Source organism: Phaseolus vulgaris, chromosome 4 (assembly GCF_051622355.1).
Source record: "Phaseolus vulgaris cultivar YP4 chromosome 4, ASM5162235v1, whole genome shotgun sequence".
Taxonomy (NCBI): Eukaryota; Viridiplantae; Streptophyta; class Magnoliopsida; order Fabales; family Fabaceae; genus Phaseolus; species Phaseolus vulgaris.
This window is the reverse complement of record NC_143501.1, coordinates 3,528,884-3,589,831: the sequence shown is the minus strand read 5'-3', so window position 1 is coordinate 3,589,831 and position 60,948 is coordinate 3,528,884. Positions and strand designations below refer to the sequence as shown.

The 60,948-nt window shown below is 31.7% G+C and overlaps 6 protein-coding genes and 2 long non-coding RNA genes across 12 annotated transcripts; 4 read left to right on the top strand and 4 right to left on the bottom strand.

Annotated features, from left to right (window-relative positions):
- The first annotated feature begins 8,062 nt into the window (after positions 1 to 8,062).
- LOC137836806 (uncharacterized) lies at positions 8,063 to 15,150 on the top strand. Of its 4 annotated transcripts, none has more exons than XM_068645549.2 (4): positions 8,063 to 8,646; positions 9,614 to 9,985; positions 10,074 to 14,343; positions 14,652 to 15,150. In XM_068645549.2, exons 1-3 carry the CDS (start codon positions 8,536 to 8,538, stop codon positions 14,316 to 14,318), a joined length of 4,728 nt encoding a protein of 1,575 aa, XP_068501650.2. In that variant the 5' UTR covers positions 8,063 to 8,535; the 3' UTR covers positions 14,319 to 14,343; positions 14,652 to 15,150. The 4 variants fall into 4 exon arrangements, with proteins under 4 accessions (XP_068501650.2, XP_068501652.2, XP_068501651.2 ...); XM_068645551.2 differs by having other exon boundaries at positions 8,084 to 8,607; XM_068645550.2 differs by having other exon boundaries at positions 8,087 to 8,646; positions 10,083 to 14,343.
- Positions 15,151 to 18,278: 3,128 nt separating this feature from the next.
- Positions 18,279 to 24,009, top strand: LOC137836805 (xyloglucan O-acetyltransferase 4). Of its 2 annotated transcripts, none has more exons than XM_068645548.2 (3): positions 18,279 to 18,841; positions 19,178 to 19,467; positions 22,868 to 24,009. In XM_068645548.2, exons 1-3 carry the CDS (start codon positions 18,559 to 18,561, stop codon positions 23,654 to 23,656), a joined length of 1,362 nt encoding a protein of 453 aa, XP_068501649.1. In that variant the 5' UTR covers positions 18,279 to 18,558; the 3' UTR covers positions 23,657 to 24,009. The 2 variants fall into 2 exon arrangements, with proteins under 2 accessions (XP_068501649.1, XP_090157233.1); XM_090301107.1 differs by having other exon boundaries at positions 18,361 to 18,841; positions 19,183 to 19,467.
- A 379-nt stretch (positions 24,010 to 24,388) lies between these two features.
- On the top strand, positions 24,389 to 25,387 carry LOC137836803 (uncharacterized). The gene has a single exon (XM_068645547.1). It carries the CDS (start codon positions 24,683 to 24,685, stop codon positions 25,235 to 25,237), a length of 555 nt encoding a protein of 184 aa, XP_068501648.1. The 5' UTR covers positions 24,389 to 24,682; the 3' UTR covers positions 25,238 to 25,387.
- A 2,713-nt stretch (positions 25,388 to 28,100) lies between these two features.
- LOC137836804 (uncharacterized) lies at positions 28,101 to 28,970 on the bottom strand. Its single transcript, XR_011085346.1, has 2 exons — positions 28,833 to 28,970; positions 28,101 to 28,757 (listed from the first exon to the last, which is right to left on the bottom strand). It is a non-coding gene; the product is annotated as an uncharacterized LOC137836804 (long non-coding RNA).
- An 82-nt stretch (positions 28,971 to 29,052) lies between these two features.
- On the bottom strand, positions 29,053 to 29,992 carry LOC137836802 (uncharacterized). The gene has a single exon (XM_068645546.2). It carries the CDS (start codon positions 29,828 to 29,830, stop codon positions 29,276 to 29,278), a length of 555 nt encoding a protein of 184 aa, XP_068501647.1. The 5' UTR covers positions 29,831 to 29,992; the 3' UTR covers positions 29,053 to 29,275.
- A 1,283-nt stretch (positions 29,993 to 31,275) lies between these two features.
- On the bottom strand, positions 31,276 to 37,233 carry LOC137836366 (alpha-dioxygenase PIOX). The gene is made up of 10 exons (XM_068645095.2): positions 37,059 to 37,233; positions 36,685 to 36,948; positions 36,321 to 36,470; positions 35,217 to 35,350; positions 33,193 to 33,406; positions 32,920 to 33,065; positions 32,600 to 32,827; positions 32,298 to 32,500; positions 31,965 to 32,208; positions 31,276 to 31,736 (listed from the first exon to the last, which is right to left on the bottom strand). Exons 1-10 carry the CDS (start codon positions 37,182 to 37,184, stop codon positions 31,517 to 31,519), a joined length of 1,929 nt encoding a protein of 642 aa, XP_068501196.2. The 5' UTR covers positions 37,185 to 37,233; the 3' UTR covers positions 31,276 to 31,516.
- A 3,565-nt stretch (positions 37,234 to 40,798) lies between these two features.
- LOC137836801 (alpha-dioxygenase PIOX) lies at positions 40,799 to 47,391 on the bottom strand. Its single transcript, XM_068645545.2, has 10 exons — positions 47,084 to 47,391; positions 46,314 to 46,577; positions 46,059 to 46,208; positions 45,180 to 45,313; positions 43,816 to 44,029; positions 43,580 to 43,725; positions 42,768 to 42,995; positions 41,939 to 42,141; positions 41,619 to 41,862; positions 40,799 to 41,170 (listed from the first exon to the last, which is right to left on the bottom strand). Exons 1-10 carry the CDS (start codon positions 47,204 to 47,206, stop codon positions 40,945 to 40,947), a joined length of 1,932 nt encoding a protein of 643 aa, XP_068501646.2. The 5' UTR covers positions 47,207 to 47,391; the 3' UTR covers positions 40,799 to 40,944.
- On the top strand, positions 45,168 to 46,785 carry LOC150027801 (uncharacterized). The gene is made up of 2 exons (XR_016520479.1): positions 45,168 to 45,302; positions 46,334 to 46,785. It is a non-coding gene; the product is annotated as an uncharacterized LOC150027801 (long non-coding RNA).
- Positions 47,392 to 60,948: the final 13,557 nt, after the last annotated feature.

Genomic DNA, 60,948 nt, shown 5'->3' with positions numbered 1-60,948 from the left:
AATTTAATTAATATAATAACTAATTATTTTTTATCTTCTATTTAATAAATTTATAGTAGTGATAATAATGATAAATTAAAAAAAAAATCATATGTTACCTAGCATATAAGTTTTTTCTTCCATGTTAAATGAATGGACTATATCATTAACTTGAGTCACAATCATAACAGGTAACCCACATGAAGATGTGGCCATCATCCATCCCTAAGAACTCTTAATGCTTGTCCACTCCTCTTTCTAACTACCATCCAACAATTTTTCATCTTCCTCCATACATTATGTTTTAAATAATGAAACAAAATTGTTATTATATGTGATTTAGGGTCAAATGTCCCAACTTCAAGTTAAAGAGATAGTATTATTACGGTTATATTTGATGTATTGTCCACTTTAAAAGATCAGTGTTTCGTCACAGTTTTGTTCTTAAAAAACATCTCGATGAATTAAGAGAAATATGATGTGAAGAGGGGTTTTGATTTGGATTCAAAGGTTGCTTTCAGAGTGAGTGAGTTTTGGAAAAACATATTTAAAGAAAAGAAGAACATAATGAATGACTTTCTAGCATCAACATCAAAGACCCGTGGGGTTTGGACGGTTTCTCTTCCTTATGGGGTTTCTCAAAAGCCTCAAAGCACAAACAACCTTGTCAACCATTTCATAAACACCAAACAAGGAAAAGACAAAGCATGTGACCACCTTCACTCTCTTCTCTCAATACCATTTCTAAATTACTTCCATTCTCACACATCATCCATCATCATACACTATCATCTTCCTTCTTTCATCATCTTTCCATCACTTCCATTTTCTCATTCTTTACTTACAAAAAAAAATATTACAACATATCTTCATCTTTTATCTTATAAAAATAAAAAATAATTATAAATTAGATACTATTTTGAAGATTAAATAAATTATTCATTTATATTATTGATAAATAGATTATAATTGATTATCTAATTAGTTACCTAGGTTTAAGTTACCAATTTTAGATTCTTAATAAGTGATAGCTAAAACTTTAGTCTCTAAGTAGATATCAATTTATAAATTATTTATCAATAATAAAAACTAATTTAGATATCAATAATTTTTTTTTTCTAAAACAGTATAAATTACTTGGCATTATGTATTTTTTTAAAACATTTGGAAAATTGTTGTGTGAGCTAATAGAAACCCATAAAGAGGATAAATCTATGAGAAACATTAGTTTCTTTGATGACTTTTGTATCTATCACTCTATGTTCTCTCAACATCCTAGACACAAAAAAAAAAAAAAAAACAAATAAGATCATGAAAACCCTTTTGAAAAAAAATGGTTACAAAGAGAGACTTCACTTAAAAGTGATGGGTAAAAACTGCTGAATTGATTCATTAATAATAATATATATAATAAAATTATAATTACTGGAAGCTATAAAATAGAAATACGCGATAAATAATTTAAGGATAATAAAATCTGAATTAATAACCACACTAATAAAATCTGAATTAATAATCAATGATTATTATAATATATATTTTATTTATTATTCTATCAATATCTCTCAAGTAGAAATAGCTTAGAAACAACATTATACAATAAAATATTAAAAAAGAAACTTTTGAGTGTGGGAAATAAATGATTAAGAGAATATGTCTCACTAAATATAATAAAAAAATATTAATGTATTAGACGAGGGAGATAAGAAGAGTCTTTTAAATAATTTTTTTTAAAAAAAAATCATTAAATAAAAATTGAATATAAAGATAAAAAATAATTAATCACTATATATACTAAATTAGATAGTATTTAGACACTAAAAAATTATTGGTATCTAAAGTAATTTCTATTATTAATAAAAAAAATTATAAAACAACTTTTAAATTAATATCTAATTATTAAGATTTTAGCTACTTATTACCTTATATTCTAAATTAGTTTACATTAATCTTTTAGATACTAATTTATAATTTAAAATATTAACATTAAAATCATGATAGCTACAAAATATAATTTATAATTTTAAACTAACTTTTTTGTTTGTTTGATTATCTAGGGAAGCATGAAAAGAGTTTGATGAATGGTTAAATTTGAAAAGTGAAATGAGAGGGTGAATTAATGTAGGTGCCTCTGCATGGTGTGTGTTTGTGTGAGTTATCACTATCATGAGTACCTTGCATGATGATGCAGTGTGTGGACCTACACCTTCTCAAATTCATTGGATTTTGATTCTGCTACAAATATCGTTGTTTTGGTTTCTGTGTTAAAACCCATCTTTTTCTAACCATAAACTGCTCTCTCTTCTCTTCTTCCTGTTCTTCATGTTCTTCCTGTTCTTACAATAATACAATACAAAAATCAAATCACACTTCCTTTCTACTTTTTTCTTTGCCCACAACCCAGATCCACCTTTTACTTATTTTCTAGATCTTGCTCTTTAGAACAATCTTACAACCCTCCATCACTTATCTCATTTTATTTATAATTCTTTAGGGTTAGGGTTATCTATAAATAATATTACAAGAAAATTATTAAATAAAAAATAATTAGTTATGTGTTGACTAAATTACGTAATATTTTATAAATTAATAAAAGTATTAGTATGTTCTAAAATAATTTTTATTATTAAAAAAATTTATAAATTAGTCTCTAAATTGATATTTGATTAGTTAGTAATATCTAATTAACTACCAATGGTTTGGCTACCAATTTTATAATCTACATTAGTTGGTAACTAAAACCTTAATAACTAATTGATATATCGGTTAAATCTGTCTATGGTGAGTCTCCTGAATTCTCGGTTAAATTTGTCTATGGTGTTTTAAGGGGACATAACGAAGGGGAATTGTCAAATTTGTACAAATTTTTCTGGAGTATTAAGGCTTTACCTGCGGCCCAGGTTCTGGCGTGGAGGGTGTTGGAAAACAAAATTGCTACTAAAGTTAACTTGGCGCGACGCGGGGTGAAGACTGATGTTTTAGTTTGTTGCTTTTGTAGGTTGAAGGAGGAATCTACTAGTCATTTACTCTTCACTGTAGAATTGCTTGGCTTGTTTGGGTTCAATGTTCCGTGTGGTTAGGAGTGTCGTCGGTCGCTCCCATCATCAATCCTATTGCTCATTTCACGTAATTTTGTAATGCTAAAAAGCCTTTCAACTATATCTTGGGAAGCCTGTGGATTTCGATGGTTAGTGAGATTTGATGTCATAGGAACAAGGTTATTTTTAAAGAAGGTGTGGTGGATCTTTCAGAAATCTTTACTTTGGCTCAATTGAAGGCTTGGTCCTGGTAACTTCTAAAATACCTTCTGCTTGCTTTTCCTTCTCTGATTGGTGTCTTGCCCCCTTGTCTTGTTTGAATTCGATATAATTGGCCTGTTACTTTTTAGGGTGATAGTTTATGTATTTTGTTGGATGTTGGTTTTTGTGGGTTGTTGGGTTGGTGGCTAAGGCTTGTTGCTCTTTTGCTTCTTGATATGTTCGTAGTGAGTTTGTACTAGGTTTGTAATGTGCTAATACGTGGTTTTTAGTGGTAGATTAATATGGGCTCTTTCATTGTGGTGGTTTGGGTGGCTTAAGAAGTTGGATTATATTGTATAGGTATGTTTAAGGTTGAATCACCCTTAAGTGATTCCTGTTATTCAATTCTTATTGTTGATAAAAAAAAAACTAATTGATATCTGATTAATTATTACTAATGTTGGATTTAAATAAACAAAGTAATTTATGAGAAAACATTATCCAACCTTAAACTAAACAATTAATAAATTTGACACATCAAAATATTAAAAAATTAAATGGTAAGCTAACAATTAGATAAAAATTATCTAGTTTTCGTGTATACTTGAAATATAATCGAGCAATCAAAATTAAAGACAGTGAAATAGCTCTTTTTAAAATGTATGTATCAAAATCAACTAATTAAAATAATGTTGCAATTAAATCAGATGGAAGAAAATGGAATTAAAGAAAAAAAATGAAGAAAGAGTTCATAATAGGGTTATATGAGAGATTTATTAAACCAAAATATTTAGAAATAAACAAAAAAGGGAGGAGAAAAAAAAAAGTCATTATGCATTTTGCATACTCATTAAATAATAGTACTTCTAATAATGATTAGAGATTCAATAATGATATGATCATCTTTAATTTTATTTACATACGAATATAAAAAAAAAGCAAAAACAAAATTGTAATATGAGAAATTTGAATTAGAATTCAAATTTAAATATTGTTTAAAAAAGAGTAATGTGTAAATGAAAACAATGTAGCAGGAACTAAATTTAATTTAAACATGTAAAATGTCTCATGTTCGTAACAAACACGAAATAAAAGAAATAAATAATTTGTTTGACAAATTAACTATAAATAATATATAAAAAACATTGTTTGGCATTTTAAATTTAAATAATTTATTTTTTAAAATATATATTAAAACACAAAGTTTTTACCTTAAAAAATATATTTATAAAACATAAAGTTTTAACATAAGAACTATTCCATAATTGTTGAAGAGGTGCTAAGAGGTGAATAATTATGACTTTAGGTATAGTTAATTATACATCATGGACATAATCTATTTATGCACCTCCTTCTACATTTATACCCTATTCAATTAATTTGTATACAATTTAATTATGTAATTAATTTCCAATCAAAGCAATTAAATCAAATTCTTCAAATTATTTTAATACAGAGATATTCAGTTTCAAATTGCAAAGTTAAATGGTTCATTACATCAAATTAAAAATTTCAATGACAAATTGCCTAAAAACTTAATTGATTCATTTGTCTAAAAATTAAAAGTTAAATTGCTTCAATTTTAGTTTCCTGTTTGACTTCTAATGTGAAATATTGTGCATGTGCAATCAAAACTAAGGATTTATTAGTTTTGAAATTTTTCTTTGGTTAAATGCATTCTAGAAAATTACATGGATTTAATAAATAAATAATTTTTTATTGTTTATACAACTTTAATTTATTTTGTTAATATTTAAAACTTGTATATTTTTTTTAAGTATACTATAAAATATCTTTATTTTTAACTGATGTTATATTTTTAATATTTTAATTGGTCTTAACAAAATAAATTATTAACAAATTAATACGATAAATTATAAAACAAAATTAAATTTATAAAACACGTGTGGATGAATATAAGAGACATTTACTATGTGATTTGGTTCAAATTTTGGATAAAATACATTCGAAACAAACATAAAAATTATGTGATTCAGTTTAAAATTGAAAAAAAAAATCTAAATCAAATTAAACTAGTTTTTGTGGTTTGATTTGAATAATTTATTATTAGTATATTTATTTGATCTTAACTTTTTATATAATAAACTAATACTATATCACGATTAATAGTTTCATTCTCCATTATATTAATTAAATGTTTGTTTTCTTCAACGTATATATTATTGAACAATGTATTTTTACATCAAAATTGATCTAATTTTATTATTGAACTTGTTGAAAAACGACCTTGGACATCTGACCACAATTATACTATATCATATCTCTAACTTTAGACAAGTTTATGTTGAAATCATTTTAATTTGGCAGCAAAACGATAGTTAACAGTAAACTAGTATTTTTTAAATTTCAATACATTTCTATAATTGATAATCATTCAATAATATTATAATATATTTTAATTTGTTTCACCACATATGTAACATCACACTTCATGCTAATTATTGAATACAATTATAACCTTTCATGTATTATAAAATCAATTTGTCTATAATTTTCCACATGTTAAACATAACTCATGCCAGAAATCCACTAACATTCACACATAGACACTTTATTCTATTTCCGTAAAACCAGTGTATAAAAAATAGCACTCGGAGATCTGCTCCCATCACATTACCATGTTCTCATCATGACATAGTCCCCTCTTTAGAAAATACATCCTCATATGACAAGACTTGTTGATTTCTAAAAGTGGTTGTGTACAGAGAATACTTTATGTGTTTAGCTAGGAGTGGTTGTATCCAAAAAAAGTACTTATTGTGTAGTTATAAGTGGTTAAGTCTAAATAACATCTATCATGTACCTTGAAATGTTAACCTGCATTAGTGGAACTTGATCGTGCTGATCAATAATTGGACATAGTATGATATGAACCAATATAAAAGTTCATTACATAAATATCTCTTAACTCTTGTCTTTTTAAAGTACATATTATGTATTTTCAAGTATTAAAAAGTCTTTTTGATATGCATCTTTCCTCTTCAAGTTGCGTCAGGTGAGGTTCGTCAAACGCATCTCTTGCGAGAAACTATCTGACAGTTCGTTTATCCAATATTAAAAATTTTATGATCACTCTTATCAAACACTACTTTGTGAAATTTTTTTAAAAATCTTAAATACACAATTCAACTCATTTTTCTTATATATTTTGTCTATTTTCCACAACACATCATCCTAGGCATATGACTTAAACAATTCGATTTTAGCATATTATAAGTTTTTTATATTCACTTGTCAGCTAATTCATAAACATTCCTTAATATGTTCAATCAAATATAACATTAAGAAACATGACAAATTTATTGAGAAGAATTGTATCACTTGGCGAATTAAAATCCTATGCGTCATTTAATAATTTTTGAGTTTGAGTCTAAATTTGTTGGGCGAACTTCAATTTGCTAAGCAAATTTAGAAAGATTTTGCTAAACACATTACAATTTGTGAAGCAAATTTAAGTATAAGAGTAATATTAACACATTGGATATAATTCACAGATTATGTTGAAATTATAATTTTGCATTATCTTTTAAAATCAACTCAAAAGTGAAAGTTATCATTATGCACATTTTCAACAAGTTTAAATTGCACAAACACGTCCACTCACTGCACAAATTTCATGTTCAAACAATTTCAACTCATTTTAGTCATACAAAAATCATTGTACAATTTTGAAATTCTAGCATCCCCTAAACATAATCCCATTCAATAAATTAAAGCTAATTATTCTACTCCTAAACCTAGTCTCATTCGATAAACTAAATCTAACTATTCTACTAGGTTTTTAAATATGTTTTGTTAATTTGTTTATATTTTTTGTAAATACTTTTTAAAGTTCAAGATAATTAAACTAAAAAAACAAAAGTATAATGAAATATTCAATTAATAACTTCCCATATTTTCTTAGGACAATAACATGAAAACAAAAACTGCATATACATAATTTATTTCAATGAGAATCTACTAAAATTCTTCTAACAAACATCAGAATTAATGTCTCAACATCTATATTTATAAAATATTTCAATAAAAAAACCCTCATAATATTAGGAAATTAATTAATTATAGTAGCAGAAAATAGTATAACCCCAGGATAATTGAAGAGGCCCATCATTTGCTACTCCATATACATCAAACAAAGACTTGGCATGTCATGCAAAATTAGTAGCTGCAATGTTAATTATACACAAAAGTCATCATCCATCTCCATAAAAGGAACATATTATACCATGCTTCCATTTGAGTTTATAAATTAAAATATTACTATATTATACTACCATAGTTATGATCATATAATTAAAACTCTATAATTATTAATAATATAAAAAAAAGAGTATAAACTCAAGTCCCTAATATCTATTTTTTTGAACTGGGTACCATCAAATCAACCTTAAAGTTTTGGTATCTGAAAAAGTAATATCAAATAATAAAATAAATAAATCATTGATATCTAACACTAAAATAAAATTTAAGCTTAATAATAATGATAAAATTTAAATATACTGTTAATTTGTATAACCGTACAAATTTATTTTTTCCTTAAACAATTTTTTTTTTATAACTTTGTTACAGATGTAATGATATTTATTTTTTATAAAATATTATCTATTTTTTATTTACTTCTAAAAAAATTAATTTATTATATTGTATAATATTAAGAAGTAAAAGGTTGTCGAAGAGAGTAAGATAGACGCAGAAGACACGTGTATCCGTAACGGAAGCAGCAGTAGACGGTGTCGTTTAGCGTATCTACGTCGTCGTTTTAGTTGTGTGGGATCATAGATTTCAATAAAATATATAATATTTCTATTTTATTATTATTATTTATATTTATTTTTCTACTGTTTTGTGTATTCTCTTCTTCTCTAAAAATTTTCTCCCAAATTTCCCTTCAACAAAATCTCACCGTTTCGCGTGAGTGAAGGACAACAGCTTCTTCACCCAACCCTTTCTCTCTCTTCTCGCGATTTCTCTCTCATCTCGCTATTCCTTCGCACAAAATCTCTGGATTTCCGTAGTTTCCAGAGCGATCGCTCGATCTGTAACGAGAAGAAGAACCCTTTCCCTTTCCATAGCCGATCATTGGGAACGCCCTTAACCGAGCCCTAAAATCCCCTTTTACTTCCTCGCCCAAGGCGGATTGGAGGAGGAGATCTGCGATGCCGCGCTTGATCTAGGGTTTCCCCCTTCTGCGCTCCTTCCAAATCTAGGGTTTCCAGGACGAGGCGTGCGAATTCGGTTTCGAATTGATGTTTCTTTTCAGGGACGAAGCTGGGATCGACACGGAAGATGGAGGATTATGCATGGGTGTGCTGGTGACCAGTGGAAACACAATCGGCACATGTGGCCTGTACCTGCTAACGCGACCACTGTAGCCATCGATTCTTCACCGTCTCAATTTATATGCAAAGTATATATAAATATATATAAATATAAATCTAAACCGTTTGTAATCTTTCGCTGCCTTTTCGCTCAATTTTCTCTACACACCCTTTTTGGTTCTTCGTCTGTCTCTCGATTTTCTCAATTTTTTTCATTAAAAAGTGTAGTTCTGATCTTAATTGAAGAAACCTGGGGAACTTGATTGTTTCAAATTTTTGTGTTCGTGTTTTTTCGGTTTGACCTAATTTTCCGGTTTTGTTTACTGTGATGGTAAAGGTTTTTATCGCTTGTGGGTCTTCGTTTTCCTCGATCTTAATCCAGACGAGTCGTGGGTTTTTATTTATTTGTTTTTTTTTTTTTGGATTTTGGAGATTACTTGTGTGTGAATGATGGAAATTTCCTCTACGTTTGAACGGAAGTTGTTGTTGGGGTTTTGGTACGGGATTCGTCTTTGTTGATTTGGGGAAAATGTTATCTTTTTCTCTGATTTTTTTAAAGCTTGTGTTCTACCTGTATTTTGATGGTTTGATTCATGGTTTGCTACATTATTTTTTACTAGACTTTATTTTCCAACTGGTATTTTTGGGTGAAATCTAGTGGATGGTTCCGCCTTTATGACATTTACTGGTCTACTGTGTTATTTAATGTATTAATGATAACATTTGAGTGGCAAACTTTGTTTAAGAATTCTCGTTTTTGCTAAAACTTGTAATACGATTTTAAATCCAGTGTGTAAATTGTATGCTTGGTATCTGATTCTGAATTTCTCCATATATAGCCAATTCCTATCTTCGACCTTTTGTTGTTTGTAATGGTTGCTGTCTGCATTTGATAACTAATTACTTTGTTATCTGTTATTGTTTCTACACTGGGATTCTTCTCTTAATTTTATTTGCTTCAACAACGTTCATAATATATTTCTATTCACAGCCATTGCCTTTTGCTTGATTAGTAGTAGATTTATTTTATTTAATCACTGTTTATGATCATTGTAGGATGGACGCAAGATTCGCGCTGGTGATTGTGCACTCTTCAAGCCACCTAGGGACTCCCCTCCTTTTATTGGAATAATTCGCAAGTTATCGTATGATAAACAAGAAAGTCCAAGTTTAGAAGTGCATTGGCTTTACCGACCTGCTGATTTGAAACTTGCTAAAGGAATTGTGCTGGAAGCTGCACCGAACGAAGTTTTTTACTCCTTTCACAAGGATGAAACACCTGCTGCATCATTACTCCATCCGTGTAAAGTCGCGTTTCTTCGTAAAGGTGTTGAACTTCCTTCAGGGATATCCGCATTTGTCTGTCGACGAGTTTATGACATTGAGAACAACTGTTTATGGTGGCTAACTGATAAGGACTACCTTAATGTTAGTTTTCTTATATTCTCTTTCCGTCCTGTTATATTGTATATAATGATTTTATTTATACATTTTTTTGGTCTGTTGATGAATTTAGGAACAACAGGAAGAAGTTAACCAGCTATTAGATAAGACAAAACTAGAAATGCATGGGGCTGTGCAGTCAGGAGGCCGTTCTCCAAAACCCTTGAATGGTCCAGCATCAACACAGTCATTGAAATCTGGTTCTGACAACATACAAAATAGTTCTTCCTTTGGTGCACAGGGTAAGGGTAAAAAGAGAGAGCGGGATCAGGGTTCTGATTCATCTAAAAAGGAGCGGTTATTTAAGATTGAAGATGGAGACTCTGGTCAGTTTAGACCGGAGAGCATGTTAAAGTCTGAGATTGCTAAAATAACTGATAAAGGTGGGCTTGTGGACTTTGAAGGAGTTGAAAAACTGGTACAGCTTATGCAGCCTGACAGCGCTGATAAAAAAATAGATTTACCTGGGCGGATAATGCTTGTCGATGTAATTGCACTTACAGACCGGTACGACTGTCTGGGTTGGTTTGTACAGCTCAGGGGTTTACCTGTGTTGGATGAATGGCTGCAGGAGGTCCATAAGGGCAAAATTGGTGATGGGAATATGCCCAAAGAAAGTGATAAGTCTGTTGATGAATTTTTGTTAGCTTTACTGCGTGCATTGGATAAGCTTCCTGTGAACCTTCATGCACTGCAGACCTGTAATGTTGGAAAGTCTGTCAATCATTTACGCACCCACAAAAATGCTGAAATTCAGAGGAAAGCTAGGAGTTTAGTAGACACATGGAAGAGGCGTGTGGAAGCTGAAATGAACATGAATGATTCAAAGTCTGGTTCGAACCGTGCTGTTTCTTGGCCAGCAAAGCCAGCAAACTCTGAGTCTCCTCATGTTGGAAATAGGAAAACAGGGGGATCCTCTGATAACGTTGTGAAGAGCCCTGCTATTCAACCCTCATTATCTAAAAGTTCCCAATCTAAGTTAAGTTCTGGAGAAGCTTTGTCCAAGTCTTCATCTCCTGGCTCTACTAAATCATTGACTACCTCAGTGGGCATGAACTCAAAAGATCAAAACAGTAAAGTCTTTGTTGGAGCTGCAACGGCAGATCTGCCTCTGACACCTATCAAAGAGGAGAGGAGCAGCAGTTCCAGTCAATCTCAAAATAACAGTATAACTTGTTCTAGTGAACATGCTAAAACTATTGGTTCTTGCAGGGAAGATGCGAAGAGCTCCACTGCAGTGTCAATGAGTGCTAGTAAAATTCATGGTTGTGCATCTCGAACTCGCAAGTCAAGCAATGGTATACACGGGCCTGGTGCAGTAGGTCAGAAGGAGCACAACTCTGCAAAAATTTCAACCAGAAATTCACCGACTGAGAAAGTATCACCAACTCGAGCATCCCATGAAAAATCAGTTGACCAGCCCCTTGCCGATCAAGGGAATAACCAGCGATTGATTCTCAGGTTGCCAAACACTGGTCGCAGTCCTTCAAGGGGAGCTAGCGGAGGCTCTTTTGAAGAACCAGCAACAACGAGCAGTAAAGCTTTGTCTCCTGCTGACCTGAATGATAATCAGGACAGAAGATTGAAAACTAAGACCGAGTGTTTGCTGACCCATGTGTCAAATATGATAAATGAATCTTGTGATGCTAATGAAGCTTTGATTGGTGATGAAAATAAGGGCACTCCAATAGTTGATGAGCGATGCAGGGCAATTGAAGATAGTGACAAGGTATTAGAAACATCAAAACCAACTAGTTTGCCATCTGGATTTGTTTCCAGATCAGGGCAGACTTATGATGCTTCTTTAAGCCCCATGAATGCATTGGTTGAAAGCTGTGTAAAATTTTCTGAAGCAAGTTCATCCGTTTCCCATGGAGATGATGGGATGAACCTACTTGCTACTGTGGCTGCGGGGGAAATATCCAGATCGGAAAATGCATCACCTGTGGCATCCCCCGAGAGAAAGTCGTCTCCTGCAGGAGATGAACAATGCTCTGGCAATGATTTAAAGTTAAAGCATTCTGGTGAAGCAGCTGTTCGCACTCTTTCAGAGTTGAATGGTAGGGCTACAGGAGAGCATCCTTTGAATACAGTTGATTCATCGCAGATAAAAAATGAATTGAGGCATCCTGCCATGACAGTGTCACGTGATTTTCCAGGGGATGGTGAAACCATTTCATCTTCCCACGATACTCGTATAAATGTCTCCTCTACAGATTTGTTACAAAATGTTGAAGGTCCATGCTTACGGCTCGAAACCATAGAAGATGCTTCTGTAACTATACTGACTCCTAAAAAGGAGAGTAATGCAGACGCTGGAGTTTCAGACTCTAAACTAAAGCCAAGGGCTTCCTCTTTTGATGATGATCAGAAGGTTGATCACATGAAAGAGGAGATCATTGAGAATGAGAAAATGTTGGTTTCAAAACCTTTTACCAATGTTGAGTCAGAAAACGAATCAGGTGAAAAGAAGCCTGATTTAACTTCAAGTGTGGATAATGAGAACCATATTAGTGTGGAGAAAGCAACAGGTACAGGAATACTAGTGCAAAAGACCTCTCCAACTGCTGAAAACTCTGAGTCTATATATTTAAAAAAGGAGTTACCTGCCTCTGGTAATGCTTTAATGGTACCCATGGATGAAAATGCTGATGACATGAAGTCAGTAGTGATTGAGCCTGACGAAAGACGAAGGGAGCAGGATTCTTCTTCTCCAGATGATTCTAATGATTGTGCTGAAGATAATATGGGCAGAAAAGAGGCCATTGGTCAGTGTTCTGGTTCATCATCAGTTCAGCCAGATTTACAAACAATGTCTAGGAAAGAAAATGAAGTGTCCAAATCATGTGAGCAAAAGCTAGATGCAAATCCGTCTGAAGTTTCAGGAGAGAGGCATGCATACTCTGCATCTGGTGCTGATGCAACTGTAAAACTTGACTTTGATTTAAATGAAGGCTTTCCTTTTGATGACGCAAGCCAAGGGGAGATTGCCAGACAGGAAGATCCTATCACATCATCTGCAGTCCATGTTCCTTGCCCGTTGCCTTTTCCCATTTCGTCCATCTCTGGTGGCTTCCACCCTTCAATTACAGTGGCATCTGCTGCTAAAGGGCCGGTTATTCCACCAGAAAACCCATTGAGGATGAAGGGGGAGCTTGGATGGAAAGGATCTGCTGCTACCAGTGCATTTCGACCAGCTGAACCTAGGAAAAATGCTGAGATGCAGTCCTCTACTAATGATATTACTTCTGTTGAAGTCACTTCTATCAAACAAAGCCGTGCTCCCTTAGATTTTGACTTAAATGTGGCAGATGAAAGATGTTTTGAGGATGTTGGTTCACATGGTTCTTTAGAATCTGGACCACATGATCGTAGTGTGGGACTCGATCTTGATTTAAATAGAGTCGATGACACTCCTGAAATTGGTTCTTTCTCTATAAGCAAACTGGATATTCCTTCTTTACCAAGCAAGCCGTCATTGTCTAGTGGGTTGTCTAATGGTGGAAGTGTCTCAAGAGACTTTGACTTAAATAATGGGCTTGGTCTTGAAGAAGTTGGTAGTGAAGTCCCAGCACGTAGTCAGCTGATGAAAAACAGTGTACCGTTTCCAAGTGCTGTTCATAGCACGAGAACAAACAATGCTGAATATGGGAATTATTCTGCATGGTTTCCTCCAGGAAATTCCTATCCTGCAATTACTGTCCCGCCACTTCTGCCTGGTAGAGGGGAGCAGAGTTATGTCAGTGGTGCCGGGGCACAAAGAATAATGGGTCCTACAGGTAGCAGTCCTTTCGGTCCTGAAATCTACAGGGGATCAGTGCTTTCATCCTCTCCGGCTGTTGCTTATCCATCCACTACAGCTTTTCCATATCCTGGATTTCCATTTGAAACCAATTTTCCATTATCCTCAAACTCCTTTTCTGGGTCAACTGCATTTATGGATTCCTCAAATGTGGGCGGGCTATGTTTTCCTACCATGACTTCACAGCCAGTTGGGCCTGGTGGTGTTGTTTCATCCACGTATCCCCGTCCATATGTTATGAGTCTTCCAGGTGGTACTAGTAATGTGATACCTGACAGCAGAAAATGGGGAAGTCAAAGTCTGGATCTTAATTCAGGCCCTGGTGTGGCAGATACAGAACGGAGGGATGATAGATTGCCTTCAGGATTGAGGCAAATGTCTGTCCCAAACACACAAGCCTCGATTGAGGACCACTTGAAGATGCTTCAGATGGCAGGAGCTGCATTGAAAAGAAAAGAGCCTGATGGTGGTTGGGATGCTGAGAGATTCGGTTATAAGCAACACTCACGGCAATAGTGTCATGTTTCCTCAACACAAAGAGGTTAGCCACTTTTATGCTCTCTGGCCCTCCTAATCTTTTTGCTGTAATTTCTTGGCTGAGATTTGGTGTCATTTCATTATCAGTTCTCTTTCTCTCTCCATGAGTTTGCCTTGTATTTGGCGTTTTTAAATGGGCTATAACCGTCCATTTTGTCTGCTTGGAATCTTAACATATTTTGTTAAAAGAATAGTTCTCTATACATGCGCCAAATTTCTGGCTGTATTTGTTCGTTATACTGATGTTTTTCTATGCAATTTCCTTATTTTGTAAGAATCTGCTGTATTGAATTTGTATCTGTTCTGGTGCAGCTTTTATGGAAAATGTCTGATAAATTGGAGATACTTGAGTGTTGAGCCATGGACAATGAGCAGAGTTGGTACTCTTGCTGCTTCATATCTGACTTGATAAAGCGATCCAGATCCTCTGATGCAGTTGTTTTGTATGAATCTGCTCCCAGATTGTCGCTTGCAGATAAGTTTTTCCTGTGTAGATATCTAACTGAAACAGCAGGTGTGATAATGCCGCCGCCTAGAATCAGAGAAATTGGCATCAAGTGTTTGACTGTGACTGTTCTGCAACAGCACCGACCCCAATCCATTCTCGATCATTTGGAAGGAGAGGATTGGATGTATGAACTGGCTAAGGCTTGAGGCCAGTTTGTCTTCTTTAAATCATTTTTTTTTCAACTTTTGTTACATATATAGTTATTGCTGTAGTCTTGACTTTCGAATTTTGTCACTTATCACATTCTGGTTATTGATATATGCACAGGTTAGCCACCATGGCCTATGTGTCACTTCACTCTAATTGTTATCGCCGTGCACCTTGCGCCTTTTTCTTTTGGTATCATAACTAGAATTTGTTTATAGAGTTTCTTTGAATTCTTCCTTTATTGTATGGGCAATGCCTTGATGTTTTTAGCTACAACATAAATTCGTGATTCGTTAACTCATTCTTGTTACAATACTTATCCTTGAAAAAAATGAATTGTACTACCAAGTCAGCTGCACAGCCAGGCATATCATATGCACCCTCCTTCCAAGCAAGAATTAATCTTAGTCGCCAAGTTATTTAAAGTAAATATTTTTTACATGATGTTATGAGTACAAGTGATTTTGTATGTTTCAGTTCATTAGGTTGATAAATTTGACATAAAATGAGTTTCAATATGCTTTGATATGAGCATGAGGCACTTGGTTGTCAGAACTTGGAAATAGAGAAATTCAGTAAAATTGAGATACTTGATATTAATTTGTTTGTTTTGAATTAGCTACAAGTTGGTCATCATTGGTTCCTTGCCTAATAACATGCCAACCAAATCCTAAAACAAGACTTACATATCCTGGGAATTGCCATTTCTTCCCAAACTCATTTCACCTCCATCCTTTACAATTTTTACATTTATATAATTTACACCATAAATCTATTGTATTTTTTAATTTTTACAATAAAATCTTATAAACTATGGTTTTTCTTAAAACTTTATCTTCATTATTAGATAAAAACATGAAACCCTTCACACATTTTCTCAATAATGTACATTTTCCATTTAATTTTCTCTACAAATATTAAAACATAAAACCATATTGGAGGGCATGATATTATTCCATTTTCCATCGATCACTATGAGTTCCTTGTTTTTGAATGGGTATTAATTATATTAGTATTATAAATATTAACGTGAGATAAGGTCCACATGAAATGCTGCCTCGTACCATACTCATAGCAAGGAGGCTGTTGACTTCTGACAACTTATGCGATGTCACCATCCACTAAGAAGGTTGACTCAAAACTAAGCTCAACATATCTTCAAATAATTTCAATTTCCTACCACACGTGTTTCTTTTAATTTTAACTTAATTACATTTAGATTCATTTTATTTTACACTATGGAATATCATCAACATGTTTATGTAAATAATTTAAGTTACATATCATCAACATCATTTTTTTACTATAAAACAAATTAAACCTTGTTATCACCTTTGTTTAGTGATCCCATTCAACATTCAACATTAAAAAAAAAAAAATACTTTTTATCCTTCTAAACAAAAGTTATCATTTTATCTATGGTCTTGAACGCTGACATTTATGGATGAATCTTTTATTTATAATTAGAAACTGATAAAAGGAAACATTTAAAAAATTTACATGTAATAAGCTATGTCTTTATACATGATATGTTTTAGTGAAGAAAATGGACCAACAATAACTCTAATCTTCAACTTCAATTCAACAAGTTCTATTATTCATGTAGTATTTTTTTACCACATGAATGCATTCAATAAGTTGTATTATTGTATAGTATTTTTTCTACAACTCCTTTCTAGTATGGATATGCTCACAAAAGTATAAAAATTTCACATTATTATTCCATCACATATAGTAATTATGATAATTAAATTTGTTAACTTCTATAAATTTTTTTTGTAAAAGTCATACTTATAAAAATTTGTAATTTTTATTTTATTTTTATTTAACCGTGATTCTCAAAATAAAATCCCTCTTGTCATTTATACTTTTATTCTTTACTTAATTCTTAATTTATATTTGAATTTATTATGGCCATGTAAAAATAAAAATGATAAAATAGAAAATCATATAAATACTTTCTTAAAGTATTTTTGTATTATATTTATTGATATTTTCAAAAGACCTTAAACCACACTAAAAAATGAGGGAGTTTATTTCTTTTGACATCTTTTCATTATATTATTCATTTTTTTTATTCTTCTAAACAATAACAAAGTTTAAACAGCTCACTACCCAATTTTCCATCATTACCATGTAAGAAATTATATTTTGACAACCATATGAAAGTTATATACAATTTTTTATATGATGAATTTAGAAAAAAAATTAATAAATAATAAATTTATAATTAAATAATATAAAAATATTAAAATAATAATATTAAAGACTGTAACTGTATATAAGTTGTCAATTTATCATGTAAGTTTATTAAATCACCCATTTTAACCTATATTTGTCATTATTATGTGATTGAATTGAATACTAATTTGTGATTGAATTTTCATGAACCATGTTCCACAAAAGAAGGGTCAAACTGCAGAATAGTAGTTGGTGTTTTGATCCAGCACTTCTGAAGTAGTCTTAGGCCTTACATTACACTAATCCATGACCATATTCACTCTCCACCAACACAACCTCAGCTGCAAAAAAAGTGTAAGAATTGTGAATGACAATGGTCCACACCCCAACAACATCACATGCTCTGCTTAACTTGTACCTTGACATCTGTCACATTCCACCCTTAATGCTATCTTCTGACAAAAAAAAGTACCCTTTTCATTGCATGCCATGCTTTCTCTTTCACAAGTTTTGTGCTCTTCCACAAACAGTTTTTCAAATTCTAACAAACAAAATAATGTGAGTTTTCTAAACCTTACTTTTCTGGCCCATCTTTATCAGGGGCCACCATCAACTGTCATCACTCAATCATCTCTAACAACATGTGTGGAAACTTGTTCCACAACCTTAAATTTGGCTTATGATGTCAAAAATGTAAAAATCACAACTAATTAACACTGGTCAATACTTTGAAAAATAAAATCACTGAATTTATTTCCAAATACTGTAAAAATATTCTATTACCCTATATGTTAGATCTGATGTATTACAATATCCCAAATGAAACACCAGAAGGAAACATTAATGGAATTTATTGATTAATTAGTGAATTTGAATAAATTACAGATTTTTATACTTTTGGTCTGTCAGAAATCATCTTAAAAATGATTTTCAAAGTAATTAATTATTCAAAAACCGTTTTATTGCAAGTGATATATCAGAAGTAAATGACAGTTAATACAATTCTTTGCCTCATTAATGTTTTAATTAAATTATTTTTAGCAGCATTGAATTGAAAGCAACAAAATATATCATAAAGTGAGGAAAAAGTAAAAAAAAAAAACAATTTTGCAATGATTTCTATCTTGGTTTTTCCAGATCAGTACAGTGTGTACAACTGGTGTGGCATAGAAAAAACATTCGTGTAACCTAAGTTTCACCATTGCAGTCACAACTTTTGTTTTTCCTCTCATCATAACAGTTACAACTACAGAAACTCTGTGAACACCAAAGTTTTATCTCATTATTATTATGATTACAGTTTTGGAGTGTGATAGTTCTGTTCTCTCACATTGAACTGACCCCACCATTTTCTCTCCTTTGTCTCTCTTAAGTGTCAGAAGGATGTTGGAGAAGACCATGAAAACATCCAGTACGATGTTTCAGGACAAGCATCATAATCATAGCAAAAGGGAGAGATTTCTTGGTCTGACCTTAGGGAAGGGAGTGCCTTTTGTCTTGTCCACTCTCTTAATGGCTTCTGTTTTCTGTTTGTTCTTCCTCTACAATCCCAACCCTTCAATCCTCACACCCCACCAAGGCCATGACCTCTTTGAAAATCCCTCACAAAACCAAGAACATGCCATCATCACAACAAAGTCATCATCATCATCCCAACCACAAAAGGGTATGTTCCAAAATTATCACACACTCTTCATCATGATCATGTTCAGGTTTTTAAAAAGGGGTCCACAACCATGATTTCGTCCCAAAATCAAGTTTTTTTCAGAGTTCTAATGACCCACAAGGTGTTACAACCGTGATATCATAAATTTTTAATCTTTCAGAAAAACAAACATTGGGATGCAATTGGGATCTCAATTGTGATTCAATTCCTTGATCATGATCATGATCATGGATTATGATCACCACCCTTTATGTTTATGTTTATGTTAACTTGATTTTGTGGGTCTGCATTTGTCCCATTACATAAATTTGTGTACTTTTCTTTATTTTGGGGCAGAACAGAAACCATGTGACCTTTCTAAGGGTCATTGGGTCCAAGCATTGGAAGGGTCATCAACCTATTACACCAATTCAAGCTGCCCTTCAATCCCTGATAGCAAAAACTGTTTCAGGCATGGGAGAAAGGACAGAGATTTTCTGAATTGGAGATGGAAGCCTGATGAATGTGATCTTCCAAGGTTTGATCCAAGGAACTTCCTCCAAATGGTTAGTGGCAAAACAATGGCTTTCATTGGTGACTCTGTGGCCAGAAACCACATGGATTCTCTTCTCTGTCTCTTGTCACAGGTTAGTATCTAATAGTAATTACACCAAATTCTGTGTTATTTACTCAAATTTAACACTTTTTGGTATTCATATTAATAATTTTGCCCTAATAACTTTGCACCACTATTAGGAAAAGTTAAAAAAAATAAAAAAATTCTAGATAACATATACAGTATTCTTGATATTTACTTCTGCTTCTGTTAATGATTAGAATTCGATTTAATTCTCACTTAGTTTTTAATTTTTCTTTTAAAAATTAAAATTGTGAAAAATGTAACATGCCATTTTATTAACAACCACATCATAACCAAATTTAATATATCATTATTACATAATCAATCTGATCAATTTATTAAAATCATTACAGTATATTTAGTAATTTTAATTAATATATTATTTATTTCTCATTCTAGTTTTGTTTTAAATACTCTTTTATTATTATGTTTCAATAAAATAAACTTTACAAGGTGATTAAACCAGAATTAAAATATCTATTGCACTTATTACAAACAAGATATTACAATAAATTTAGTTTATAAGAATATGAATATATTATTTCATATTTTATATAATTAAATTAATAGATAGATTTAATTATAAATATACTCTAATCATTAATTAAAATTCATATTTTAATATCAAGTAACTTAATATTTTTTAACAAAATTTCAATGTTATTATATGATCTAAGATGATAAATGACTCGATTGCAATATAATTAAATTGATATCTAAACATGTGATTGTCCTATACTATATAATATCTGAGCTTAATGATTATGAATCAATTAAAAAATGATATTTGGGTAACTTAGTTTAAGGAAGTTATGGTGAAACAAGAATCCTAAACCAAATTGTGATTGAATTTCAAGCTATATTAGTTCCTTTACACGTTGCACACTTGAGTAGCATAGTTTTGGGCTTTCGGTGGAGCTCAAATTCTTTGCTTCCATACAAAGAGAATGTGATTCTTGTCAACAAATAGAAGGGAAGATTGAAAGGAGTAGAAAGGGAAAATATGCTTGAGTGTGATACACATACAAATCTCTATTTCAAAATTTAACTTACAAAGACAAAATATCATTCTTTACAAAATGTCATTTTATTATCTGAGAGAGATGATTAATAAATTTTGGAGTGTGAACCTAACTGAGATCATTCTTTTGCTCCTTTGCAAAACATTCAATACACCCATAAGTCTAAAGCTATATGAAGACAACTTCTTTATTTGGCAACAACAAGTTGATCCAACCATTCAAGGTTTCAATATTTCCCACTTCTTTTGGAAGATTCTTGTATTCCTCATCAGTTTCCTTGTGCCTTCGATGCTACCTCTAGCACGATTAGTTTAGTGTTCAAAACTTACAAACAACAAGATCACCTCATCCTAATGTTCATGTCTACTTTCATTCTCACCAAATGGTTGGTATTTGCACCACTTCACATTTAAAAACACGAAAATGAGATCATACTGTCACAACGTATTTTCTTAATATCAAGAAGATCGTTGATACGTTCGTCGTTGGAGCACCTCTTACCATTGCAGATCACAATAAAGTGATATTTTAGGGTCTACCAGAAGACTATGACAATTTTATCACCTCCATCACGACTTCCTCTGATAGTTCTTGAGATCCCTTCTCTATTCTATTTAACGACCTCTTGTTTTCTATAACTAATAACTAATCTTCATTTTCTTCAATTTTTGTTATATTTTATTGAATAAAATGTTATTCTATTATTGTATTATAAGACTATAAGAAAAAGAAAGAGAAACTCTTAAACTCTCTTCTTAATTTCGTTGAGACTAATTATTAAAATACACCAATTTCATCCTAATTTATCTACATGATTGATGGTATAGAAGACAAAGTGTTTAGGAAGGTGAGTAATATTCTATTATTATACTTTAAAGGTTATTTTATTAGGCTTACATGAAATTATACTCACCACCTAGTAATTTTGTTTTTTAAACTCATTTCTCATTATTTTCATTTCTATTCTTGTTATCTTTTATCATTACACTCCATTTATGCTGTTGTAAATCATTTTACTCACTTTTTCCAGTTCAATAGTTAGTTTGATCATACATTTTAATTCAACCATCTTACGTTTTCAACTTTCATTTTCCAAAATCAATTTATTTGCTACTTTTGAATACCCCAACATTAAGAACTCTTCTCTAATGGGAAGTTGCGTGATAATCAACATGCAATGTGCGAAAAAAATAGTAAATTGTTGAAAATTTAATTGATGTCAATTTGCTTACTTCTTTTGTAGTTTGTTGTTGGTAGGAATAATTTGAATATCATTTCCTAATTAATTGATTATTAGTTGTGAAATTGGCATCAGTGTTTATTTGACTAATTCCAAATCTTATAATCAGTTTAATACCCAACACTAAAATATCTAAATAATTTAAAATAAAGCAGTCAATTTTTTTTATTCTTAAAATAAAAGCTTTTTTATTTTTATTTAGCCATTTTTCGAAATATACTAGTATTATTTAATAATAATAATACAGCATTATCTTCATTAGAGTTTTTTAGTATAATAAATATTTAACTTTTGTATAATTCAAATAACATTATAAACACATCATATTGCTTATTTATTAGTATTAACAATTCAGTCAAGTTGGTGAATAAAGTTATGACAAAAACAAGTTCAAACTCCGAAATATTCTCCCCTCGTGCATAGGGAAAAACAATGGAATTTGTCAGCAGAAAAGTGTAAGTGTGATGAAAGAGACTCACGTCAGTAAATAACTTTTGACCCAATCAACTTTCAGAAGAGAATTTTTCACACTTGCAGTAGATTTGGATACTTAGAATTAATGATTTTCACACTAGTTTTTCTGATATAACTAATGAATTGCATTTTCTCTCTCTTTTTCCAATAGTTTCATATCTTATGAAGGGTTATGATAATATCATAAAAAATAGTACACCTCTATGAAAAAATATTTTTTTTTCAACTGTTGCAGTTATGTTTAATCTGAATAATGTTATGTCAATATCAGTAGCATGTCATCAACAGTAGAGAATTTGAAATAGCATAGATTCTTCTCTCTCCTCCTTTGTTGTGTTTCTTATGAAACTGATAATTAAGAAAGAAACCATAGTTAATGGAGAATGAAGCTGACTTTTTGCTTCATCTACCTTGATTTTTTATACATTCCTACAGTGTAAACACATAATTCATACCCTTTATCTGTCAACAGTTATATTATTTTTTCTCTAACAAGCCATGTTTCTCATCTCATTGATTAATGTGATACTATCAATTGATCCAAACCAAATATGCAAGTGCGTATCTACAATAAATAAATAGAGAGATTTTTCCAAGAACATTACACTATTCCAAGAACATTACACTAAGAAAACTAAGTTCACTGAGAATTTTGTTGAAAAACCTTGCAGAATGAACTTCCGAAGGACATTTACAAGGACTCAGAAGACAGGTTTCGCAAGTGGTATTTTCCCATCCACGACTTCACTCTGATGATGTTGTGGAGCAGGTTTCTGATAGTAGGCGAGGAGAGAATGGTGAACGGCACAGGCACCAGCATCTTCGACATGCAGCTGGACAAGGTAGACAGTGATTGGGCCAACGAACTCCCCAACTTAGACTATGCAGTGATCTCAGATGGACACTGGTTTTTCAGAGGGATGCATCTGCATGAAGGAGGAGAAGAAGTAGGGTGTGTGTACTGCAACGAGCCAAATGTCACAAGCTACAACGTGGACTTCCCCTTGAGAAAAGCATTCAGAACAGCCTTCAGACACATCAGTGAGTGCAAGGAGTGCAGAAGTAAGAGGATGGTGACAGTGTTGAGGACCTTTGCATCAGCACACTTTGAGAAGGGGTTTTGGAACACTGGAGGGTACTGCAACAGGACAGGTCCAATGAGTGAGAGTGAGGTGGATTTTGAGAAGTTTGAATGGCAACTGAGGAATGCTCAGATGGAGGAGTTTGAGAGAGCAAGGAGTGAAGGTGAAGAAAAGGGTGATAGGTTTGAGGTGGTGGATGTTGCAAGAGCCATGCTGATGAGACCAGATGGGCACCCTGGTAAGCACTGGGGGAACAAGTGGATGAGGGGTTACAATGATTGCACTCATTGGTGCTTGCCAGGGCCTGTTGATATGTGGAGTGAGTTGTTGTTTTCTGTGCTCAAAAGGGTCTCTGCATTTGATCTCAGTCAGGCTTAAACATTCATATGTAGCTACAAACATTTACATCACAGATGCATATTCTTTTTATAGTTAGAAACAAATGCATGCATTCTTTTCTTTAGAACACAGTAATGGTAGTAGTGTAGTGTCATTATAGTTGTGATCACTGGTTCTGAATTGTGGCTGAAGTTGAAGCAATTTTGATTGTGGATGCTAGCTGTAGTGAAGGATTGTGACCATACCAGAGGATTCAGTGGCCAACAATCTTTGACTTGCCAAATTATTAGTTTGCATAGTGTCTTTTGTTTGTCTTTCTATAGAACTCAATGTATCATTTAAATCCAATGGTTTTAATTTTAACAGTTTTTTACAATCAACATTTGAATCTATCATTATGGTGTAAGAACTTGTTTAATTATCTCTTATTATGATTCTATGTAAATTAATCACAAAAGATATTTAGTGTTATCCTAAATTTTCAAAATGATAGAAGAATAATTTAATACAAATTATAGCACTTGAAAAAAAATATTAAAAATTGTAACGGGTTCGTACAAAAGCAAAAATAAAAAGATTAATTTTTTTTATTTCGTCTAAATGGGAATGAATTCTTGAAATAAATATTTCATATTCTTTTATGAGTGCTATATTTTTTTTAACGATTTTAAAGTTTAAGAAATGAAGCAATTATTGGAAAAAAAATAAACGAAAACAAGACAAAATTACTCATTTTCTTCCTTCTATTTATATTCTCTTCTTCTTGCGTATGCTACACACCATTCATCTTCAACGTAATAACCACCTTTTCTTTTTCCCGATTCAGCCATAACGGTGGCACAGTTTCACGCATTGAAACCTAACGCCATCGTAACCGCAACGTTCTTCTCCGAAACCCTTACTCTCTCATTCCTCCGTGAAACGCACGTTACAGAAAAGTGCTTTCTCTTGTTCTTCTTCAATCTCTTGTTGTTGTTGGATTTGCGATCGGTGGTGAAATCTGGCGTTTGCGGGAGTTTGGGAGAGAGATCGGAATTAGGTTAAGGGGAATCGAAGTGCGTTTCGATGTCGGAAGGGTTCGCGATCGAACTGTACTTGGATCCGGCGTTGGAGAATCAGGTGCTGAAGGCCTGGAACGTTCTCGCGCGCCGACAAATCACCACTCACCTCATCGAGATGGAGTCGCGCCCTCACATAACGCTCTTCTCCGCCCCCTTTCTAGAACCTTCCAAGCTCAAATCGCTTCTCAGAACCTTCGCATCCAAGCACGATCCTCTCTCTCTCTCCTTCTCCTCCGTCGGCACCTTCCCCAGCCACGCCGACAACCTCCTCTTCCTCGCGCCCACGCCCTCCCTCTCCCTCCTCGAATTCCAGTCGCACCTCTGCGACGCCATTGGCAAAGAAGGCTTTGAGATCTCCGACGATTTCGCCTTCAATTCCTGGATACCGTACTGCTCGGTCGCGCACCACGTCCCCAAAAACAGAATGCCCGAGGCTTTCTCCCTCTTGCGGGAACTCAAACTGCCGGTTTCCGGTTACGCTACGGACATCGCGCTCGTGCAGTTCTCTCCGGTTCGCGAACTCTTCTCCTTTGTGCTCGGCAACAATGTAGACTCTTGAACTCCTATTTTAGCACTAATTTGTAGTTTCTGGCTGAAACAAGTTTCTCCATTAAACTAGAATGAACTTGTGCTCTAGTTATCTGTAGATATTTTTTCATATAATTTTTTTTTTCTCTAATAGAAGCTCATATGCTAAAATTTGTCTAAACATATTCTTAGCTGACTTTCATAGGTTTAAATTAGCTTATAATTTGTTTGATTCCTAACACGCACGATAATACTTTGAAGTTTGCTTGTGAAGATGTTAGAAAAGAGAGAGTTTCTTAAATTGTTGAGTTGGATAGGTGGTTGTTGTTTTTATTAGGGTGCTGGAAATAGTTAAGACACTGTTATTGTAATTCTTAGAAGAAATACAATTTAAAGTTTAATTATTCATTTAGTTTTATAATTATATAGTTTTTCTTTTATACTCAAATATATTTTTTAGTTCATGTTTAGTCTCTCTATTGTTTTTAATGTGTTTTAGCTTCTACTGTTTAAATTCATAAGAATTAAAAGAGATTAAAAGTAACATAATAAAGACTATTTTTAATATAGAAACTAAGAGATAAAATTTGTTCAATTATAGAAATTAAATGAGTAATTGATCCAAAATCAGTAAATGTAGTTGAAGGTGCACTTTGTGGCTTAATTTAGCCCAAAATTACAAAATCCATGAGACTTGAGTGATAATTAACATACTTGTAGGTGATTAAAGTGATAATAAGCAATTAAGTTATAGAGACCTATTCTTATTTTTCTTTTCGTTCAGGAACTAAAATGACAAAGCTTCACTCTATTGAGCACTTCAAACTTTCGAGGTCCAATTGAGCTGTTTACCCTTTTAATTTTTCTTTTTTAAATTTATGAGAACTTTGATTTGTTTGACCTTATTTATTTTGTTTTATTTCTCTTTTAAGTATTGGTTTTGGAAAACAAGTTAACTCAATGTTTACTCTGAGGTTCTGATTAGATAAACTCCTCCCAAACAGTTATGGGATAGGATAATAAGGAAATAAGTGAGTAATGGATTGTGTTTTTCTGTATGAGCTAAAATCATTTTATAAAATTTAAGCTCATAAATTTATTTTGATTCAATGGAGAATTTCAACTAAATTTTGTTTTTCTTTTTTTATAGGTGCTTATGATAAGACATGAAAATTTGAGTTTTGTTTCTTTATGCATGATTGTGTTTACTTTTAAAAAGAGTAAAGAGCTATGTATTTCTTGATTTACCGTAAAAGATTTTTGTTGGAGTAGAGTAATTGGTTCTATTTAAAATATTGTTGTTGCAATTATTGTTAAACTAGCTTGATGATAATGAAGTACTACATCTTAGATTTAAACCCACATTTAAAATGAATGTATTGGGATAAACTCTAAATTTTGATGAGAGTAAATAAGTGAAACTTATTTGCCTGTTTTGTGGGTTGAGTGAAACTTAAACTCTCATTTTAAAATGATATTAGAGCCACCTCTAATTATCCTCCAGAGAACACACACATGTATCGGAGTCATATAAGGACTTTTAGGAGAGAAAAATATGAAGCTAATGTGTAGAAGTTCTCTCATAATTTCTCTAAATTATTATTTTTAACTTGTGAATTGTGCTTAAGCTAATTTTAACTTACAGACAAATTAATTTCAGTTTTTCTTCTTCTAAAAGTTCTTATGAGAAACTCTTCTAAGCATGCCCTTGGACCTAAACCTACTGTTGGTCTACTAGACAGTAACCGATTAATGATGATATGAGTACTCTTCAGGGCTTAGGCAAAATGGTATAATGCAGAGCTTTTGTCTGTAAATTGAGATTAATCTGTTTAATGGTTATTTGTGTCTGTTCTGTTTGGTGATTGTTAGCCACTGGGATGATAGGCACTCACTATTGGCTTATTGGAATGAGAAGAATATAAGTAGAATTTATGGGATTATATGACACGGAAGTCTTTTAGGGTGGCCCATATATATTATTTCTGATTTGATTTCTTTAATCTTCACAGACTATCTAATCGGTATTGAAATTCCTGGAAAAAAATCAACAGTAAATTTTGTTGTTTCTTTAATGATTTTAGACATCATAACCTTCTGCAACTTCAAAGCTTGCACCCAAGTGCAATATTTGCGCACTGGATTCTTGCTCAGCTGACAGTTCTGGTCATCTAATTCCAATCTACAAAATTGTCCTACCATCTCTTTGCTTATCTATCTGTTTTTTTATTTATCATAGCTATTTTCATTGGCTCTTTTTTTGTTAACATGGTATGGTTTCTTTATATTCAATTAGTTGAGTTCATTAGATTCTTCTCTGTATCAGCTGTGAGAAAATCATTCAGTCATGTTGTTCCTTATGATCCCTGTAACCTTGTTACTGGGTTGTCTATATCTTCATTAACACTCGGTCGCTAAAGAGTTTCGAACTTTCGGTGGAGGGATTTGTAAAATAAAATTTCAACCAAAACGCTACCTTACATCACTGCATACATGTTAATACGACTGCAATGAGTAACGATTTCTGCATAACTGTTATTATATTTCGGCTATATTCCTTGTTGCCTTGTGATCTCCACCAATTTTGGTGTTATTAGTCACTCAACTATCTTTGCATCTCTGTGATGTCACCAAGCAACTTGAACGATGAAAGGAGCTGCACTGGATTGGTTTTGGAATATCCAACTAAAACAAACAGCAATTCAGATATCCAACTAAAACAAACAGCAATTCAGATCACAACATTAACGTTTTCAAAGCTCTGTTTCTATATTGATTTGGTTATCCCGTCTAAAATAAATAAAATCAGAACGGGTTGTCCCATTAAAAAAAAATCAAATTTGCTCAGTTACTTATTGAAACAAATACCCATGAAAAAAATACCACAACTATCCTCATGTACCTGCAAATACTTAATATTTTTAAAATTTTAAGTACAGAACTATTTAATAATTCATATTTCTCTCACCAACACCTACAAATTAAATACCATATTAAGATTTTAACTTGCCCGGCCGAATCTTGGATCTTTTCCCCATCCTAATCTTGGATCTTGGAACTATAATTGTGATTACATTAATACCACAATTATGGCCATTTCGATCACACATGTCTGCAATTTTTCATCATCCCAAAGATTGTGACAAAACTGCAACTATATAACCAACCAATTTTCACAGCATCTCACCAAGCTAGATTCTTGACTGAATTCAGAAAGTTTCAGACCTTAATCTTCCACCACATTCAAGTCACCAACCCACTTTCAGACACACAGTCAGCACTCCACCTGGAATACATCATCAGTCCATTTTGGGTGGTCCATCTCCATCCACATTCCTTCCAAACAGACCGGTCGCATAAGGCATTATGCAGTCACAGAAGAATGAAAAATCTTGTCAAACAAATCTTACGTTGTTTCTTGGTACATTTGTGAATGATACCAAGGTAAAAACAACACCATGTTCCATATATCAGACCCAGCACAAGACAACACCATAACTGTGGCTGCTTCCTGTCCGCCATTTCCCCAAATGTCAAACATTACAACAAAACTGCAACCATGATCACAATTTAAACCCTCTATTCATAGCATATTCAAAATTCTCCACAATAAAGTGTCACACTACCTTTCACAGGTACCTCTTCTTTATTTCACACCGTCTCAGCCCTTCCATATTCTCCACCAACTTCTCCAAGTCTCCCAGCACATTTCTAAACATTTAGCACTCCACCTCAGACACATTACCAATCCATTCCAAACTCGCCATTCACATTCATTTCAATAACACATTTATTCAGACAAAAAAAAAAACCCACCAAACCAAATAAACAAGGGCGCAAACAACAAAGACAAATTAACAATGTTCCATCTGTCAAATTTGGTGTTCCCTAACACCATAAATCATTACAGCAAGAGAATTTCGGGAGGAACCAAAACCCTCCCAGATCATCCTCGATTCAAAAACAATCAAACGCAGTTAACCATCTAATACAATATTACTAACTTAACATTAACAAAATATAAAAAAAAAAAACTAGCAACTGCGGTGTTCTTAGGCATAACCTTAGGTCAGGAGTCTACATTGTTGCCGAGCACAAAGGAGAAGAGTTCGCGAACCGGAGAGAACTGCACGAGCGCGATGTCCGTAGCGTAACCGGCGACCGGCAGTTTGAGTTCCCGCAAGAGGGAGAAAGCCTCGGGCATTCTGTTTTTGGGGACGTGGTGCGCGACCGAGCAGTACGGTATCCAGGAATTGAAGGCGAAGTCGTCGGAGATCTCAAGGCCTTCTTTTCTGATGGCGTCGCAGAGGTGCGACTGGAATTGGAGGAGGGAGAGGGAGGGCGTGGGCGCGAGGAAGAGGAGGTTGTCGGAGTTGCTGGGGAAGGTGCCGACGGAGGAGAAGGAGAGCGAGAGAGGATCGTGCTTGGATGCGAAGGTTCTGAGAAGCGATTCGAGTTTGGAAGGTTCTAGAAAGGGAGCGGAGAAGAGCGTTATGTGAGGGCGCGACTCCATCTCGATGAGGTGTGTGGTGATTTGTCGGCGCGCGAGAACGTTCCAGGCCTTCAGCACCTGATTCTCCAACGCCGGATCCAAGTACAGTTCGATCGCGAACCCTTCCGACATTGAAACGCACTTCGATTTCCGTTCACCTGATTCCGATCTCTCTCCCACTGATTGCAAATCCAAGAAGAAGAAGAAGAAGAAGATAAGAAGAAAGAAGAAAGAAGAAAGAGGAGTGGGTTTTTCTCTCTGACTCTTCACACCCTTCCGAAGCTACTCAGATTTTTTCTTATTCAATCATTTATATATACTCTTATTTATTTGGATTTCTTAATTATCGAGAATAATTTCATTATGATTACTACAATTTTACAAAATCAATAAAATAGATAAGTTGTGTTACTAATAAAATCGTGTTAAGTGTTAAGGTGGCATCGGATATCTAAACTATAATCATTAATTGAAGTTATTTTCTCTTCATACAACTTACTCATTTATAAAATTTTATCTATTTTTATAATTAAGATGTGAACTTATACCTTAACAAAAAATATAAATAGTTTCTAGAAAAAAAATTAATATTAATTTTATCTTCTTTTAATTCTTAGTTTTTTCGTGAATATATGTATAGTCTTTTATTTTATTTTTTCTTATTCTAACAATTTTTTTTTTCATTATGTCTTTTTAACTAAACTTAAAATAAATGTATTGTTTCTAATGTATTCATATTCTATATTTTTTATTTTGATTTAACTAAAAAAAATAAAATAGAAGAAATTCTCATATATTTTTTTTTCTCTTTTGTTCATCTATGTTTTATTTTATAATATATTTGATTAATAAAAAATTATATTATTTTTAAATTTTACACAAAATATATATATATATATATGCACAATATTAATATTTTTTTTTATAAATAGTGGATTAAATAAAACAAATTTATTGTCTACTATTTGAGATAGCTATAGAAACAACTATTCCCATTGTCAAATAATTACTATCCAAATAATGAGTTAAATTTGATTTTATTTAGTTATCAATTATTTAGATTTTAAATTTGGTAGTAAAAACTTAGAAGCTAAATAGATACCAATTTAAAAACTATTTATCAATAATAGAAACTAATTTAGAAACCAATAATTTTTTTAGTCTATAACAACTAATTATTTTTTTATATAAAATTAACTTCTATTTAATGATTTTCTTCTACTCCGAGATGTTCATTTTGACAATGTAAAATAGAAATACTTAAACATGGTATTTGCATAGAACTTATACTTTATGTTATACTATTATCATTATTAACTATCATATCCGTGATAATATAGGTTCATCACACGAGAGTTTAACACACATCTATAAATAATGTCAAGTTAAAGTAAATAATATTTAATAGTATTTATTATCAGTAATCATCAAATATCAAGTACTAACTTTATCGATTACCTTGTGTAACAATCTCTAATTTCTGATTGAAGACGGAGACATACCAGGAATCGACATGATCGAGAAATATTTACAACCAGTACAACGAGACGTTTTTAACTTATAAAAGAACACAATATTATTAATAAAATTTCTCAATTTATTTAATCGTCCATCAACATCTCATTACAACATAGATAAAAATAATTTAATCCACTCATACGGGTTGTTGAACTAAGAGAAGTAAAAAGTAGTAGTAGATTTTAGTATCAATACAAACTTAAATAGATCAAATTACAGGAAACAAATAAGATAGAAAACATACAACAACTAATAAAAGACAACATACAAATAATATGTTGAAAACAAAGTATAAATGAATTAAATACGAAGGTAAAGGGGAATAGGATTCTCTGCATCTGGAAGTGATGACCAAACTGAAAAAGCACTTGAAGAATTTAACCACTTGTGCGTCATTTCAAGATAATGACGATCAATCACATCTTTTAAACTCTCAGTTCTTTTAATCCATTCGAACCCTTTTATGGTGTATACTTCCTCGTTAAAATTGCTTGTGAAAAACTTGTCAGCTTCTAATCTTCTGCAAATTCATGAAAGTTTTACATGCATTAATCATCATAATCTTGTTTTCCAAATTTTTTCATGAAAGTTCAAAGATTATCTATACTCTTAGCTGTGACAAAGCTAAGAAACAGTCACAAAACTGATATAATTGATAGAAGTACTAAGCTTAGACAAGTATTTATATATATAGACACACATAAACATGAATCAAATCAAATAGAAAGAAGCTTTCAATTGCTTTTACCTTGTTGCCATGAGTAGGAATATTACAAAAGCTGTCTCACTGATTGCAAAACCCTTTATTTTTTTCTCTGCCATGAGGCCTACCAATAGATCAAGCTCTTCAACATCATCACCATACACCTCTTCCAGTACTTGAATTGCTTCTCTGTCATCTGTTAGATCTTCCCACTTGGAGATAGGTATCAGTAGCAACCCTCTCCTGAACTGGTTGTATCTAGCTATACCCCTCTCTCTATCTCTGTAAACTACATTATTTACATCACATTATAGGCTTAGTTCTTAGTCTCTTGCATAAAACTGAATAGAGTTTGGATAAAGTAAAAACTTATCATACTTTCAAGTGCAGCTAGGTCCACAAGATCAGGCCTTTCTGTGCCATCTAAGTTCTGTGATATAAGGTCTCTAAGCCACACTGGATAGTTCCAAAGCACTAGTGCCCCACATGCTTGATGACCCATTGACACAAGTTGTCTTGCAACTCCTATTTCTGATAACATTTTTTCTCCTTGTAGCCCAACCAAATTTTTCATAGGAATCCTGTGGTGACAAATCAGAGATTTTTCTTTTCAGCATTCAGGAGAAAAATGATAATTTTTTTACTAGTATTGCATGTCTGAATTAAACTTATCATCATACTCTTTGATTACTGGTAGAGATTTGTCAGGTCCAGGAGTTGCAGACATATCTCTGAGTTGCAGGTTATCAGGTAAAAGTGAATGCATTCTATAAACACACACAAATTCCTCTGTTAGAGAGTATGGAACACCATGATTTTGTGGTTTTTTAAGACCTACTAATCCTCCCAAGATGGATCCACCAACATGTCCAAATGCATCCTTAAATTTCTTCCCCAAGAATCCATACCTGAAAAGAAAAAATCAAATAACCAAACTACATGTGTGCATAACTAGATTTGCATAATCAAGCATTTCAAAACAAAAAAGGTTAAGTCTTACCAGTTGACACGCATTCCTGCAAGTAAAGTGTCAGTTTTAAGAAGCTCCACAGTCCAATCAATGGTGTGAATCTTTGCAATCACTGCTGAGGTCACCAATCTTGCATGATTATAGAGTTCTTCATCTTCTAATTCTGGATAATGAATCTGTAGGAATATGTTATTATTATTTTGGAATAATGGTGTTAAATTGAGTTGGGTTATTTAAAATTTGTCTATATTTCAGTTTTGGATGATTTTTCTTATGTTCGAGTTTTTGAAATTGTTAGTATACCTTGAGAGTATCACAGACTGCATTATGTTCTTGAACAAAAAGTGCCTGCAAGGTTGAAACACCAGCCCAACTATTGCGAACATCACCTGAGATTGCAGTTCCATTTTCATTGTGAAGAAGATGACCATCCTTTGATATCTTTATCTTTCCATCTTTGAAAGTTCTCACTTTCATTGAAACTTCTCTGTTGCTTCCATACAAGACGCTTCCATCCCTTTTTTAACCAAATCCATGCTGGTTATATAGATATAAATTATAATGCTCCTATTTAGATCCTAAAAGCTTAATATATGCATATCTATTAGGGTAGCAATGGGGGCTGGCCGTCCCGTATAGGTTCTCCCCGTACTTGGCCCGCATAAAACAGGCCGAGTTAGTTTATCTCGAATAGAATTTGTGAACTGATTTTTTTAACCCGTCCACATAAAGGTTGACCCAGGTCTGAATTTTTTATTTATTTAGATACATTAGGTAAATTGTCTCATTTCAGAATGTAAAATATGAGATTACATGAAGAAAATATGAAAGTGTAGAATTTTTTTTTATAAAGTTATGCGGGTCAACCCGTCCCACCCCGCACTAGGCGCACTAGGCCTGTGTGGACTGCGAGTTATGTAGGGGCCTAAGCGGACCAACGAGTTGAAATAAACAACTCGTCCCACGTTTTATTCAGCGGGTCACGGGTCAACCCACACCACTTTGACACCCCTATAATAACTATAATCATTTTCATTATATTTATAAAATGATTTTTCTCTATCAGCATAAAAATATTTTCTTTATTTTTAAAATACTAGATTATTAATCATCATTTTTTTAAGTTTATGATATCATATTAATTATTATTTTATCTATTATATACTCTCATTTTTTTACCAAGTAATAGACACAAGATTTTAGTAAAATAAAAAGTATTAGTAGATTTTTTTAGTTTTAATATTAACATCTTAAAAAGACAATTAAAAAGTAGTGTCTCAATGAGACATTTTCAAGAAAAAGCACTTTCAACTACCCATAATTAATGTGATATGTGCCCCACAAAAAAATGTACCCATTATAAATCGGATGTGTCCAAAAAAAAAAATTTGTACAAACCATTATTAACCTATACCCCCACAAAAGTAAAAATTGTACTAACCATTATAAACGTGACATCTAATTTAAGTACTTTTGTGTACCAACAAAAAGTTATTGAATGGTTATGAACCATCATATATCTTACCAACTTTCCAACTATTTGATTTTTCTTATGAGATAATAAGAGTTCAATTATTGATTTTGTTTCAAATTTTCGAATTTTGCGATGTGTATTTTACTAATATTTTAATCCTATGCACAATTACAAAATCTTATATTTATACATAATATGTATGAGTTGAATTTATACACTACAAGAAAATCATGAAATAGAAACTAATTTGAGAGATAAAAAATAATTAGTTGTTATAATGATTAAATTAGAAACCATCTTAAAAACTAAAATAAAAATTGATTTTTAAATTAGTTTCTATTATTATTAAATAGTTTCTAAATTGATATCTAATTAGCTAGGTTTTAACTACCAATTATTTAGATTCTAAATTTGGTAGAAAAACCTTGGTTACTAATTTAAAAACCATTTAACAATCATAGAAACTAATTTAAAAATTAATTTTTTTTAGTCTCTAAAATAATTTCTAATTTAGTCACTGTAACAATTAATTTTTTTTCTATAAAATTAGTTTTTATTTCATGATTTTCTTGTAGTGAGTTAATATAAAATAGAAAAAAGATATAATTAGACAAAATTTCACTATAATTGGTTACTTTTTTTTTTCCTAAACTAAGTATTATATAGTTAATTTTTTTTAATTTTTTTTAATTTAAACCTAAACCTTAAATGTTATATTACAACTATATAAGAAGTTATTATGGTTTATAGTCTCTTTATTACTCTCCATGTTACTTTGTTCGGTAGGTATATTAAACAAATAGAAAAATGTTACCACTAATAATAACTTTTGGAAGTGTGATAAAAATCTTACCACCAAGGTGTTCGAATATTTTTTGCTCCAGATTTGATCTCAGAGAGTTCAGTGGGAAATTCCTTAGTCTTGAAGAACTTGAAAGATTTTAGAGGGCATTGGCTTGCAACTTCTCTTGGTGCAATGAGTTCAATCTATATATATGTATCACAATTCCATCAACAAATTAGATATCTTCTTCATTATCTCAATAAAAAGGCATCATTATGTGCAATTAACATGTAAGTACATATTTTTAATACATCTATTTGAGTAGGTTTCATTACTATTACTAGAAAACTATGGTTTGAGTAGTTTTCATCCCATTAAAAATAATTAGTTATTATATTAACTAAATTAGATATTATTTTGGAATTTAAAAATATTATTAATTTCTATATTATTTTCTGTTATTGATAAATAATTTCTAAATTGGTATCTAATTAGCTTTCAAAGTTCTAACAATCAATTATTTAGATTTTATATTTGGTAGCAAAAATCTTGATAGCTGATTAGATACCAATTTTAAAACTATTTATCAATAATAAAAACTAATTTAAGCAATAATAATTTTGTTAGTCTTTAAAATAGTATATAATTTAGTTAATATAACACTACAGGAAAATCATGAAATAAAAATCAATTTTAAAGACAAAAAATAATTAGTTGTTATAGTGACTAAATTAGAGACCATTTTAGAGACTAAATAAATTTTTGGTTTCTGAATTAGTTTCTATTATTGTTAAGTGGTTTTTAAATTGGTATTTATCTAGCCACTAAAGTTTTTGCTACCAAATTTAAAATCTTTGGTAGTTAAAACCTTGGCAGCTAATTAAATACCAATTTAGAAACTATTTCACAATAATATAAACTAATTTAGAAATCATTTTTTTTTAGTTTCTAAAATAGTCTCTAATTTAGTTACTATTACGACTAATTATTTTGGTCTCTAAATATTGATTTCTATTTGATGATTTTCTTATAGTGTAACAACTAATTATTTTTTGTCTCTAAATTGATTTTTATTTAATGATTTATATATATATCTATATATTTGCAAATATTTTTTTGAATAGTAATTTTGAAATGAGTTTTGGAAATTGATTACTGTCATATAATTAGGACCTGTTTGGTATCCTCAAGATGATCGATCCAATCGTGAATCATAAATTGAATCCAAGAAGCTGCTATCACATTGAATTGCTTCCCTGTGTCCTTGTATGTTCTTCTGGCTAGTAGTTTAGTGGCTACCACCATTGGATCAGGCTTCAATACCTGCACACACAAAACTGTGCCTTCAAAACTCACCACCATGAGAGAGCAACCAAATTATATAACAACAACAAACTATAATACTATAAAACTCATAAACTGAGACCAATGAAATTAATTAACTACAACCATTTCTTTCTTGTGATTTATCTTGTTCATTATACATACTCATTGGCTTAATCATGTATTATAGGGTGAGATATGATTAGTTGTGGACCTTATTTTTGTGATCCACAGGGAGCATATTTCTGCCAATAAAAGTGCATTGGCTGCCAGCAACTTCATTGGAAGGGTCATTATATTTTCCATCATCTGTTCTGAATGGAAAATCAGAAGGGTTCCCAACCCCTTCTGGTGTTGTTGTTCCAACGTTGAAGAGGTTGTACTCTTGGTGAAGGTGGCGTCTAATAGCCAGATACAATAGCCCTAAGAAAACAGGTAGACGATGCCATATCCCTAGCTTGTCAATGGAATGAACAATCTGCATAAACCATGCAAGAAAAAGAAGGAAGAATAAAAGATAAGAACTGCATAATGATGATGATGATATAACATATTATATAGTAACATTTGATGGAGAGGGGATTGTACAATGAAGAGAAAAGAGTTTATTATGGTCATGCTAGCCACTGCTTCATGGAAGTCTTGGTGGATGAGTTTGTGCAGAAGTGTTGCAGAAAGAGCTCTAATGGAATCCGTTACCATAGACCACATCATGAATGCTCTTGATATGACACAACAATGATAGAGATTTGATGAAGTGTAAGAGTGTATCATTGTTTAAGGTTCCTTCTCTATTTATAGCTGCCAGAAAGTTGTACCTGTATGTTTTCATATCTTATATAAAACATGAATTTGGATAAACTTGTAAATGTGATTGTGAGTAACATAGTCTTGATATTTGTCTTTTACTCTCATGAATTTAATTTATCTAAACTTTATATCTGAGTACTTTTGATATATCTTTTTCAATTGCAAATCAAATAATGATTTATATGAAATATTTAAAAATTGAGTAATAATAAGAGCATATAATTGAAAAAAAAATTATTATTTTTTTTTTATAAAAACTTCCATGTTAAGTATCATTATTTAACTTGACATCTCAGTTAAGTTGACACCTCAAGTAACAACAATTTGTCATTACATATGAAAAAAATATTATTAAAAAGAAGAAAATACAAAAAAAATATGGGACAACCAGATCAAAACACATGTTAACAAAAACGATACATACATAGACTATATCTATTCATAAAGGATTCTAAGAACAAATTAGATGAAATAGTTTTAGACGAATTTCTCACTAGACAATTTAAATTTTTAATTACCAAAATAGTTATAATAACATCAATCTTATCCTGAAATCTAACATAATTTCTCGTACGTCAATCATCAAACTAGAAAAAATTATCACAACAAATTCAATCAATTTAACCAAAAGACTATCATCACTTTTAATAATAATAAAAAATCAGTTTTGATATAGTTTTTTCATATTTTTATATTTTTTTCATGTGATTACGTATAATTATTATTGCTTGAGGTATAAATAAAAAAATCATCCATACATATACTGAGAAATGAGAAGGATGAAAATTCTATCTCAGTTTAGGAAGTACATGGTTGAGTGTTTGTTGGAGTGATAAGAATGAAGGAAGTGCCTTGTCTCGAACCGGTTTGTAGCAAACCATCAGGTAATAATTTTTATATACAAATAAATAAATAAAAGAATTGATTTTCCTAAAGTATCAAATATGAAGAATTGGACTAAATGCCATTTTATCGAGTGAAAAAGTTTGTTTACCCAAAAACACAAGTACCAAAGTGAAGATTATTTTGGGGTGTGGACCCTTCCCAATAATAGTAGTTTAATTGTTAAAAAAACATGAACTAGTAGTTTAATTGTTAAAAAAACATCAATAATAGAACATTATTATCCTATATATATATGAAACATGTTACATCCTAGTTGTCTTTTTCTCATGTCTCGATCGGAGTAAAAAATATATGTAAGAAACAATTTTCCGATTCCCTAAGTTAGGTTACGGTATCTTTGTGATGCAAGGAGTCTCATATATTTTTCTAATCAATCGTGAAAATAACAAGAACACGCATGAAATTATGTATAGTTACGTGTATATATATAAATGTTACACAACGTGTGTGCTACATTAATAAAATGTTTAGACATAATGCCGTTAAAAGACAACACATTATAATCATAAGGAGAATATAATAACAAAAAAATATATTTTAAATGAATCATGTAAAAAATATTTGTAATGTAATATTTTCCAAACACAATGTATTAAAATTGTATTATTTACAAATATTTTATTTTAAGATTTGAAAGGAAATAATAATAATAATGATAATAATAATAATAAGTATTATTTTTTTTAAAGGAAGAATAGGTAATAATAATAATAAGTATTAATATTTAAAGTAAAATTAATGATAATAATAATAATAAATATTAATTTTTTAAGTAAAGATTTATGAAAATAATAATAATGATAGTAATAAAGTATTAATTTAAAAAAAAAGTATATATATATATATATATTACGATAAGTTATATACTTATGTTATATATAATTTAATTAACTATTTTATTATTTTTAAAAAAAGGGGATAGTCGAGAATGTGCTCACAATAAAATTAATTGTTTCTAAATGAATTAAATTGAAGTCGGGTATTGATCTAACTGGGCTCAGGTGTTTTCAGGAGTACTGGGCTGTCCATCAACTATGGTTAGGAAATTTCTTCGTCACCTCCATAGTTTTTTTCCTGACCATCATATATTTTTTAATTACAAAATTACCCTTGAGTAAAAAGTGTAGAATTTGTTTTTTTTTTTTTTCTATTTTCAAATTGTATAATCTATAAAACTTAAAACTCTAGAATTCAAAATAAAAAGTTGTATTATGAATTTTAGAGCTTGGAATATATTTTTTGGGTTTAAAAATTCATTTTAAATTCTATAATTCGGAATACAAAATTGTATTTCAAATTTTATAGTTTGACATTGCATAACATATTTAGTGGTAGGTAAAGTGCAATTTAAAAAAAAAAACTCATTTAGGATACACCTGAAGGTATTTAAAGTAATATGTTCATTCACTTTTGTATCATTATTGATTTATCTAATCATGTTTATTTTGAGTTGTGGTGTATTGAACAAACTGAAAGTTTTTTTTATCAACAAATAAAATATGAATAAATGGGAGTATTTAAATACTCAACCATTATTAAAAAAAACTATTGAATATAGCTCATCAAAAAATAGATCTCACTACATATATCCCTCATATGGATCTAAATGATCTAAAAATTTTACAATTCCAAAAGACAAAATAGATTCAATAAAAATAATATAAGCGGACATAAATACCGACCAAAACTATACAAAAGAGATGCATTCGTTAAGCTAAAAGGAATGACATCTCTGATGATGAGTCACCAACTTTAGTATTGATTAGCTAGTTGTCTATTAATTTGTTGTTACAAATAGACTCTCTTCTATTTTCCATCTATTATTAACTTCCTGCCCAACCTCTTGTAAAGGAATTGAGCTATAAACCGAAGGTTATAAGTATGGTTACTACATGATGCAATGAATGACGATCATTGTGCGAGCTAGTATTGACAGAGGTTGAGATCAAGTAATATGTTAACTTAATTTCAGATGTTGCAATTTTTCAACGACACACAACCATTACATATATACTTTTATACAATTAAGTTTTTATAAAACTTTAATTTATTTTAAAACTTTGTTTAAATTTACTAAGTATGTTTTAGATACATTTATACTTGTGGATTTATTAATCTATTTACATTGGCCAAATTCGTAAGTGTATGTGTGAATGTATTTGACTAGGAAGAATTTTTTTGCCCGTTTGTGAATTATGTAAAAACAACCAAAATTTTAAAAAAATGCACTTACAATGATGGTTCGAACTATAACCATAATATTTTGGAAGTTTTAACAACGATTTTGTTTAGAACTGTCATTGTCTCTATTACTAAGAATTTATATTTTTTTTCATTATGTGTTTGTCTTTGTTCATTATTATTGAGTTCACTTACTAGGATGATTTTGTGTTGATTAAAGTTACAGTTAAACTATAGAACTTAAAATAACGTCCTCATAACAATGACTCCAAAACTATTTTAAAAAGTTTTTTTTAAGTGTACTTCATCGAAATATTTTTAAAATGATGTTTTTCATTAACAATATTGTTAAAAGTAATAACAAGTAAAATAAATAATTAGGTACAATTCTTTTTCCTTGAATACTTCAATATACAAACAAACTATAATAGTCCCTTTAAACTCAAATGCATTGAAATAATACTGCATACATATATAGGACGAAATTTAGTGTTATACAAAATACAAATATACACATTAATTCAAATTTAACAAAAAGATAAATCTAAATAAAAACAGATAAAAATATCCAAATTGATTAATGAGGAACACGAAGGTATAGAGGAACAGGATTGTGTGAGTTTGGAAGTGAATCCCAAACTGAGAAAGCACTAGAAGAGTTTAACCACTTATGTGTCATTTCAGGATAGTGACGATCAATAACATCTTTCAAACTCTCAGTTGTGTTCACCCATTCAAGTCCCTTTTTAGTGTATGTTTCTTCATTATAGTTACTTGTGAAGAACCTATCAGCTTCAAGCCTCCTGCAAAATATCACATTCATTATTAAAATCTTAAGAGCTAATATACATGTTTTTCTTAAAGAAACATTTTATAGCATATATTAGTATTTTGTTAAGCACCCTATGTTTTTGTTTTTGTTTATTAGCTTTAAAAAGAGGTGTAAAACTTGGACTTCCTATGAGGTCATCCATCCTAGTATTATTTTTTCTTAAATACACTTAACTACAAAGTTCTACTAACAGAATTCGATACATTAGTGCAGATATGATCGCACCTATTAAGCTAAATACTATAAACTAAAACTTCATCACATTTTCATACTCCTTTTACTCACCATCTAACTATTAACCACAATTCCTAACAAATCTTACAAATATAGAACTTGTACAATTGTTGGAAGCATTAAGTTTAAGCAAGTATACATGAAAGTAGATTAAAAGGGTTGCTTTTAATTTGTATTCCTTTTACCTGCTTGCCATTAGGAGGAATATTACAAAAGCTGTCTCACTGATTGCAAAACCCTTGATTTTCTTCTCTGCCATGAGACCTACCAGCAGATCAAGTTCTTCAACATCATCTCCATATACCTCTTCCAATACTTCAATTGCTTCCTTGTCATCTGTTAGATCTTCCCACTTTGAAATAGGTATCAACAGCAATGCCTTCCTAAATTGGTTGTATCTAGCCACATTCCTTTCCCTATCCCTGTAAACTGCATCATAATTGTAGGGTTAGTTCTTGGCCCTTCTTAATAAGCAGATCTTAAGATTAAAACTTGTATATCTTACTTTCAAGGGCAGCCAAGTCCACATGTTCAGACCTCTCTGTGCCATCCATGTTTTGAGGTACAAGGTCTCTAAGCCATTCTGGATAATTCCAAAGCTCCAATGCCCCACAAGCTTGGTGACCCATTGACACAAGTTGTCTTGCAACTCCTATGTCTGTTAATGTTTTCTCTCCTGGTAGTCCAATCAAGTTTTTCATAGGAATTCTACAATAAATGAAGAAATTTTTGTATTAGTCATTCATTATTATAGCCCTTCTCAATTAGCAAACAAATTTGTTGTAAAAAATAATAAAATGCTTAATGAGATAATTTTTTTTTTCTTTCTTACTATGATTGAAGAAGATAGATAACCATAATGTTTACTCTTTCTTCAAACATTTATTAATTAGATTAAAATAAATAAAGAGCATTTGGGGAAAGGTTTTTCCTAAACATTTAAGTTATTTTTTTTGTTTAAACATTATGGACAATAACTGAAATTTTGTAAAAGAATCGTTTCCTAAAACAAAAATAAGCTATTTTTATGAATCTGAAAAACAAATTATGCTATTTTAAACAATTTTTTCCTTGTACGTATACTTTTTTCATGTAAAAGTCTTTATTTTCATATCCGAATGAAATTAATTATCTAAAAACTTATTATAATTTATGTACATATGGTTGGAATAATCTAATAGCTATTCCAAACAAAGAGAAATGTATTAATTTAAAAAGAATTAAGAAGAATTGTGAAAATTCAATATCAATTTAAGGGGTGCGAATTAGTTTAAGAATTCTTATAATATATGGAGGGGAAAAAAAGGTTTGGAGAAGATTTGATATTATCTTACTCTTTGATTACTGGTGGAGATTTGTTTGGGCCAGGTGTGGCAGATATGTCTCTGAGTTGTAGGTTATCAGGTAGGAGTGAGTGCATTCTATAAACACTCACAAATTCCTCTGTTAAAGAGTATGTCACACCATGATTTTCTGTCTTCTTCATACCCACAAATCCTCCCAAAATGGATCCACCAACATGTCCAAATGTATCCTTAAATTTCTTCCCCAGCAACCCATACCTGCAAAATACACAATACATTATTACCATATGCATAGCTTGTGTAAAACCTTGGAAAGTTTGAAAGGAGTAGGAGGTTGTTCTGTCTTTTTTTTTATTGGTTCATGTTGGATATCCCACGTCGACTAGATATTAGAGCCTTTCATTGTATATAAGTGGGTGCAAACCTCAATCTCATGAGCCGGTTTTATGGGTTGAGTTAGGCTTAAAATCCACTTTGTAATATGGTATCAGAGTCATTTCGAGTCTATTCCAGCGAGTATTTGTGTTGGGTCTATCGTGCTACCTGCTATGGACCACCCATAGTATATAGTCTCACGCACGAGTTAGCAGTCCCATGAACCGGTTTTATGTGGTTTTATTTTGTTGTTTTGGTTTTTTTTATCAGTAAAAAAATTCATAATTGGAGGTATTATGAAGATGGTGCAATTCATGAGATTATTATTTTAATTTTATAAATAATATATGCTAAAGTTTATGATTACTATTTATACTATTCCAATAAAGTATTATTTCAGAAGATATTTTTTTAAATGTTAAGTTATTTGTAATAGTTAATGTAACTGTGTGAGAATTGTGTCTTACCAGTTGGCACGCATGCCTGCAAGAAGAGTATCAGTTTTAAGAAGCTCCACAGTCCAATCAATGGTGTGAACCTTTGCAATCACAGCTGAAGTCACCAATCTTGCATGGCGATAAAGTTCTTCATCATTCAAATGAGGGTAATTTTTCTGAAAGAGAAAAATAAAATGGAAATGTTAGTGTTTTCTTTTCATTGGTTAGTTTTTCCATGATGATGAAGAGTTCATCATTAATTATACCTTGAGAGAATCGCAAACTGCATTGTGTTCTTGAATGAAAAGGGACTGTAAAGTTGAAACACCAGCCCAACTGTTGCGGACGTCACCTGCAATTGCTGTTCCATTTTCATTATGCAGAAGGTTTCCATCTTTTGATATCTTTACCTTTCCATCTTTGAAAGTTCTCACTTTCTGTAAAACTTCTCCATTGCTTCCATATACAGCACTTGCATCCCTATTCACCAACCAAATCCATGCAAGTTAAAGACCTTGTCAGAGACTACAATAAGTTTTATATCTGCAAGTTTTAACTTTTACACTATTTTAAATTCAAAGTTATTGCGAGCCAAAAATTGAGTTTTATGATCAGCAGAATGAATAAAATCGTTAATTAAATATATGGGGTTGTTTGTGAGAAATAGCGTGGTAGTTGAGTTGTGAAAACATAAAAATAAAAGCTTGTGGTAGTTGAGTTGTGAAAACATAAAAATAAAAGCTTAGGATAGATCATATTGATCTTTAGTGAATTTCAAAGTCGGTAGAGGAAGTTTTTCATATTCTGATTGTGTCTTAGAATCCATGAGATTTGTTAGAAAATGATAGATTTTTATTGTATTGTGGTGTTGTTTACGTTTGTCAGACATGATCTTAATTTTTGTGTTCTGATTTGTGTATGAATTTTTTAAAATTGATTCTAGATGACTTTATACAAGGGTCGAGATATTTCTGAAATATCTCAATTTAATTAATTTATTTATTTATTACGATAAAAAGATATGAAATAAAAAAAAGTCAACATTAGTTAAGTTAATTAAATTGCAAACTAACATCTTATTTATTAATAGTTAGTTGTTGGATTTGGTTAGGCTTATTTTGTATAATATTTGATTAGGTGAAAAATAACTCTCGTTACATCATTTACAAGAACGTTGTATATTTATACTGATAGTTTTGTTTTCATTAGACAGATTTGATCTGATTAAGACAAGTTTAACAACTAAACATTAATATAGCTTTGTAGTGTAGACAAACTAACTACAATTAACCAAATCACATCACTTTCCACGACCCTTTTGCAGACCCTTTGAAGCCTTCAAAGTGATATTAATATTTATTACTTATTTTGCTACAAATACCTATTAAGGTGCCCCACGCATTATTTTATACACGGGAACATTATACATGCATGCGTGCATGCACCAAAGGACAAACGTTACACAAGTTGCATTCTTTTAGTTTAAATTCTACTTTTTTTCATCTAAGTTATCTTTTTTTCTTCTTTGAAATTATGAGTTTCTATCAATATCATTTCTTAGCAGGAATGAAAATCATGTCAACATTGACTTTTAACTTTTGGCTGAGATAAAGTGTGGTAGAAATCTTACCACCAAGGTGTTCGAATGTTTGATGATCCGGATTTGATCTCGTAGAATCCAGTGGGAAATTCCTTAGTCTTGAAGAACTTGAAAGATTTCAGAGGACATTGGCTTGCAACTTCTCTTGGTGCAGTGAGTTCAATCTATATATATGTATCACAATTCCATCAACAAATTAGACATCTTCATTATCTCAGTAAAAAGGCATCATTATGCACAGTTAACATGTAAATACATATGTTTCACTAGCATGACTCAGTGATAGGTATCTCTATTTTGATAGTTGTTGGTTTTTGTGGGCTGAGTTGGTGGCTAAGGTCTGTTGTTCTATTTTGCCCCTTGTTATGGTTGCAGTGAGATGGTAATGAGTTTGTTTTGAGATTGTACGAGATTTATAGTGGTAGATTATTTTTGACTCTCTCATTTTGATGATTTGGGAGATGAGAGAATTTGGTTCTTATTATATAGGTATGTATAAGGGTTGAACCACCCTTAAGTGATTCCTGTTATTCAATCCTTATTGCTGATAAAAAAAACATATGTTTCACTAGGTTTGATATGTACAAAGTTGAAAGAAAAAGAGAAAAAATAGGTAATATATAATATTAAGAAGTTCGACTTTAGGTCTAATTCATCTTTATAAAATCAACTTATGAGATGAAGTTTGCATCCAGTTATATACTATGAAATTATCTAATTTCTAGTCGATTTGAAATCTCTACACATCCCTTCAAGCCGAGGTGATAGTTCGTGCGTGAGACAATATACTTATGGGTGTTCTGAGGTTCGATAATAAATCAGTTCTATGAAGTTGAGTTAGGCATACTTTGTTTTAGTACAAATTTTGAAATGAGTTTTAGAAATTGATTAGTGTGATAGAATTAGGACCTGTTTGGTATCCTCAAGATGATCGATCCAATCGTGAATCATAAACTGAATCCAAGAAGCTGCTATCACATTGAATTGCTTCCCTGTGTCCTTGTATGTTCTTCTGGCTAGTAGTTTAGTGGCTACCACCATTGGATCAGGCTTCAACACCTGCACACACAAAACTATGCCTTCAAAACTCACCACCATGAAACTATATAATAAGAACAAATCAACAAAGTATCTTTATATATATATATATGATTGATTGTGGACCTTTTTCTTCTGATCAACAGGGAGCATATTTCTGCCAAAGAAAGTGCCTTGGCTGCCAGCAACTTCATTGAAAGGATCATTATATTTTCCATCAGCTGTTCTGTATGGAAAATCAGAAGGGTTGAACCTAATTCCTACTGGTGTTGTTCCAACGTTGAAGAGATTGTACTCTTGGTGAAGGTGGCGTCTAATAGCCAGATACAATAGCCCTAAGAATACAGGTAGACGTGGCCATATCCCCACCTTGTCAATGGAATGAACAATCTGCATAAACCATTCAAAAAAGAGAAAACAAACTCATTTCATCATCATCATCACAACTTAAAACTTTGATAAAATTTTATTAGCAAGCATACAAGAAATATCCATATGTAATATTTACTTACATACGGATATATTTTTATCCGTATGTAATAATCGATATGTAATTTTAGATTTTTTTTAATGAATAAAAGTTATAATAAATGTGACCTGTTTTAGAGGTGATTTAACTCTTTTACAAAACAAAAGAAACATACACATCAAGAAAACTTCAACTGTTTATCTATCTGTCACAACTAGTTAAAAAAGGACTTAAAATTTAAAAACCAACCCCACTGCGTTATAAACAACTATTAATTGAGTACATAATATCAGGATTAAAAAAAAACCCTGATAAATGCTTTAAGAATCACTGAATTAACAACTATATGTTATGATGATAAGATAGAGCTGATAAAATAAAAAATAAAAAAAAAATGATGATAAGATAGAGGGAATTAGTTGCATACAATGAAGAGAAAAGCATCTATTATGGTCATTTTGGCCACTGCTTCATGGAAGTCTTTGTGGATGAGATGGTGAAGAACATTTCCAAAAAGTGTTCTGATGGGATCCGTTATCACAGACCACATGGTTTCTAGGTGATACAAAACGAGGATAAAATAAGTTTGATGTATGATTGTAAATATGAATGTGTTTGGTTTTCTAAGGTTTCATTTGTATTTATATAGGCTATTGGCTCAGAAATTTTGCTTCCAATTTTCCATCTTAACTCACCATATATATTCAAACCCTAATTAGTCATCGAAAACCAACTATTTCATTGTCTTTTGTGGAAAACGTTACAAAATGTTATACCATCTCTTACGTTTCCTTCTCGTTTTCATTATTCATCACGTTTTTAATATTCTTTTTTCTCTCTTTTATGGTGAAATGAACATAATTTTTAAAAAATTGTCAAATGAAAAAACTAATCCTTGCATTATTGCCATTTTCATTTATTCTTTTTACGAAAAAAAAATACTCTATCTTTTTTACGAAAAAAAATAAGTCTTTGACAAAGTCACAAGATATTATATATTTGGTCATATATATTTGTTGCCACCTTTTAGGTGACTTTTCATTTTAATGAGTGCATAGTAAAATTCTAACTTTTTGGTCTTTATATATATATATATATATATATATATATATATATATATATATATATATATATACTTATATGATAAAGAAAACTTACGGGAATAATTTGAATAAACGATAGGAATTAATTGATAAAAAAATCTCAAGTAGAAATTAAATAATGAATAAAATGCATTTTCTTTATAAAAACTAAAACAAATGAAAAAGATATGAACTAAATTTATAATTTGGTCTTTTGAAACCACACGTATAATAAGAGTAGTTGGCAATAATTTATCCATTAATTTATGGGAAACTAGTATAATTAATTGTACGCCATTTTCTAGGGGTAATTAATAATGTTAAGTTTATAATTTAATCTTAAACAAACAAACAAAAAACAACAAGATAATATGATTAGTGGGGAATTGTTTATTCATTGCTTAGAACAACAATCAGAATTGTATTAGCAATAATGATTGTTAAATGGAATTTTTATCAATTACTTTCATTTGAGGTTGTGGTGCATTGAATTTCGTATAAACATTAACCCAAACAGACTATTATTAATCCTTGTTTAACCGTTGATATCTTTTGTGCTCCATAATTTAAGAATTTATATATTTTTACTTTGAGAAGTTATATATATTTTTACTTTTAATAACTTTTTTTTACATTAAAAAAAATATTTTAAGAATATCTTAATCATATTACAAAGAAACCAAATAATCCTAATAAAAATAGAATACGATTATATATATATATATATATATATATATATATATATATACATAAATCAAAATCAAAATCTGATATTTTAATCATTATTAAGTCTATTTTACATCAATTCCTTTTTCTTTACCATCATCATTAACTCTATTTTACATCAATCCCTTTTTCTTTACAATCATCATTAAAGTATATTTTACATCAACCCCTTTTTCTTTACAATTCAAAGATTACGATGATCTCAATGGCTAGAATTACACATACCCACATATAAAAAAATTAATGTATAAAATGCTAAAAACGACTTTCAAATTAGTATATCATTATCCAACTAGAAAATCAACTTTGAACAGAAAAACAGCAACCTCTGAAAAAGTGTTTAATGTATAAACAATTGTGTAAGATTTTTTTAATGATAAATTTCTTTCATATAGTGGTTTCTTCAAATGGAAAAATTCATTATAAAACTCTTAATATTAAAATAATAATAATGAGAGATATGTAATTGTGGTTTAGTGATAAAAAAGAAACAATTTTATAATACAAACAAAGAATTCTATAGTCAAACAAGAAGGCTATTGGGAACACGTGCACGAACAGCCACCTCACAACATCTATGGAACAAACACGGATAACTATGATGAATTCAAATAAATAATATTTAAATTATTCATTCAATTAGAACAAATATAATATTTTTTTCCCTCAAAATCAAATCTATAAGATTAAATCTAACATATTTTCACATAATCAACTTGTAAAATTATATTTACTTCATTTATATATTATTAATTTATTTATTTTTTATAAACGTGGATTTAAGTGTAGATTAATTCTAACAGATACACATCTCATAGTTAAATTCTTATTTTTTTTTTTAATAAGTGATTAATACCATTGGATATATAAAATAAATTATCTTTGAAAGAAATATTCGACTTCACCAGGTTTCAATAGAAGTATTTATTACTTTTAACAATAAGCAATTTATACCTAACTCGTCTTTATATCAATAAAAATGAAATTTATATTTATTTTGGTTTACTAAAAATATGATGTTACTTAAGAATATGGATTTAAAGATGATTTAAAAATACTTTATTTCTTTAACTTATCAAACAACTTTTAAAGACAGATTATATATATATATATATATATATATATATATATATATATATATATATATATATATATATATATATATATATATATAACCACTTAAAAAAGTTATGTGCATTATTTTTATTTAGGAATTCACGATTCGTTGTATATATCAAAATGTATGATTAACTAATTTTTAATTTTGACCACTATGCTCGTATGAAATATTCAAATGTATATTTTTTTCATGTTTCTTGCTCATAAAAAAGATGTCATTTAATAATATTCTAATTAGGAAATTTTGGTATTAACATTTTTTATCTCCTCGGACTTTTCTCTCGCCACTTTTCGTACGAGAGTTTTTTTCTTCAAATAAAAGAAAAGAATAAATAAATTGTGACATTTATTAATATATATATATATATTATTTTTAATATGATTTTTGTATTACCATAACCTATAATAAATTTTGTTGGTCGATAAAAAGAGTTCATTACAAAAATGTGTGAGAAGTGCACTATTAACATTTTTTTATTTTTCAATATTTCTTCCCAATTCTGAAAAAGAAATATCTTTAATATATTTTTAAAAATTTGTGACTTTCTGTAACACACAATTTTGAATGGTATATAGATTATATTTATAACGTATGAATTTCGGTCACTTCTTTTTAAATTATGTGTCCGTATCGAATACACGTATCGAACCTCGATACTTGTAAGACACGCATCGATGAAGTATTCAATTTAAAAAATAATTATTGAATTTTTTATAATTCTATCACGATTTTAATACAATTTAAAAAAAAAAATACATTAATTTTCTAAAATCTTAAATTTATTGTACCTAACAAAAAACTTTTTATTAAAAAAAAATACTTATTATATAAATTTTTATATAATTATAAAAATAAGAAACAAATTATTTTGAATTATTCATAAGAAATATTTTTTTCTAAAAAAATAAAATATATTTGTGCAAGTAAATCTTTATTATCAATTTATATAATTTATAATTTTATATATATATATATATATATATTTATTTGTGTTTATATTGGTCTGAATATTTATTATAGTTTCTAACTTTTTATGTGAAGAAAATACAATAGAACAAGTGGGGCTGCAAATGGGGAAATGAATCTGTCAGTGGCGGCTGAGGCACCATTTCAAAATAAAACAGTGTTTCTTTTCTACCAGAATATTCCCTCTCTATTTAAATAATTAATTATAAATGAAATTAACTAATTTTATTCAGTTAAAATTGTCAGTCTAAACCGTATATAAGAAAGTATTAATTGTAATAAATTTTTTATATTTTAAATAAATCTATTCAAAGAGTAAGAAAAGGTATAGATTAATTTTCTTACTATATACTTTAATTATAGATTCATTTCACTTACTATACTTTAATTGAACATTAACCCCTAATATTAAGGAAGAAAATTTAACAATTGTAGGTTTGTTATTAAATAAAAGTAGTACATTTTTTAAAATATGCAACAAATCAAATTTAAATACATACAATGAACGTGTGTTAAATTAAATACAAAACGTGAAAAAAAATTTATATAAAAAAACGCGAATAGAGAAATTTAAAACCCATCAAATTTGACTAAAGACATAAAAGGGTTATATAACTATATCATTCTGTACAAACAAAATCGTACTATGTCTTTAAATTTAGGGGAAAAACTAAAATTATTAATAAATAACTTTAATTAGTGACCTAACTATTGATTTTCTTAGATTTTTATATATATGTATTTTGGTCTATTTGTTTATATATATATTTTTTTATAAAAATAACATATGATAGTTGATTGTTGAAGTGTCAGACTAAATTAGATAACATATGATATTTTTATTTTTTTTATTGACAAAGAATTAATTAAATAAATATATAGCAAGTCCACCAACCTTTATAAAAAAATATTTTTGGTGCAAATGGTGATTATTACAAAAGAAAAATATGTGTACTGCTTCAATTATAATATTTGTAAATAATATATGATAACAGAAAATATAATTTTGAAAACGTTTAATATGATCATATCAATCATAAAAAGTTAGGCTACTATTAAATACTAAGAATATGACAAGCTGATTTTGACATGCATATATGTTACAAATAAATTAAAAAAAATTATAAATAGAAAACTTATACTATACTACATAAATGCATGAAAGGGTTGTTTTTCTAATTGACATGACAATATCTGCCTCGTGTTAATCGCGTATATATAATATAATAAAATAGTTATATAATTATATAGTAAACATAAATAGAGGATATGTTAAAATTAATATGATCTTATTTACATTAAGATGCTAAAATAGGTCAATTAATCTTGTTTAAGGTATTGAAGATAGAATGAAGGTGTTGTTTAGAAATATGGTTTTAAAAATTATGAAAAAGAAGTTTTAGACTTTTACTAATAAACCATCTTTCCACCAATCCATCAAATAGATTTTAACTTTATTATTTCATCTAACTTTTTTCAAAAACTAATAATAGAACAAAATATTCTCTCAAGAGTCATATTTATTATCATTGATTATCTTCTAACGTTAAATGTTGCTCCAAAATTTTGTACTATTTTGTTTTTTAAATTCCAATTTAAATATAAATATCCTCAAATCCTATCTGTTGGTTAGTTAGGGTTTAAGGTTTAGGATTTAGGGTTAGGGTAAGTTAAATGGATTAGTCCAATTTTAGTATGAAAAAACAAAAATGTTCTTAAATAAAATAAAATAGGGTTATATAAAAATTCATTTCAGAACTTTTTTTCATAATATGTTTCTAGAATTTTTTTTCTAAAACGAATTTTTGGTTTTTTTTTTTTATTTAAAATGAGATTTTGATTTTTGTTTTGGATCTTTATACTCAGAACACACTAATCTCTTTGGTTGTTTCTTCTTGTACCTCCAAGATTCTTCTGTCATCCCATACACAACATGAAAATACTTTTTTATCCTTATTGTGTCACTCTCATAGATTAGCTTCCGCATTATGTATTCTGGACACGCATTTGAAAAAAAAACTTTTATATTACATAATCCATAAGTCTTAACAATTCAAGATTTTTTTATTTATTTAACCTTTATATTATATGTGAACATATTTTAATGAGAAGATTCTAAAATCTTAAGGTTTTTTTTTTATTTTTATTTTTTATTTTTTATGTTAAGATATTTAATTGAGAGAAATCTTATAAAATTAAGATGTTAATATTACTATTTTTTGAATAAAAGTATTCTTAAAACAATATTTATTATTTGTTATTTTTTTTATAAAAAAATAATATATTAAACGGAAATAATAGAGGTACCCAAGCTTTTCAAAAAAATCTATGACTAAAAGATTATGTACAATAATTATTTGTTATTTTAATAGTTGTAATGTTTTTAAATTTTTTATTTGTAGTTCGTCTGTGAAACTGTTTGATTTTTTTCCTGGGTGAATACTCATCCGTTTGACCTGAAATCTGTCGCGTTTTGTTCCAAATTCAATGGAGATTCTTACGCGGAATTTCAAGAAAAAACCATTTCGGGAGAATTTTTCAGAAATTTTGTGCAAACCAAGGCTATCCTCTAGCAAAACTTCTGAAATTTCGCCCTACTTTCTGCAATTTTTTTTCGGGTCCGTATTGCGTTGACAAAAATTCACGCAAGTACTTTCGCATGTTGTTTGCACCTAGGTAAGGAGGCACATCCATAAACAAATCACAGAAAGAAGATACGGGGAAGAAAAGCCAGGACATTTTGTTTTCGGAAAACAGGTTTTGTTCACTCTGGGTGTGGGACTTACTGCGCCTTACTCCTTGGGTATTTTGGTCTGAAACATTTACCAGACATTCGTCATTGTGTCTATTGAGTTATGGCTGAGATTTGAGCTCCAGACTCGTCCCACAAGATTCGCAAAAAATTTTTTATTCATCACTGTCCGGGCTAAAAGGAAGGTTTGTTCGTGTGTGAAACTATTTGATTTTTTTCCTGGGTGAATACTCATCCGTTTGACCTGAAATCTGTCGCGTTTTGTCCCAAATTCAGTGGAGATTCTTACGCGGAATTTCAGGAAAAAACCATTTCAGGAGAATTTTTCAGAAATTTTGTGCAAACCAAGGCTATCCTTTAGCAAAACTTGTGAAATTTCGCCTTACTTTCTGCAATTTTTTTCCGGGTCCTGTATTGCGCTGAAAAAATTCACGCAAGTACTTTCGTATGTTGTTTGTACCCAGGTAAGTAGGCACGTCCATAAACAAATAACAGAAAGAAGATACGGGGAAGAAAAGCCAGGACGTTTTGTTTTCGGAAAACTGGTTTTGTTCACTCTCGGTGTGGGACTTACTGCGCCTTACTCCTTGGGTATTTTGGACTGAAACATTTACCAGACATTCGTCATTGTGTCTATTGAGTTTTGGCTGAGATTTGATCTCCAGACTCGTCCCACAAGGTTTGCAATAAATTTTTTATTCATCACTGCCCGGGCTGAAAGGATGGTTCGAACGTGTGTGAAACTGTTTGATTCTTTTCCTTGGTGAATACTCATCCGTTTGACCTGAAATCTGTCGCGTTTTGTTCCAAATGTAGTGGAGATTCTTACGCGAAATTTCAGGAAAAAACCATTTCGGGAGAATTTTTCAAAAATTTTGTGCAAACCAAGGCTATCCTCTAGCAAAACTTGTGAAATTTCGCCCTACTTTCTGCAATTTTTTTCCGGGTCCTGTATTGCGCTGAAAAAATTCACACAAATACTTTCGTATGTTGTTTGTATCCAGGTAAGTAGGCACGTCCATAAACAAATCACAAAAAGAAGATACGGGGAAGAAAAGCCAGGACATTATGTTTTCGGAAAACCGGTTTTGTTCACTCTCGGTGTGGGACTTACTGCGCCTTACTCCTTGGGTATTTTGGTCTGAAACATTTACCAGACATTCGTTATTGTGTCTATTGAGTTTTGGCTAAGATTTGAGCTCCAGACTCGTCCCACAAGATTCGCAATAAATTTTTTATTCATCACTGCCCGGGCTGAAAGGAAGGTTCGTTCGTGTGTGAAACTGTTTGATTTTTTTTCCTGGGTGAATACTCATCCGTTTGACCTGAAATCTGTCGCCTTTTGTCCCAAATTTAGTAGAGATTCTTACGCGGAATTTCATGAAAAAACAATTTCGGTAGAATTTTTCAGAAATTTTGTGCAAACCAAGGCTATCCTCTAACAAAACTTGTGAAATTTCGCCCTACTTTCTGCAATTTTTTTCGAGTCTGTATTGCGTTGAAAATATTCAAACAAGTACTTTCGTATGTTGTTTCCACCCAGGTAAGTAGGCACGTCCATAAACAAATCACAAAAGAAGATACGGGGTAGAAAAGCAAGGACGTTTTGTTTTCGGAAAACTGGTTCTGTTCACTCTCGGTGTGGGACTTACTGGCCTTACTCCTTGGGTATTTTTGTCTGAAACTTTTACCAAACATTCGTCATTGGGGCTATTGAGTTTTGACTAAGATTTGAGCTCCAGACTCGTCCCACAAGATTCGCAATAAATTTTTTATTCATCACTGCCCGGGCTGAAAGGAAGGTTCGAACGTGTATGAAACTGTTTGATTTTTTTCCTGGGTGAATACTCATCCGTTTAACCTGAAACTGTCGCGTTTTGTCCCAAATTCAGTGGAGATTCTTACGCGGAATTTCAGGAAAAAACCATTTCGGTAGAATTTTTCAGAAATTTTGTGCAAACCAAGGCTATCCTCTAGCAAAACTTCTGAAATTTTGCCCTACTTTCTGCAATTTTTTTCGGGTCCGTATTGCGCTGAAAAAATTCACACAAGTACTTTTGTATGTTGTTTGCACCCAGGTAAGTAGGCACGTCCAGAAATAAATCACAGAAAGAAGATACGGGGAAGAAAAGCTAGGACATTTTGTTTTCGAAAAACCAGTTTTGTTCACTCTCGGTGTGGGACTTACTGGGCCTTACTCCTTGGGTATTTTGGTCTGAAACTTTTAGCAAACTTTCGTCATTGTGTCTATTGAGTTTTGACCTGAAATCTGTCGCATTTTGTCCCAAAATTCAGTGGAGATTTTTACGCGGAATTTCAGGAAAAAACCATTTCGGGAGAATTTTTCAGAAATGTTGTGCAAACCAAGGCTATCCTCTAGCAAAAGTTGTGAAATTTCGCCCTACTATCTGCAATTTTTTTCCGGGTCCGTATTGTGTTGAAAAAATTCACACAAGTATTTTCGTATGTTGTTTGCACCCAGGTAAGTAGGCACGTCCATAAACATATCAAAAAAAGAAGATACGGGGAAGAAAAGCCAGGACGTTATGTTTTCGGAAAACTGGTTTTGTTCACTCACGGTGTGGAACTAACTGCGCCTTACTCCTTGGCTATTTTGGTCTGAAACTTTTACCAGACATTCGTCATTGTGTCTTTTGAGTTTTGACTGAGATTTGAGCTCCAGACTCGTCCCACAAGATTCGCAATAAATTTTTTATTCATCACTGCCCGGGCTGAAAGGAAGGTTCGTTCGTGTGTGAAACTGTTTGATTTTTTTCCTGAGTGAATACTCATCCGTTTGACCTGAAATCTGTCTCGTTTTGTCCCAAATTCAGTGGACATTCTTACGCGGAATTTCAGGAAAAAACCATTTCGGGAGAATTTTTCAGAAATGTTTTGCAAACCAAGGCTATCCTCTAGCAAAACTTGTTAAATTTCGCCCTATTTTCTGCAATTTTTTTTCCGGGTCTGTATTGCGCTGAAAAAATTCACACAAGTACTTTCGTATGTTGTTTGCACCCAGGTAAGTAGGCAGGTCCATAAAAAAATCAGAAAAAGAAGACACGGTGAAGAAAAGCCTGGACGTTTTGTTTTTGGAAAACTTCTTTTGTTCATTCTCGGTGTGGGACTTAGTGCGCCTTACTCCTTGGGTATTTTGGTATGAAACATTTACCAGACATTTGTCATTGTGTCTATTGAGTATTGGCTGAGATTTGAGCTCCAGACTCGTCCCACAAGATTCACAATAAATTTTTTATTCATCACTGCCCGGGCTGAAAGGAAGGTTCGAACGTGTGTGAAACTTTTTGATTCTTTTCCTGGGTGAATACTCATTCGTTTGACCTGAAATCCGTCGCGTTTTGTCCCAAATTCAGTGGAGATTCTTACGCAGAATTTCAGGAAAAAACAATTTCGGTAGAATTTTTCAGAAATTTTGTGCAAACCAAGGCTATCCTCTAGCAAAACTTTTGAAATTTCGCCCTACTTAATGCAATTTTTTTTCGGGTCTGTATTGCGCTGAAAAAATTCACACAAGTACTTTCGTATGTTGTTTGCACCAAGGTAAGTAGGCACGTCCATAAACAAATCACAAAAAGAAGATACGGGGAAGAAAGGCCAAGACGTTTTGTTTTCGGAAAACTGGTTTTGTTCACTCTCGGTGTGGGACTTACTGCGCCTTACTCCTTGGGTATTTTGGTCTGAAACATTTACCAGACATTCGTCATTGTGTCTATTGAGTTTTGGCTGAGATTTGATCTCCAGACTCGTCCCACAAGGTTTGCAATAAATTTTTTATTCATCACTGCCCGGGCTGAAAGGATGGTTCGAACGTGTGTGAAACTGTTTGATTCTTTTCCTTGGTGAATACTCATCCGTTTGACCTGAAATCTGTCGCGTTTTGTTCCAAATGTAGTGGAGATTCTTACGCGAAATTTCAGGAAAAAACCATTTCGGGAGAATTTTTCAAAAATTTTGTGCAAACCAAGGCTATCCTCTAGCAAAACTTGTGAAATTTCGCCCTACTTTCTGCAATTTTTTTCCGGGTCCGTATTGCGCTGAAAAAATTCACACAAGTACTTTCGTATGTTGTTTGCACCCAAGTAAGTAGGCACGTCCATAAACAAATCACAAAAAGAAGATACGGGGAAGAAAAGCCAAGACGTTTTGTTTTTGGAAAACTGGTTTTGTTCACTCTTGGTGTGGGACTTAGTGCGCCTTACTCCTTGGGTATTTTGGTCTGGAACATTTACCAGACATTCGTCATTGTGTCTATTGAGTTTTTGCTGAGATTTGAGCTCCAGACTCGTCCCACAAGATTCGTAATAACTTTGTTATTCATCACTGCCCGGGCTGAAAGGAAGGTTCGTTCGTGTGTGAAACTGTTTGATTCTTTTCCTGGGTGAATACTCATCCGTTTGACCTGAAATATGTCGCGTTTTTTTCCCATATTCAGTGGAGATTCTTACGCGGAATTTCAGGAAAAAACCATTTCGGGAGAATTTTTCAGAAATATTGTGGAAACCAAGGCTATCCTCTAGCAAAACTTGTGAAATTTCGCCATACTTTCTGCAATTTTATTCCAGGTCCGTATTGTGCTGAAAAAATTCACACAAGTACTTTCGTATGTTGTTTGCACCCAGGTAAGTAGGCACGTCCATAAACAAATCACAAAAAGAAGATACGGGGAAGAATAGTCAGGACGTTGTGTTTTCGGAAAACTGGTTTTGTTCACTCTCGGTGTGGAACTTACTGCGCATTACTCCTTGCGTATTTTGGTCTGAAAAATTTACCAGACATTCGTCATTGTGTCTATTGAGTTTTTGCTGAGATTTGAGCTCCAGACTTGTCCCACAAGATTCGCAATAAATATTTTATTCATAACTGCCCGGGCTAAAAGAAAGGTTCGTTCGTGTGTGAAACTGTTTGATTTTTTTCCTGGGTGAATACTCATCTGTTTGACCTAAAATCTGTCACGTTTTGTCCCAAATTCAGTGGAGATTCTTACGCTGAATTTCAGGAAAAAACCATTTCGCGAGAATTTTTCAGAAATGTTTTGCAAACCAAGGCTATCCTTTAGCAAAACTTGTGAAATTTCGCCCTACTTTTTGCAATTTTTTCCGTATCCGTATTGCTCTGAAAAAATTTACACAAGTACTCTCGTATGTTGTTTGCACCCAGGTAAGTAGGCAAGTCCATAAAAAAATCACAAAAAGAAGATGCGGGGAAGAAAAGCAAGGACGTTTTGTTTTCGGAAAACTGGTTTTGTTCACTCTCGGTGTGGGACTTACTCCGCCCTACTCCTTGGGTATTTTGGTCTGAAACATTTACCAGACATTCCTCATTGTGTCTATTGAGTTTTCGCTGAGACATGAGCTCCAGACTCGTCCCAAGAGATTCACAATAAATTTTTTATTCATCACTGCCCGGGCTGAAAGGAAGTTTCGGTCGGGTGTGAAACTTTTTGATTTTCTTCCTGGGTGAATACTCATCCGTTTGACCTGACATCTGTCGCGTTTGGTCCCAAATTTAGTGGAGATTCCTACGCGGAATTTCAGGAAAAAACCATTTCGAGAGAATTTTTTCAGAAATGATGTCCAACCAAGGCTATCCTCTAGCAAAACTTGTGAAATTTCGCCCTACTTTCTGCAATTTTTTTCTGGATCCGTATAGCGCTGAAAAAATTCACACAAGTACTTTCGTATGTTGTTTGCACACAGGGTAGTAGGCACGTCCATAAACAAATCACAAAAAGAAGATGCGGAGAAGAAAAGCCAGGACGTTTTGTTTTCAGAAAACTGGTTTTGTTCACTCTTGGTGTGGGACTTAGTGCGCCTTACTCCTTGGGTAATTTGGTCTAAAACATTTACCAGACATTCGTCATTGTGTCTATTGAGTTTTGGCTGATATTTGAGCTCCAGACTCGTCCCACAAGATTCGCAATAAATTTTTTATTCATCATGCCCGGGCTGAAAGGAAGGTTCGTTTGAGTGTGAAATTGTTTGATTTTTTTCCTGGGTGAATACTCATCCGTTTGACCTGAAATCTGTCGCATTTTGTCCCAAATTCAGTGGAGATTCTTACGCGGAATTTCAGGAAAAAACCATTTTGGGAGAATTTTTCAGAAATTTTTTGCAAACCAAGGCTATCCTCTAGCAAAACTTGTGAAATTTCGCCCTACTTTCTGCAATTTTTTTTCGGGTCCGTATTGCGCTGAAAAAATTCACACAAGTACTTTCGTATGTTGTTTCCACCCAGGTAAGTAGGCACGTCCATAAACAAATCACAAAAAGAAGATACGGGGAAGAGAAGCCAGGACGTTCTGTTCAGTGGAGATTCTTACGCGGAATTTCAGGAAAAAATCATTTCGGGAGAATTTTTCAGAAATTTTGAGCAAACCAAGGCTATATCCTCTAGCAAAACTTTTGAAATTTCGCCCTACTTTATGCAATTTTTTCCGGGGTACTTTCCTATGTTATTTGCACCCAGGTAAGTAGGCACGTCCATAAACAAATGACAAAACGAAGATGCGGGGAAGAAAAGCCAGGACGTTTTGTTTTTGGAAAACTTGTTTTGTTCACTCTCGGTGTGGGACTTACTGTGCCCTACTCCTTGGGTATTTTGGTCTGAAACTTTTAGCAGACATTCGTCATTGTGTCTATTGAGTTTTGGCTGGGATTTGAGCTCCAGAATCGTCCCACAAGATTCGCAATAAATTTTTTATTCATCACTGCCCGGGCTGAAAGGAAGGTTCGAACGTGTGTGAAACTGTTTGATTTTTTTCCTGGGTGAATACTCATCCGTTTGACCTGAAATCTGTCACGTTTTGTCCCAAATTCAGTGAATATTCTTACGCGGAAATTCAGGAAATAATCATATCGGGAGAATTTTTCAGAAATTTTGTGCAAACCAAGGCTATCCTCTAGTAAAACATGTGAAATTTCGCCCTACTTTCTGTAATTTTTTTCCGGGTCCCTATTGCGCTGAAAAAGTACACACAAGTACTTTCGTATGTTGTTTGCACCCAGGTAAGTAGGCACATCCGTAAACAAATCACAAAAAGAAGATACGGGGAAGAAAAGCCAGGACGTTTTGTTTTCGGAAAACTGGTTTTGTTCACTCTCGGTGTGGGACTTACTGCGCCTTACTCCTTCGGTAATTTGGTCTGAAACATTTACCAGACATTCCTCAGTGTGTCTATTCAGTTTTGGCTGAAATTTGAGCTCCAGACTCGTCCCACAAGATTCGCAATAAATATTTTATTCATCACTGCCCGGGCTGAAAGGAAGGTTCGTTCGTGTATGAAACTGTTTGATTTTTTTCCTGGGTGAATACTCATCCGTTTGACCTGAAATCTGTCGCGTTTTTTCCCAAATTAAGTGGAGATTCTTACGCAAAATTTCAGGAAAAAACCATTTCGGGAGAATTTTTCAGAAGTTTTGTGCAAACCAAGGCTATCCACCTGCACAACTTGTGAAATTTCGCCCTATTTTCTGCAATTTTTTTCCGAGTACGTATTGCGCTGAAAAAATTCACACAAGTACTTCCGTATGTTGTTTGCACCCAGGTAAGTAAGCACGTCCATAAACAAATCACAAAAAGAAGATACGTGGAAGAAAAGCTAGCACGTTTTGTTTTCAGAAAACTGC

Excerpts from the sequence above, each read along its gene's own strand:
- LOC137836801 (XM_068645545.2), bottom strand. The coding sequence starts at position 47,206 with ATGTGGTCTGTGATAACGGATCCCATCAGAACACTTTTTGGAAATGTT. Across the intron at positions 46,578-47,083 it reads TAGATGCTTTTCTCTTCATT|ATTGTTCATTCCATTGACAA; the intron begins GTATGCAACTAA and ends TGGTTTATGCAG. Across the intron at positions 41,171-41,618 it reads TTCCTCCTAATGGCAAGCAG|GAGGCTTGAAGCTGATAGGT; the intron begins GTAAAAGGAATA and ends GATATTTTGCAG.
- LOC137836805 (XM_068645548.2), top strand. The coding sequence starts at position 18,559 with ATGTTGGAGAAGACCATGAAAACATCCAGTACGATGTTTCAGGACAAG. Across the intron at positions 18,842-19,177 it reads ATCATCCCAACCACAAAAGG|AACAGAAACCATGTGACCTT; the intron begins GTATGTTCCAAA and ends ATTTTGGGGCAG. Across the intron at positions 19,468-22,867 it reads TTCTCTGTCTCTTGTCACAG|AATGAACTTCCGAAGGACAT; the intron begins GTTAGTATCTAA and ends AAAACCTTGCAG.
- LOC137836802 (XM_068645546.2), bottom strand. The coding sequence starts at position 29,830 with ATGTCGGAAGGGTTCGCGATCGAACTGTACTTGGATCCGGCGTTGGAG.
- LOC137836803 (XM_068645547.1), top strand. The coding sequence starts at position 24,683 with ATGTCGGAAGGGTTCGCGATCGAACTGTACTTGGATCCGGCGTTGGAG.
- LOC137836366 (XM_068645095.2), bottom strand. The coding sequence starts at position 37,184 with ATGATGTGGTCTATGGTAACGGATTCCATTAGAGCTCTTTCTGCAACA. Across the intron at positions 36,949-37,058 it reads TAAACTCTTTTCTCTTCATT|ATTGTTCATTCCATTGACAA; the intron begins GTACAATCCCCT and ends TGGTTTATGCAG. Across the intron at positions 33,407-35,216 it reads AATATTCGAACACCTTGGTG|GGATGGAAGCGTCTTGTATG; the intron begins GTAAGATTTTTA and ends TGGTTAAAAAAG.
- LOC137836806 (XM_068645549.2), top strand. The coding sequence starts at position 8,536 with ATGCATGGGTGTGCTGGTGACCAGTGGAAACACAATCGGCACATGTGG. Across the intron at positions 8,647-9,613 it reads CGTCTCAATTTATATGCAAA|GATGGACGCAAGATTCGCGC; the intron begins GTATATATAAAT and ends TGATCATTGTAG. Across the intron at positions 9,986-10,073 it reads CTGATAAGGACTACCTTAAT|GAACAACAGGAAGAAGTTAA; the intron begins GTTAGTTTTCTT and ends TGATGAATTTAG.